Source organism: Protopterus annectens, chromosome 1.part1 (assembly GCF_019279795.1).
Source record: "Protopterus annectens isolate FY-2018-M chromosome 1.part1, PAN1.0, whole genome shotgun sequence".
Lineage (NCBI taxonomy): Eukaryota > Metazoa > Chordata > Ceratodontiformes > Protopteridae > Protopterus > Protopterus annectens.
Window position 1 is genome coordinate 1,506,772,632 of NC_056726.1, and position 72,089 is coordinate 1,506,844,720.

The window sequence follows — 72,089 nt, forward strand, 5'->3', positions numbered from 1 at the left end:
CAAAGGCGCAAGCCTTTGGGGACCATGTTTAATTCTATATTTTTATTTAAATAACTATTTTCTAGTTGAATTCTTTTGTATTTGAATAACTTCATTTCAAAGGTTTTCAACATATCATGCATGTAAGTATTATTCTGCTTCGGTGTGTGGGGTTTAGATTTATTCCCCATATTAAATGAATAGTTGTTGTCTTGCCATGCTCTATTGTTTTTAATTTCAGACAAATAAACGGTCTCACCAGAGTTACGTTGACCTTGCATAACAGAAACACAAGACTGTGGTGTAACCTGTGTTAAGGGTAAACCAAGGCTATCACTCACTGATTCCGGAATAACATTATTGTCTTTTCCCATCAGTTGGTGTATGAGAGCCGAATGCTCTCTTAGTTGTTCACGAATCTGCTGAAGCAACACCCCGGTATCCACCGGAACTGGAACAACCTCGCCTTCCATAACCACTGATGCCCAAAGAAACAATATAAACTGATGCTTTAAGGTCCAAGAAGTTCAAGCCCACGGGAATCCAGTATTACCACAGCAAACTCACTGGCAAAAATCCACGCTGTAGAAAGATGAAGTATTCACAGCAATAATGGATGATTTATTCTTAAAATAACACACACAAAATAGCAGCACAGAAACAAATTAACCCGGGTTTCGTCCGATATGACGAACTTCTTCAGAATACACGTTACAGTTGTTGCCTTAATTTAAATACACAAGTCACACCCCAATTAACAATTAATTAATTAATTAATTAATTAAACAATAATGTTAAATTTAATAAGTCCTATACTGATATTAAATTAAAATAAATTAAAAATGTTAATATACACATATGTGTGTGATAAATTTCAACAAATGTATATACTTAAAATTAATAAAATTATATGGATAATTAAATTATAATCTTGTAATATAAATAAATATTTCACATAAATATATCTCATTGTGTTAATTAATTACTATTCAAATAGATCTTAAATATTGATAAATACATTCACATTAAAAAGATATATATGTATATATGTGAATACATATATGAAATATTGGTATATATAATATAAACTATAACATGTTACATAAATTTGTTTTAAACACTTGTACATCTATATACTGAATATATGATTGTTAATGTTTTGTTACTAAATCATGGTCTACCCTTAATATGATTGTTATTTAAAATAGGTTTTATACTGCAATATTCATTCAGACCAGGCCAGTTGTATGCATTCAATAATATTTGCCACTTCAATTCATTAACATCTAAGTCATATTTGGTGTATTTACCACATGCATCATATTCAATATGTTGAATGACACAAAATTTAAATGTATGGGTTTTATTGGATTGTATGTGTCTAGCAAGGGCATTCGTAGTTCTCATATGTTGAATGTCTAGCAGGTGTTCTTTAATTCTATTCCTAAAACGTCTGCTAGTTTTACCTATATAGAATGCCTTACAATCCTGGCAAAGTGCAATATATATGACATTTGAGGTATAACAATTAAAGTGCCCTCCTATGTTGATATTGTGGAAGTTTACCATAAGTCTACTACTTGTACATTTTATATATGTACAAACTGTACATCTCCCACATTTGAAATTACCAACTGACCTGTTAGTTTTATGCTTTGCTGATTCCATCATGTTCTCAAAAAATTCCTTGAGAGACAAATCTTTTTTCTACACAAATTTAAGTTGACCTTGAAACATATGTGCCATACTGTTATCATTAGTCAAAATCCCCCAATTTCTTTTGATTATATTCCTAATAACTTCATAAGAGTCGTCAAATACAGAAATATACAAGGGCAACTGATGGTATCTACAATGTTGTTATTTATTTTATCATTTCTGTACCCATGACATAATATAGCCTCATAAAATCCTGCAAGTCTCTTATTTTTCACTTCTTCTAGTATTTTTTCACAAAAGGCTTTTGGATAACCCCTATTAATAAACATGGTTGCCATAAATTCCAATTCTTTAATAAATTCCCCCTCATCACTGACCATCCTGGCTGCCCTGACCATCTGGCCCTTAACAACAGCCTTTTTCTGATGGTCAGGGTGCCAGCTGTCGTAGTGGAGGTAGGAATTTGAAAACGTTGGTTTTCTAAAAATATTAGATTGCAAACAACCATTATTCTTATGGTATGTTATTTTGACATCCAAAAATGTGATTTCATCATAACTAATATTATGTGTAAATTTCAAAAATCGGACATTGTTATTTATATATTCTAAAAAAGTGTGTAATTCCCTTTCATCTTGGTCCCAGACGATAAAAATATCGTCCAGGTATCTTGAATACATTTTAATGTGTTTCTGAATTACACTTTTGAAAACAAAATTATGTTCCCAATAGGTCATTATGAGATTTGCATACATGGGGGCACAAGCTGCCCCCATGGCTACTCCGTCAGTCTGTTGATAATAATTTCCTTCAAAATATATAAAATTGTTATGTAACACAATGTCCATAAGATTAATCAGTGTATTAATTTTGGTTTGATCATATATTTTAGATTCAAAAAGTTGTTCCTCTAACCATATTAAACCTATGTCATGTGGAATGCATGTAAAAAGATTACACACGTCCACAGTGACAAAAATATATCCATTGTCCATTTTAAATTCATTCAACCTTTTCAAAAAATCCCATGAATCTTTAGTTATATAGGGAAATTTTGTTAAACCCTTTTTAAAGTGATGGTCTAGATATTGACTAATGAAGCATGTCTTGCTTCTCTTGCCATCAACTATTGGTCTGAATTGTAAATTATTCAGACCTTTATGAATCTTGGGTATACCAAAAATCCCACTAATTACAGGATAATCGTTCCTCAAAAAATCATATTCATCCTCTGAAATCTCACCTTGCATTAACATGTCTTCTAAATAATTATCAATTCTTTGGTGAGCAATATTAATTTCATTCAAACTCACCTCAGAATATGAATCACCAACTAACATTGTAGTCATATAGGAAATATAATCCCCCTTGTCTGTTATAACCACCCCACTGCCTTTATCCGGCCTCATTATTCTAATGCCCGTAAGTCCCAATATATAATCAAGGGTAGTTTGTTGTTCCTTGACCATGTTAATATGTATAGGTTTCTTATATTGTTGGTGAAAATTCCTAATATCCATTTCGGTTATTTTTTCGAATAAGGCTACTTTATCATTTGTTGGAGGGTTAAAGACACTGGGTTTAGTCAATTTATTATTATATTTAATAGACATGTTATCATTTTGTATATCCTTGAAAAAAGTTTTTAAATTCAATTTCCTAATAAATAATTTTAAATCAATAAGTGAATTGACTAGTCTACCCTTACGACATGGTACAAAATTAAAACCTCTTGAGAAAAGATTAGCATGTTCACAACTCATTACATTCTTGGAATAATTGAATATTTTAAAGTCCCCGTAGGTGTTAGTTACTATAGTGGGGTTACTTAAAAATTCACTATTTGTTTGTTCAAAAATAATACTTGAAAAAGGTTGATTCATTTCATCAGAATAATGTTCAGGGTCCAAATCAATATAAAAGTTAATAGGAATAATCATATCATTGTGTATCAGGGATGTATTAGATTTTTATAAATCCAACTGTAGTATCATTATTTGTGTTTTCAAATTCGTTACTACCAGTCACAGTGTTAGTACACATTTTTTCATCCAAAATTTCATATATAGAAAGATCTAATAACATTTGATCTCCCTCATGTATATCTTGAAAGTCTGTACCCATAATACCATCATCTATATTGGCAAATGTTGCATCGTTATTGATGCCATGATTATTATTAACAAAAATATCATCATGATTTACTTGAATGTCCTGAAAAACAGGACTGTATCTAACAGTATTGTCAACAAAGTTAACTACATGTATTTCAGCATTATGTTCGCATTTTTGTACAATTTCTAAGTTCGTACTTAGTGGATTACCACCCAGTAACAACATATTGAACCTGATCATCACCAACATGGGGGATCAATGTTCCATACCAGAGATAAACCCGTCGCTGGTAAGATCAGACCATCAACTAATCACACTGGACATCAACATCCCGACCCCACTCCCAGTCAAGGAAACCACTGTGAAAAACTTTTCAAAAGCAAACTTCACACTTCTCAAAACCGATGTGGAAAGTTTCAAAGCCCCCTTGCTAAAGGGTAATGCTGCCCAAACCGCAAAATCCTTTACAAATGCATTCTATGAGCATCTACAGGAATGCATGGATCGAGCCATCCCAAGTAAAACCAAGACTCACTCCTCCAAAAAAAAGAATCCAGTCCAGTGGAACGTGGCCATATATAAGCTATACAACAGATGGAGGAAACTGTTACATGATAGAGCAAAATCCAAAAAAGGGAAGGCATCGCTGATCAGTATTAGCAAAAAAATACGATCCCTCATAAAATCATCCAAGGCCAGCCTCGAAAGAAAAATTGCCAAAGACTCTAAAGATAATCACAAAGCCTTCTTTAGCTATGTCAAGAATTTAGGTGGCAACTCTCAGATCTGCTCTGAGCTTGTGCAAAATGGCAAAAAATACACTGAACCAACTGACATTGCCAAAATCCTGCCTGACAGGTTCAGTGCAAACTTTACTCCCCTCCCACCCCCAAAGCAGCCCGTGTCCATCCCAAAAGAATGTAGGGCCCCAGACATCACAGACACACAGATGAAAACAGCCCTTTCCAAAGCCAAAAACACAGCATCAATGGGACCAGATGGTATCCCAGGTTGCGTCTTACACGAGCTCCAAAATGAACTAACCCCTCACCTAAATTCACTGTTCAAACTCAGCCTTACCACAGGCTATGTAACCAAAGAATGGCATACAGCAACAGTTATCCCACTCCACAAAGGTGGTGCCACAGTGGATCCTGGGAACTATCAGCCTATAAGCCTGACTAGCCTGGTCTGCAAAGCTATGGAGTGTATCATCATGGAACTTATTAACAGTGACATTGGGAACCTCCAGACACTGGACCCTACCCAATTCGGCTTGGTTAAAGGCAGATCTTGCCTCCTAAACCTAGTTGACTTCTTTGAAACAGTTACCAAGGCCATAGATGAGGGAAAGGTAGTCCAGACAGCCTACCTGGACCTCACAAAGGCTTTCAACACCATTCTCCACTCTGGCATTATAGATAAGCTTACCAGCTTGAACATTAACCCCTATTTCACAAGATGGGTTGCCAACTGGCTCATGGTTAGAACTCACATGATCAGAATTGTGGGTGCCATGTCCGACTCTAAACAGGTTACAAGTGGCTTCCCACAGGGCTCTGTCCTGGGAACCCTCCTGTTCAGTATATACTTCTCTGAAGTACAGGCAAGCGCGGGAGGACTATGGCTGACCAAGTTCACAGATGATTGCAAACTGGGGTCCATAATTAACTCTCCGGCTGACACAGACATCCTCCAGAAGGGTCTCATGGAGACAAATACCTGGTGTCAGAACCATGGCCTCAAGCTAAATGCCAAAAAGTGCATAGTCATCCCATTTTGGGAAAAACAAAGTGCCCACTAACTACCACATAGGTGGTAATCCACTAAGTACGGAAGATGTAATTAGGGATTTGGGGACCCAAGTAGATAGCAACCTTTCCTTTCATAATCACATTGCCAAAGTGGTTAGAAAATCCTTCTATGTAGCCCACCTAATCAAGAAAGGGTTCACATTTAGATAAGGAAAGGTTATTCTGCCCATCTACTCATCGCTCATCAGGCCCATAATAGAGTACAGTGCCCCATTTGTGATGTACCTTACACGACACCTGCAATAGCTGGAAAGACCACAGAAGTACCACACCAAGAGGATCATGGGCCTCAAACAAATGACCTATGCAGCTCGACTAAAGTAACTCCAGCTCTTCTCGGTTGCTTACCGCCTACTCAGAGGTGATCTCTGCCTGACGTACAAGGCCATGTCTAACCTGGAATTTATGGAGATGCTCCACCTCAACAAAATCAAATCTCTTAGAGCCACATGCTCTAGGGATTTAAACCTCAGCACAACAATAAATAGGACATGCTGGAGGGATAGATTCCTGTCCCAGAGACTTCCCTTACTCTGGAATAGAATCCCAATCTATGTTAGGTAAAGCCCCTCACTGACTCTCTTCAAGAGAAATCTTGACAAGTGGATGGGAAATCGTAAATTTACCCCTAGGATCACTTCAGTGACCCTGATGGACAGTGGCTCAGGAAACTAATTTAAAAGAGAGGCGAAACCCAACACATTCTGGCAAGGCTTATAAATGCCCTTGGGCAGATAGCCTAGTACCTACCTATGAACCTATGATAGGGCTTTCAGACAGTCCATGTAGGACATGTTGTTTGTGCCCTATACTAGGAGAATGACTATGGGGATAGGACTTTCAGACAGACCATGTAAGACATGTTGGTTATACCCACCTCACCCATCAAAATCTATAGGAGAATGACTACGGGGATAGGGCTTTCAGACAGTACATGTAGGACATGTTGTTTGTGCCCAACTCACCCCTCAACAGTCTATAGGAGAAAGACTATCGGGTAGGGCTTTCAGACAGTCCATGTAGGACATGTTGTTTGTGCCCTATACTGGTAGAATGACTATGGAATAGGGCTTTCAGACAGTTCATGTAGGACATGTTGTTTGTGCCCTATACTAGGGGAATGACTACGGGGATAGGTCTTTCAGACAGTCCATGTAGGACATATTGTTTGTGCCCTATACTAGGAGAATGGCTATGGGGATAGGGTTTTCAGACAGTCCATGTAGGACATGTTTATGCCTACCTCACCCCTCAACAGTCTATAGGAGAATGACTATGGGGGTAAAGCTTTCAGACAATCCATGTAGGACATGTTGTTTGTGCCCTATACTAGGAGAATGACTACAGCATAGGGCTTTTAGACAGACAGGTAGGACATGTTGTTTCTGCCCAACTCACCCCTCAACAGTCTATAGGAGAACTTCTACGGGGATAGGGCTTTCAGACAGTCTATGTAGGACATGTTGTTTGTGCCCTATAGTAGGAGAATGAATACAGGGACAGGAATTTCAGAGAGTCCATGAAGGACATGGTGTTTGTGCCCTATACTAGGAGAATAACTACGGGGACAGGGCTTTCAGACAGTCCATGTAGGTCATGTTGTCTGTGCCCTATACTAGGAGAAAGACTACGGGGATATGGCTTTCAGACAGCCTCATGTAGGACATGTTGTTTGTGCCCTATACTAGGAGAATGACTATGGGATAGATCTGTCATACAGTCCATGTAGGACATGTTGTTTGTGCCCACCTCACCCCTCAACAGACTATAAGAGAATGACTATGGGGATAGGGCTTTCAGCTAGTCCATGTAGGACATGTTATTTGTACACACCTCACCCTCAACAGTCTATAGAAGAATGACTGCTAGATAGGGCTTACATACAGACCTGTGGGACATGTTTGTGCCCACCTCACCTTTCAACAGTCTATAAGAGAAGGACTACGGGGATAGGGCTTTCAGACAGTCTATGTAGGACATGTTGTTTGTGCCCTATAGTAGGAGAATGAATACAGGGACAGGAATTTCAGAGAGTCCATGAAGGACATGGTGGTTGTGCCCTATACTAGGAGAATAACTACGGGGACAGGGCTTTCAGACAGTCCTTGTAGGACATGTTGTTTGTGCCCTATACTAGGAGAATGACTACGGGATAGGGCTTTCAGACAGTCCTTGTAGGACATGTTGTTTGTGTCCTATACTAGGAGAATGACTACGGGGATAGGGCTTTCAGACAGTCCATGAAGGACATGTTGTTTGTGCCCTATACTAGGAGAATGACTACGGAATAGGGCTTTCAGACAGTCCATGTAGGACATGTTGTTTGTGTCCTATACTAGGAGAATGACTACGGGGATAGGGCTTTCAGACAGTACATGTAGGACATGTTGTTTGGGCTCATCTCATCCCTCAACAGTCTATAGGAGAATGACTATGGGGATAGGGCTTTCAGACAATCCATGTAGGATATGTTGTTTGTGCCCTATACTAGGGAGAATGGATACCGGGCTAGGGCCTTCAGACAGTCCATATAGGACATTTTGTTACTGCCCACCTCACCCCTCAACAGTCTATAGGAGAATGTCTACGGGGATAGGGCTTTCAGACAGTCTATGTAGGACATGTTATTTCTGCCCTATACTAGGAGAATGACTAAGTGGACAGGGCATTCATACAGCCCATGTAGGACTTGCTGTTTGTGCCCTGTACTAGGAGAATGACTATGGGGATAGGGCTTTCAGACAGTCCATGTAGGACAAATTGTTTGTGCCCTATACTAGGAGAATGACTACGAGGATAGGGCTTTTAGATAGTCCAGGTAGGACATGTTGTTTCTGCCCACCTCAACCCTCAACAGTCTATAGGAGAATGACTATGGGGATAGGACTTTCAGACAGTCCTTGTAGGACATGTTGTTTGTGCCCTATACTAGGAGAATGACCATGGGGAAAAAGCTTTCAGACAGTCCCTGTAGGACATGTTGTTTGTGCCCACCTCAACAGTCTATAGGAGAATGACTGCAGGGATCATGTCAGGGATCAGTGATCATCAGGGGTCGTATCTGCACCAGGAAACAACACACATAAATGCACAAAAACATACTCGGAGGTTCTAAATAAAAATCTGCCAAAGCAGCAGAGACCTCCAAAGCAGACATCCAAGCAACCTCCACCCCCCCCCCAAGAACAACCATGTATCACATATTCACAAAGTCAGTGTGCCATGCATTCACAGCCCTTAAGGCTAAATAACACACCCAATACACTAGTAATAGCTGACTCTATTGTCAGGCACACTGACATCCCACTTACTAGATTGAACAAGGAGAAGGTTACTGTAAGCTGCCTATTGGGTGCCAGGGTTCGCCACATAACACAAGCACTCAGGTCACTCCAGAACAGGTACAAATATGTATCTGTCATTGTCCATGTTGGTGTGAACGACCTGAGACTTATCTCCCTGGACTACATGAAAAGAGACATAGAGGAGCTCTTTGATCATGTAGCCCAGGCCGGTATGACCCTGACCCTGAGTAGCATCTTGCCCTCCCCAAGAATGATGCTACAGTATAAAGATAAAATGATCATTTTCAACAATTGGCTAAGCTTTTGGTGTCGTTGAAAGGGGATCCAGTGTTTGTCAGCCTGGGATGACATGCTCGACAAGCCACGTTGCTTCGCCTGAGACGGCTTGCACCTGTCACCTTTAGGCTTTCAAATACTGGCCAAGGCTCTTGCCACCCCCATAGTGCCTTTTTTAGGCAAGGCTCAAAAGACAAACCCACCTCTGTAAACAACACAAGAAACCTTCAACTGAGGGTAATGCTACTCAATGCCAGATGTCTAAACCTCAAAATGCACGCACCCGAGGCACTCCTCAGTATGGAGAGAATCGATATCTGCAGTAATAGAAACCTGGTTCAAGGCTCCAGAGAGCACCCCAGCACTACCAGGCTATAACTCATACCATACCCTTCAGCCCCCAAACCTGGACCAAAATACAAAAAGCGGGGGGTGTATCCATTTTCATCAAGGATACCCACATCTCCAGGTTATTGGCACAGCACGAGGCCTCGGAGACCATCCATGTGCAACTAACAGTGGGCAAAGCTGCTTTTCAGATTGTAGCTTGCTACAGATCACCCACCTTGTCTCAGGACCCCCACTCAGCATTCCTGAGAACACTGGAAAACATGAAGGTCCTACCTAACACCATGATATTGGGTAATTTCAACTACCCAAACATTGAATGGGAAAACTACTCTATTACTAACTACTTTGCCCAACGCTTCCTAGAGTTTATAAACTCACACGCCCTGGAACAACTAGTCACAACTCCCACAAGAGGTAACAACATATTGGACCTGATCATCACCAACATGGGGGATCAATGTTCCACACCAGAGGTAAACCTGTCGCTGGTAAGATCAGACCATAAACTTATCACACTGGACATCCACATCCCGACCCCACTCCCAGTCAAGGAAACCTCTGTGAAAAACTTTTCAAAAGCAAACTTCACACTTCTCAAGACCAAGGTGGAAAGTTTCAAAGCCCCCTTGCTAAAGGATAATGCTGCCCAAACCACAGAATCCTTTACAAATGCATTCTAAGAGCACCTACAGGAATGCATGTATTGAGACATCCCAGGTAAAACCAAGACTCACTCCTCCAAAAAGAGGAATCCAGTCTCGTGGACCCTGGCCATAAATAAGCTATACAACAAAAGGAGGAAACTATTCATAGGTTCATAGGTTCATAGGTAGGTACTAGGCAATTGGCCCTAGGGCCTATATAAGCCTAGCCAAAGGTACCCTGGCTTTCGCCACCCAAGAAAATTATTTTCCTTTGCTACTGTCGAGCAGAGCCACAGAAGTGATCCCTGGGGTGAATTTCCTATCTCCCATCCAATCATCAAGATTTTTCTTGAACAGTGCTAATGAGGAGCTTTGTTTGATATAGATAGGTAGTTTGTTCCAGAGTATGGGAAGTCTCTGGGACAGGAATCTATCCCTCCAGCATGTTCTGTTTATTGTGGTGACGAGGTTTAGGTCCCTAGAGCATGTAGCTCCTAGGGATTGGGATTTCTTTAAGTGGAGCATGTCTAAAAGCTCTGGGTTTGACATAGCTTTGTGTGTTAGGCAGAGATCACCTCTGAGTAGGCGATATGCAATGGAGTAAAGCTGCAGTTTTATGAGATGTACGGCATAGGGCATCTCTTTGAGGCCGGTAATCCTCTTTGTGTGGTATTTCTGTGGCCTTTCCAGTTGTTGTAGATGTCTTGTGAGGTACATACCAAAAGGGGCATTGTACTCTATAATGGGTCTAATGAGTGATGAGTAGAGGAGAACAATGACCTCTTTTTTCCTGGATGAGAAACCTTTTGTGATGAGGTGTGCCACATAGAAGGATTTCCTGACAGCTGTGGCGATGTGATTATCAAATGACAGACTACTGTCCACCTGTGTCCCAAAGTCTCTTATCACACTTTCGGTGTTAAGTAGACTACCACCTATGTGGTAGTTCATGGGTACTGATTTATTACCAAAAGGAATGACAATGCACTTTTTGGCATTGAGCTTGAGACCATGGCTTTGACACCAGGCATCTGTCTCAGCAAGGCCCTTTTGTAGGATGTCCACATCTTTTGGAGTTTTGATTACGGCTCCTAGTTTGCCGTAATCTGTGAACTTCTTTAGCCAAAGACCTTCTGTGTTGGCCTGTACTTCAGAAAAGTAGATACCAAACAGGAGAGGACCCAGGACTGAACCCTGTTGTACTCCACTTGTCACTGGTCTGAATTACATGATAGAGCAAAATCCCATAAAGGGAAGGCACGGCTGATCAGTATTAGGAAGAAACTACGATCCCTCATAAAATCATCCAAGGCCAGCCTCGAAAGAAAAATTGCCAAAGACTCTAAAGATAATCACAAAGCCTTCTTTAGCTATGTCAAGAATTTAGGTGGCAACTCTCAGATCTGGTCTGAGCTAGTGCAAAATGGCAAAAAATACACTGAACCAACTGACATTGCTAACATCCTGGCTGACAGGTTCAGAGCAAACCTTACCCCCCCTCACCCCCAAAACAGCCTGTGTCCATCCCAGAAGAATGTAGGGCCCCAGACATCATAGACACACAGGTGAAAACAACCCTTTCCAAAGCCAAAAACACAGCATCAGTGGGACCAGATGGTATCCCAGGCTGCGTCTTACACGAGCTCCAAAATGAACTAACCCCTCACCTAAATTCACTGTTCAAACTCAGCCTTACCACAGGCTATGTACCCAAAGAATGGCATACAGCAACAGTTATCCTGCTCCACAAAGGTGGTACCACAATGGATCCTGGGAATGATCGGCCTATAAGCCTGACTAGCCTAGTCTGCAAAGCTATGGAGCACATCATCATGGAACTTATTAACAGAGACACTGGGAATCTCCAGACACTGGACCCTACCCAATTAGGCTTTGTTAAAGGCAGATCTTGCCTCCTAAACATAGTTGATTACTTTGAAACAGTTACCAAGGCCAGAGATGAGGGAAAGGTAGTCCAGACAGCCTACCTGTACCTCACAAAGGCCTTCAACACCATTTCCTACTCTGGCATTATAGATAAGCTTACCACCTTGAACATTAACCCCTATGTCACGAGATGGGTTGCCAACTAGCTCATGGGTAGAGCTCACATGGTCAGAGTTGTGGGTGCCATGTCCAACCCTAAACCGGTTACAAGTGGCATCCCACAGGGCTCAGTCCTGGGACCCCTCCTGTTCAGTATATACTTCTCTGAGGTACAGACAAGAATGGGAGGACTATGGCTGACCAAGTTTGCAGATAATTGCAAACTGGTGTCCATAATTAACTCTCCAGCTGACACAGACATCCTCCAGAAGGGTCTCATGGGGACAAATACCTGGTGTCAGAAGCATGGCTTCAAGCTAAATGCCAAAAAGTACATAGTCATCCCCTTTGGGAAAAACAAAGTGCCCACGAAATACCACATAGGTGGTAATCCACTAAGTACAGAAGATGTAATTAGGGATCTGAGGACCCAAGTAGATAGCAACCTCTGCTTTGATAATCACACTGCCAAAATGGTTAGAAAATCCTTCTATGTAGCCCACCTAATCACGAAAGGGTTCACTTCAAGATAAAGAGAGGTTATTGTTCCCATCTACTCATTGCTCATCAGGCCCATAATAGAGTACAATGCCCCATTTGGGATGTACCTTACTTGACACCTTTAACAGCTGGAAAGACCACAGAAGTACCTCCCAAAGAGGATCGTGGGCCTCAAACAGATGCCCTGTGCAGCTCGACTAAAGAAACTCCAACTCTACTCGGTTGCTTACCGCCTACTCAGAGGTGATCTCCGCCTGATGTACAAGGCCATGTCTAACCTGGAATTAATGGAGATACTCCACCTCAACAAAACCAAATCTCTTAGAGACACACGCTCTAGGGATTTAAACCTCAGCACAACAATAAATAGGACATGCTGGAGGGCTAGATTCCTGTCCAAGAGACTCCCCTCGCTCTGTAATAGAATCACAGTCTATGTTAGGCAAAGCCCCTCACTGACTCTCTTCAAGAGAAATCTTGACAAGTGGATGGGAAATCATAAATTTACCCCTGGGATCACTTCAGTGGCCCTGCTGGACAGAGGCTCAGGAAACTAATCTAAAAGGGAGGTGAAAGCCAACACATTCTGGCTATGCTTATAAAGGCCCTTGGGCAGATAGCCTAGTACCTACCTGTGAACCTATGATAGGGCTTTCAGACAGTCCATGTAGGACATGTTTTTTGTGCCCTGTACTAGGAGAATGACTATGGGGATAGGGCTTTCAGAGAGTCCATGTAGGACAAGTTGTTAATACCCAGCTCACCCATCAATATCTGAAGGAGAATGACTACAGGGATAGGGCTTTTAGATAGTACATGTAGGACATGTTGTTTGTGCCCTCCTCACCCCTCAACAGTCTATAGGAGAATGACTATGAGGATAGAGCTTTCAGACAGTCCATGTAGGACATGTTGTTTGTGCCCTATACTGGTAGAAAGACTACAGAATAGGGCTTTCAGACAGTCCATGTAGGACATGTTGTTTGTGCCCTATACTAGGAGAATGACTACGGGGATAGGGCTTTCAGACAGTCCATGTAGGACATGTTGCTGGAACCCTATACTAGGAGAATTACTACGGGGATAGGGCTTTTAGACAATCCATGTAGGACATGTTGTCTGTGCCCTATACTAGGAGAATGACTACGTGGATAGGGCTTCCAGACAGTCCATGTAGGACATGTTGTTTTTGCCCTATACTAGGAAAATGACTAGGGGAATAGGGATTTCACACAATCCATGTAGGACATATTGTTTGTGCCCACCTCACCCACCAACAGTCTATAGGAGAATGACTATGGGGATAGGGCTTTCAGACAGTCCATGCAAGACATATTGTTTTTGCCCACCTCACCTCTCAACAGTCCATAGGAGAATTACTACAGTAATAGGGCTTTCAGACAATACATTTAGGACATTTTGTTTGTGCCCTATACTTGGAGAATGACTACGGGATAGATCTTTCAGCAGTCCATGTAGGACATGTTGTTTGTGCCTACCTCACCTCTCAGCAGTCTATAGGTGAATGACTACGGGGGTAGGGCTTTCAGACAGTCCATGCAGGATATGTTGTTTTTTCCCTATACTAGGAGAATTACTACAGGAAAGGGCTTTCAGACAGTCAATACAGGAGATGTTTTTGCCCTATACTAGGAGAATGACTATGGGGATAGGGCTTTCAGACAGTCCATGTAGGAATTGTTGTTTGTGCCCACCTAACCTCTCAACAATCTATAGCAGAATGAGTACGGAGATAGGGATTTCAGCAGTCCATGTAGGACATGTCGTTTGTGCCTACCTCACCCCTCAGCAGCCTATAGGTGAAGACTATGTGGAAAGGGCTTTCAGACTGTCCATGTAGGACATGTTGTCCATGCCCTATACTAGGAGAATGACTACAGGGCTAGGGCTTTCAGACAATCCATGCAGGCCACATTGTTTGTGCCCACGTCACCCCTCAATGGTCTATAGGAGAATGACTATGGGGATAGGGCTTTTAGGCAGTCCATGTAGGACATGTTAATTCTGCCCTATACTAGGAGAATGACTATGGGGACAGGGCTTTCAGACAGTCCATGCAGGACATGTTGTTTCTGCCCACCTCACCCCTCAACAGTCTATAGAAGAATGAATACTGGATAGGGCTTACAGACAGACCTGTAGAACATGTTGTTTGTGCCCACCTCACCTTTCAACATTCTATAAGAGAATGACTATGGGGATAGGGATTTCAGACAGTCTATGTAGTACATGTTGTTTGTGTCCACCTCACCCCTCAAACATCTATAGGAGACAGACTACGGGGATAGGGCATTCAGACAGTCCATGTAGGACATGTTGTTTGTGCTCTATAGTTGGAGAATGACCATGGGATAGGGCTTTCATACAGTCCATGAAGGACATGTTGTTTGTGCCCTATCCTAGGAGAGTGACTACCGGATAGGGCTTGCAGACAGTCCATGTAGGACATGTTGTTTGTGCCCTATACTAGGAGAATGACTAGGGGATAGGGCTTTCAGAAAGTCCATGTAGGACATGTTGTTTGTGCCCTATACTAGGAGAATGACTACGGGGATAGGGCTTTCAGTCAGCCCATGTAGTACATGTTGTTTCTGCCCTATACTAGGAGAATGACTACGGGATAGGCCTTTCAGACAGTACATGTAGGACATGTTGTGCGGGCCCACCTTATCCCTCAACAGTCTATAGGAGAATGACTATGGGGATAGGGCTTTCAGACAGTCCATGTAGGACATGTTGTTTATGCCCTATACTAGGAGAATGACTATGGGGATAGGGCTTTCAGACAGTCCATGTATGACATGTTGTTTGTGCCCTATACTAGGAGAATGACTACAGGGATAGGGCTTTCAGACAGTCCATGTAGGACATTTCTCTGCCCACCTCACCCCTCAACAGTCTATAGGAGAACGACTACGGGGATAAAGCTTTCAGAAAATCCATGTAGGACATGTTGTTTGTGCCCTATACTAGGAGAATGGCTACAGGATAGGGCTTTCAGACAGACATATAGGACATGTTGTTTGTGGCCACCTCTTCCCTCAACAGTCTATAGGAGAATTACTATGAGGATAGGGCTTTCAGACAGTCCATGTAGTACATGTATTACGTGCCCACCTCACCCCTCTACAGTCTACAGGAGAATGACTATGGGGATAGGGCTTTCAGACAGTCCAGGTAGGGCAAGTTGTTTGTGTCCTATACTAGCAGAATGACTACGGGGATATGGCTTTCAGATAGTCCAGGTAGGACATGTTGTTTCTGCCCACCTCACCCCTCAACAGTCTATAGGTGAATAACTATGTGGATAGGGCTTTCAGGCCGTCCTTGTAGGACATGTGGTTAATGCCCACCTCACCCCTCAACAGTCTATAGGAGAATGACTACGGGAATAGGACTTTCAGACAGTCCATGTAGGACATGTTGTTTGTGCCCACCTCAACAGTCTGTAGGAGAATGACTGCAGGGATCATGTCAGGGATCACCGATCATCAGGTGTCATATCTGCAACAGTAAACAACACACATAAATACACAAAAACATACTCGGAGTCTCTAAATAAAAATCTGCCAAAGCAGCAGAGACCTCAAAAGCAGACATCCAAGCAACCTCCACCCCCCAAGAACAACCATGTATCACATACTTTACAAAGTCAGTGTGCCACGCATTCACAGCCCTTAAGGCTAGATAACACACCCAATACACTAGTAATAGGTGACTCTATTGTCAGGCACATTGACGTCCCACTCACTAGACTGAACAAGAAGAAGGTTACTGTAAGCTGCCTATTGGGTTACAGTGTCCGCCACATAACACAAGCACTCAGGTCACTCCAGAACAGGTACAAATATGACTCTGCCATTGTCCATGTTGGTGTGAACAACCTGAGACTTATCTCCCTGGACTACATGAAAAGAGACATAGAGGAGCTCTGTGATCATGTAGCCCAGGCCGGTATGACCCTAACCCTGAGTAGCATCTTGCCCTCACCAAGAATGATGCTACAGTATAAAGATAAAATGATCATTTTTTAACAATTGGCTAAGCTTTTGGTGTCGTTCAAAGGAGATCCAGTGTTTGTCAGCCTGGGATGACATGCTCGACAAGCCACGTTGCTTCGCCAGAGATGGCTTGCACCTGTCGCCCTTAGGCTTTCGAATACTGGCCAAGGCTCTTGCCACCCCCATAGTGCCTTTTTTAGGCAAGGCTCAAAAGACAAACCCATTCTGTAAACAACACAAGAAACCAACAACTGAGGGTAATGCTACTCAATGCCAGAAGTCTAAACATCAAAATGCACGCACTCGAGGCATTCGTCAGTATGGAGAGAATCGATATCTGTGCAGTAATAGAAACCTGGTTCAAGGCTCCAGAGAGCACCCCAGCACTGCCAGGCTATAACTCATACCATACCTTTCAGCCCAAAAACCGGACCGAAATACAAAAGGTGGGGGTGTATCCATTTTCATCAAGGATACTCACACCTCAAGGTTATTGACACAGCACAAGGCCTTGGAGACCATCAATTTGCAACTAACAGTGGGTAAAGCTGCTTTTCAGATTGTAGCTTGCTACAGATCACCCACCTTGTCTCAGGAACTCCACTCAGCATTCCTGAGAACACTGGAAAATATGAAGGTCCTACCTAACACCATGATATTGGGTGATTTCAACTACCCAAACATTGAATGGGAAAACTACTCAAGTACTAACTCCTTTGCCCAACGTTTCCTAGAGTTTATAAACTCACACGCCCTGGAACAACTGGTCACAACTCCGACAAGAGGTAGCAACATATTGGACCTGATCATCACCAACATGGGGGATCAATGTTCCACACCAGAGGTAAACCCGTCGCTGGTAAGATCAGACCATAAACTAATCACACTGGACATCCACATCCCGACCCCACTCCCAGTCAAGGAAACCACTGTGAAAAACTTTTCAAAAGCAAACTTCACACTTCTCAAGACCGAGGTGGAAAGTTTCAAAGCCCCCTTGCTAAAGGATAATGCTGCCCAAACGACAGAATCCTTTACAAATGCATTCTATGAGCACCTACAGGAATGCATGTATCGAAACATCTCAAGTAAAACCAAGACTCAGTCCTCCAAAAAGAGGAATCCAGTCTAGTAGACCCTGGCCATACATAAGCTATACAAAAAAAGGAGGAAGCTATTACATGATAGAGCAATATCCCAAAAAGGGAAGGCATTGCTGATCAGTATTAGCAAGAAACTATGATCCCTCATAAAATCATCCAAGGCCAGCTTCGAAAGAAAAATTGCCAAAGACTCTAAAGATAATCACAAAGCCTTCTTTAGCTATGTCAAGAATTTAGGTGGCAACTCTCAGATCTGCTCTGAGCTTGTGCAAAATGGCAAAAAATGCACTGAACCAACTGACATTGCCAACATCCTGGCTGACAGGTTCAGTGCAAACTTTACCCCCCCCACCCCCAAAAGAGCCCATGTCCATCCTAGAAGAATGTAGGGCCCCAGCCATCACAGACACACAGGTGAAAACAGTCCTTTCCAAAGCCAAAAGCACAGCATCAATGGGACTGGATGGTATCCCAGGTTGCGTCTTACACAAGCTCCAAAATGAACTAACCCCTCACCTAAATTCACTGTTCAAACTCAGCCTTACCACAGGCTATGTACCCAAAGAATGGCATACAGCAAAAGTTATCCCGCTCCACAAAGGTGGTGCCACAATGGATCCTGGGAACTATCGGCCTATAAGCCTGACTATCCTGGTCTGCAAAGCTATGGAGTGCATCATCATGGAACTTATTAACAGTGACATTGGGAACCTCCAGACACTGGACCCTAACCAATTTGGCTTTGTTAAAGGCAGATCCTGCCTCCTAAACCTATTTGACTTCTTTGAAACAGTTACCAATGCGTAGATAAGGGAAAGGTAGTCCAGACAGCCTACCTGGACCTTGCAAAGGCCTTCAACACCATTCCCCACTCTGGCATTATAGATAAGCTTACAAGCTTGAACATTAACCCCTATGTCATGAGATGGGTTGCCAACTGGCTCATGGTTAGAACTCACATGGTCAGAGTTGCGGGTGCCATGTCTGACTCTGAACCGGTTACAAGTGGCATCCCATAGGGCTCAGTCCTGGGACCCCTCCTGTTCAGTATATACTTCTCTGAGGTACAGGGAAGCATGGGAGGACTATGGCTGACCAAGTTCACAGATAATTGCAAACTGGGGTCCATAATTAACTCTCCGGCTGACACGGACATCCTCCAGAAGGGTCTCACGGAGATGAATGCCTGGTGTCAGAACCATGCCAAAAAGTTCATAGTCATCCCCTTTGGGAAAAACAAAGTGCCCACGAATTACCACATAGGTGGTAATCGACTAAGTACGGAAGATGTAATTAGGGATCTGGGGACCCAAGTAGATAGCAACCTCTCCTTTGATAATCACATTGCCAAAGTGGTTAGAAAATCCTTCTATGTAGCCCACCTAATCACAAAAGAGTTCACATCTAGATAAAGAGAGGTTATCGTGCCCATCTACTCATCGCTCATCAGGCCCATAATAAAGTACAGTGCCCCATTTGGGATGTACCTTACTCGACACCTTCAACAGCTGGAAAGACCACAGAAGTACCTCACCAAGAGGATCATGGGCCTCAAACAGATGCCCTGTGCAGCTCGACTAAAGAAACTCCAACTCTACTCAATTGCTTACCGCCTACTCAGAGGTGATCTCTGCCTGATGTACAAGGCCATGTCTAACCTGGAATTAATGGAGATGCTCCACCTCAACAAAACCAAATCTTTTAGAGCCACATGCTCTAGGGATTTAAAACTCAGCACAACAATAAATAGGACATGCTGAAGTGATAGATTCCTGTCCCAGAGACTTTACTCGCTATGGAATAGAATCCCAATCAATGTTAGGCAAAGCTACTCACTGACTCTCTTCAAGAGACATCTTGACAAGTGGATGGGAAATCATAAATTTTCCACTGGGATCACTTCAGTGGCCCTGCTGGACAGAGGCTCAGGAAACTAATCTAAAAGGGAGGCAAAAGCCAACACATTCTGGCTAAGGTTATAAATGTCCTTGGGCAGATAGCCTAGTACCTACCTATGAACCTATGATTGGGCTTTCAGACAGTCCATGTAGGACATGTTGTTTATACTCACCTCACCCATCAAAATCTGAAGGAGAATGACTACTGGGATAGGGCTTTCGGATAGTACATGTAGGACACGTTGCTTGTGCCCACCTCACTCCTCAACAGTCCATAGGAGAATGACTACGGGATACGGCTTTCAGACAGTACATGTAGGACATGTTGTTTTTGCCCAATACTAGGAGAATGACTACCGGGCAAGGGCTTTCAAACATTCCATGTAGGACATTGTTTGTTCCCAATTCACCCCTCAACAGTCTATAGGGGAATGACTACAGGGATAGGGCTTTAAGACAGTCCATGTAGGACATGTTGTTTGTGCCCACCTCACTCCTCAACAGTCTATAGGAGAATGACTATGGGGCTAGGGCTTTCAAACAGTCCATGTAGGAAATGTTGTTTGTGCCCACCTCACCACTCAACAGTCTGCATGAGAATCACTACGGTGATAAGGCTTTCAGACAGTCCATGTTGGAGGTGCCCTATACTAGGAGAATTACTAGGGGGATAGGGCTTTCAGGCAATCCATGTAGGACATGTTGTTTGTGCCCTATACTAGGAGAGTGACTATGGGGACAGGGCTTTCAAACAATGCATACAAAATGTGTTGTTTGTGCACACCTCACCCCTCAGCAGTCTATTGGAGAATAACTGTGGGGATAGGGCTTTAAGACACTCTATGTAGGACATGTTTCTGCTGTATACTAGGAGAATGACTGCAAGGCTAGGGCTTTCAGACAATCCAAGCAGGACACATTGTTTGTGCCCACCTCACCCGTCAACAGTCTACTGGAGAATAACTACGGGGATAGGTATTTCAGACAGTTGATGTAGGACATATTATTCGTTCCCTTTTCTAGGATAATGACTATGGGGACAGGGCTTAATAACAATCCATGTAGGACACCGTGTTTGCTCCCTATACTAGGAAAATGACTATGGGGCCATGGCTTTCAGATAATCCATGTAGGACATGTAGTTTGTGACCTATACTAGGAGAATGACTACGGGGATAGGTCTTTCACACAATCCGTGTTGGACATATTGTTTTTGCCCTATACTAGGAGAATGACTACAGCATAGGGCTTTCAGACAATCCACGTAGGACATGTTGTTTGTGCCCTATACTAGGAGAATGACTACGGAGATAGGGCTTTCAGACAATCCATGTAGGAAGTGTTATTTGTGCCCTATAGAAGGAGAAATACAACTAGGATAGGGCTTTCAGACAGTCCATGTAGGATATGTTGTTGGTGCCCACCTCACCCCTCAAAAGACTAATTGAGAATGATTATGGGGATAGGGTTTTCAGACAATCCATGCAGGACATGTTGTTTGTGCCCACCTCTCCCCTCACCAGTCTATAGGAGAATGACTAATGGGATATGGCTTTCAGCCAATCCATGTAGGACAAGTTGTTTCTGCCCAACTCACCCCTCAACAGTATAAGAGAATGAATACGGGGATAGGGCTTTCAGACAGTCAGTGTAGGACATGTTGTATGTGCCCTATACAAGGAGAATGACTACGGTGACAGGGCTTTTAAACAATCCATGTAGGAGACGTTGTTTGTGCACTATACTAGCAGAATGACTATGGGGCTAGGGCATTCAGACAATCCATGTAGGTAATGTTTTTTGTGCCCTATACTAGGAGAATGACTATGGGATAGGGCTTTCAGATTGAACATGTAGGACATGTTGTTTGTGCGGACCTCAACAGCCTATAGAAGAATTACTACAGGAATAGTGCTTTCAGATTGTCCATGTAGGACGTATTGTTTGCGCCATACACTAGGAGAATGACTACACTGATAGGGCTTTCTGAGAGTCCATGTAGGACATGTTGATTGTGCCCACCTCACCACTCAACAATCTATAGGAGAATGACCACAGGGATATGGCTTTCCAACAGTTCAAGTAGAACATGTTGTTTGTGCCCACCTCACACCTCAACAGTCTATAGGAGAATGATTACGGGATAGGGTTTTCAGACAGTCCATGTAGGACTTGTTTTTTGTGCCCACCTCACTTCTCAGCAGTCTATAGGAGAATGACTATGGGGCTAGGGCTTTCAGAAAATCCATGTAAGACATGTTGTTTTGTGCTATACTAGTAAAATGATGACGGGGATAGGGCTTTCAGACAGTCCATGTAGGACATGTTGTTTGTGCCCTATACTAGGAGAATGACTACGGGGATATGGCTTTCAGACAGTCCATGTAGGACATGTTGTTTGTGCCCTCCTCACCCCTCAACAGTCTATAGAAGAATGACTTAGGTGATAGGGCTTTCAGACAGTCCATGTAGGACATGTTGTTTTTGCCCTATACAAGGAGAATGACTATGCGGATAGGGCTTTCCGACAATCCATGTAGGACATGTTGTTTGTGCCCACCTTTCCCCTCAACAGTCTATAGGAGAATGACTATGGGGATAGGGCTTTCAGACAATCCATGTAGGACATGTTGTTTTTGCCCACCTCACCCCTCAACAGTCTACAGGAGATTGACTACAGGGATAGTGCTTTCAGACAGTCCATGTAGGACATGTTGTTTATGCCCACCTCACCCCTTAACAGTCTATAGTAGAATGACTTCATGGATAGGGCTTTCAGACAATCGATGTAGGATATGTTGTTAGCGCCCACCTCACCCCTCACCAGTCTATAGAAGAATGACTATGGGGATAGGGCTTTCAGACAATCCATGTAGGATATGTTGTTTCTGCCCACCTCACCCCTCAACATTCTATAAGAGAATGACTATGGGGATAGGGCTTTATCCATGTAGGACATGTTGTTTGCGCCCTTTACTAGGAGAATGACTACAGGGACAGGGCTTTCAGACAATCCATGTAGGTCATGTTGTTTGTGCCCTATACTAGGAGAATGATTTCAGGGATAGGGCTTTCAGAAAATCCATGTAGGACATATCGTTTGTGCCTTATACTAGGAAAATGACTACGGGGATAGGGCTTTCAGGCAATCAATGTAAGACATGTTGTTTTTGCCCACCTCACCCCTCAACAGTCTATAGGTGAATTACTGCAGGGAGAGGGCTTTCAGACAATCCATGTAGAACATGTTGTTTATGCCCTATACTAGGAGAATGGCTATGGGGATGGGGCTTTCAGACAGTCCATGTAGGACATGTTGTTTTTGCCCTATACTACTATGCGGATAGGGCTTTCCGAAAATCCATGTAGGACATGTTGTTTGTGCCCACCTCACCCCTCAACAGTCTATAGGAGAATGACTATGGGTTTAGGGCTTTCAGACAATCCATGTATGACATGTTGTTTGTGCCCTATACTAGGAGTATGACTTTGGGGATAGGGCTTTCAGACAAACATGTTGTTTGTGCCCTATACTAGGAGAATGACTACGGGGATAGGGCTTTTAGACAGTCCATGTTGGAAATGTTGTTTGTGACCTATACTGTATTCTGTTTGTGAGGAGCGTCTGTGGGTGTTCCAGTCGTTGCATGTGCCTGGTATCTACATACCTCTTGAGAACAGTATCCCCATTCTTGAAAACATTCTCTCTTGAACTTTCAGCCACATTGCTAATAAAACTATAATTCTAGGGTATGTCAATATCAACTGGCTGTCCGTGACTTCTGACTTCCTGACCTCACGCATAAATCTCCATGGCTTTACTCTACTAATTACCACAGTCATAGATTTATTGGTTCGTAGGTGTGTACTAGGTTAATGGCCCTGGAGCCTTTGCAAGCCTAGCCTATAGGATTACTCTGGCATTGTGCCACCCGATCTTAGTTTCCAGTGCCTGTGTCGAGTAGAGCCACTGGATTGATCCCCGGGGTGAATTTTCGATTTTCCATCCACTCATCAAGATTGTTCTTGAAGAGGGCCAGTAAGGTGCTCTGTTTGACATGTATGGGAAGTCTATTCCATAGCATGTGCAGTCTCTGGGTTATGAACCTGTCCCTCCAGCATGTTCTGTTGATTGTGATGATTTGGATGAGGTCTCTGGAGCGTGTGGTGTGGAGGGATTGTGATTTCTTTAGATGTAGCATTTCTAACAGAGCTGACTCAGATGTGGTTTTATAAGTCAAGCAGAGATCACCTCTATGTAGGCGATATGAGTCAGAGAATAGTTGGAGTTTTTTGAGTCTGTCCTTATTGGACAAGTGTTTAAGGCCTAGGATCCTCTTTGTGAGGTACTTTTGTGGCCTCTCAAGTTGTTGCAGGTGTCTAGTGAGGTACATGCCAAATAGGGCATTGTACTTGATGATTGGCCTAATGAGGGAAGTGTAGAGGGAGACAATGACCTCTTTCTTCTTGGATGCAAAACCCTTAGTAATGAGATGTGCCACAGAAGGACCTTTTCACCACAGTGGCAGTGTGGTGGTCAAAAGAGAAGTTTCTGTCAACCTGTGTTCCCAGATCTCTTATAACACCCTCTGTGTTCAGTGGACTACCATCGATGTGGTAGTTCATGGGAACTGGGTTTTTCCCAAAGGGTATGATGACACATTTTTTGGAATTGAGCTTAAGGTCATGTTTCTGACACTAGTCGTTGGTCTCACTGAGGCTTTTCTGTAGCATGTCAACATCACTTGGGAGTTAACAATGGCTCCTAACTTGCAGTCATCTGCGAACTTTGTCAGCCAGAGTCCCTTTGTGTTGGACTGGACTTCTGAGAAGTAGATACCAAACAGGAGGGGTTCATGCCTAGCTTAGTGAGTTTTTCTATTATTCCTGAGTGGGGAATGGTATCAACAAACCCACAAATACTGGCTCCATCCATGACTGCATCCTAGTATCCAGTCTTAGCTTGTATCACAGCCCTACACACTCACTGATTCTATCAATGACCACCTCCCAACCCACATCCGGAGGATCGCTATATATCACATCAAGCAGCACAAACTTAAAGAATGCCATAGCCTCACTAATGTTAACCCAGATGAATTTAACAATAGACTGTACTCTATAAATTGGTCCTTCCTCCGTTGCCTACCATTAGCCAATGCCATTCTGAAACTTAATTCCATATTCCTAGATATTCTTAGTTCCCTAGCTCCTGTCAGGAAAAAAAATGGTTAAATCACAGCATGCACCTTGGCTTTCACACTCCACCTAAACCCTTATGCCCAATAGAGATGTTGCATGGAAAATTGGCTGAAATCTTGATCCCCTAAACACCTACAAATGTACAAACACCTTTGTAACCTCACCAAAAGCAAGTGAAAGTGGACAAAAAACTATTATCTAACACTCAAACTAGCCATCAAAGTAACCCAAAAGTTTTCTGAAATTCTGTTGGCAACCTCCTCAACACTGACTCTGCTAGCATATCAAACCCTTACCCTAATAATTGCCCCTCTGAGACCTCCACAAAGTTCAACTCCTACTTCAGTGGCTATCAACAAACTAACCCCAAATAGTCACCACCCTACCACTACTCTTCCTACCCCTCCCCCTGCAAACATACCCACTTCTCTCAAATCTGTCCCTACTTCATACATTAAATCTCTGCTTAAAAAAAAATTAAAACCCTGCTTTACCTGCTGAATTCCTAAAATTAGCAGTTAACTCTGTAGCCTACCCAACCTCCATCCTCATAAGCAGATCTATCCAAGAATCTATAGTCCATTCCACAAAGATGGACAATCCACAGAACTCACAAACTACAGGCCTGGAGCAACTCCCCGCCCCTTCAAAATATGTGAAAAATGCATCCACAAGCAACTTCATGAACATCTTCTAAACAAAACCTTACTTACCCCAACACAACATGGCTTTTGCATTAACCACAGTACAGTTACTGCACTACTCTGCTTTACCCATACCATCATTAAAGCCAGAGACAATAACAACTTCATATCTTCCCTTTCTCTGGACCTTTCTAAAACCTTCGATACAGTCTCTCACCCCTTGCTTCTTTGTAAAATGTCTGCTCTTGACCACTATCATCTGTTCTTCTGACAAACTTTACACCTTCAGTCCATTATACCAAAATCCTTTAACTCCACTGAAAACTGGCTAAATGACAATCAACTAGTACTCAAAACTAAAAAACAAAACTAGTTCTATTTCTCCCTAAATCTCTTTCTAACCTCAAACCATACTTCACCATCAGTTCTCTAATAGAAGTAGCAACACACACCACACTCCTCAGCACCACAGTTGATAATTAACTAAATTCGATCTACATGTCCAAATTGCATTGAAAAATCACTAAAAACTTGGCATGTGTTACAGAGCAAAAAATTCCTTACCAATGAATCTAGACTGCCCCTTACTAATGCTTACCTTCTTCCATCGCTTCTCTATGCTTCCCCTCTTTTAACCAATGTTCAATCCACTCTCAAAACAAAACTAGAAGTCTGCTACAATAACATTTGTAGATTTGCTGGTAACCAACCTTACAACTCACACAACTGCCTGTCTCTAAAACCCTCAACGTGACTCAAGCTTCCTCACCCCCTCCTCCTCTCTCAGCTGCTCCTCACCCACTGATCAATACACCTAATTCCTGTCCTGCCATCTCACCCCCACATCAATTACTATTCCTCCAATCTCTCTCTCTCTACAAGCCTAAAAGATGTATAGTCCATGGCTTCTACAGCTGTACAGTATCACTGGCCTGGAACAAAATCCCTCGGACCATCAGATCTATCCCAAATAGTCTCAGTTATAATGAAAAAAGCTTTACATGAAAGACTCCTAAATTCCTGGCTCTGCTCTTGCCTCAATCCTGCATAACTATCTACTAATCTCTTCCTCTGCCATCGATTGTAAATTACTTTTATGTATCAATGTTCTCAGTATTTTGGTTATATCTCACATACATGTGCATAATCTTTACTAGCTTTTATAAGTCTCAAATGTTACTTTGTGTATTCACTGTATATATTTGTAACACATCTGATGTTCTTTTTTGTGCATGAAGCTTGTATATGTCTCAAATATTACTTTGTATATATTTGTAACACACCTGATGTTCTTTTTTTGCCTAGACTTTTCTCCCAGGCCTCTGCTGAAAATGGGCTCCTGCCCAGTCGGATTTATCCCAGTTAACAAATGTCAAAATAAACAATTCAATAAATAAATAAATATTTATAACTACATCTATCACGCACCTTTTCCATTTGTTGGACAATTAAGTCATTGTCAGTATGCACAAGGTAATTCCTGCATTGACTCAGGACTCCTGTATCCACCAAGTTAACTACAGCGATAGCAGGGAAGTGCGTGTCCATGACTGAGTCCTTACTAAATGTTCTACAATGGGCTGAGGTTGGAGAGGTTTACAGCTGGCTACCTTGGTTGCTGTAGGGGTATAGATGCCTGTCAAAACCTGTCAAGACCAAGGTGATGGATGGGTGCTTCTCAGTGGACAGACTAGCCATTCTCTGCATAACTAAGCACTGAGGAATTTTTGGGGTAGTTTGCAAAAATGGAAAACTTTGCTTAAGATCCTAATATATTTCTATGTAGCCCTTTTCAACTCTGAAAGATCATATTATCTATTCTGTTGATTTTCTCATATGAATCTTATCAAGACCAAAATACATTATCTCATATCACCTTTGATAGCATTTTTCCTTTTCTTTACTAGTCAGTTATAGCTAAATTATTTCTTAGTTTTTCACAGATGTATTGCCTTGTTATATTTTGCATAGCTAATTAAGGAGAAGTTTTACTTATGTTAAACCTCATCATAACTTTTACATACATAGTTTACATAGTTGTAGGAGCTAGTTTTAGATATAATAAATTTTGTATTTCTATTTTGTCTGTTGACAAGGAAATTGTAAAAACTTCAATAAAAGTGTTATAAAACAGAGTTCTGCTTGTAGTAGAATAATTAGAGAATTTAAACCATGTGCGTGGATGTACTCTCATCTAAACATTTGTTTGGGAGTAACTTGTCTACTACAAATAGTCACACGTTAGTAGCTCACTACAGGCTTACTCGCCGCCACTTGCTCCAAAAAGCAAGTGCTCAAACTATCGCTACCTCATCCTCTGTTTCTATGCAGCCCTCCCAACACTTGATCCTATAAAACTGTATAGCCCTACAAGAACCTAAATTCTGGCCCTAAAACTCACAACCAATTCCTATTTTGCGTTCTTGCTCCCTTATTCTAAAACTCCAACTGCCCCTCTCTACCCCTACAGTTCCTGGTCATTCCCTAAACTAGAATTCTTATGATATCTTGGATTTTGTTCAGACTGACTTCAGATCTCTGACTAAGGAGGCCAAACTCTGAGCAACTTGGGTAACATATATGAGCACAAACATTCTCGCCCAAAGGTTCCTGGACTTTGTTGACACAAATGCTCTGGGGCAGATAGTCAACACCCCCCACAAAGGACTCTGACATCCTTGATATATTCCTCACCAACATGGGGGATCACTGCACCACCCCATGTGTGGGGTCCTCCCAGGTAAAGTTGGATCATAAATCAGTCTTGTTTGAAGTAACAATCATACCTGACCCGTCCTCAGGAGCAGAAAGGTTAAGAAATTTCTACAAAACAAGCTATACCCTACTGAGCGATGGCATCAATAGTTTCAGCCCCCCCTGCCAGCACTAACAACAGTGACCCCCTATACTATTGCCTACTGAGCAATGGGATCAGTAGTTTCAGACCCCCACCAACACTGACAGCAGTGACCCCTATACTGAGGTGTACACAAATGTCACGTATAAACACCTATATAAATGTATAGACTCAGCCATAGCAGAACAAATTAAATCAAGATCCTCACAAAAAACTAAGCCACCCTGGTGGACATCCAGCATGAATAGGTTATGCAATAAGAGAAAGAAACTGCTGCCAAAAAGGGGGAATAGTCCTGGCAAAAGAAGAACTCCCTTTAAGGCATAAACAAGCAGATTAAACATCTTGCAAAGTCCTCTAAAGCTAATTAAGAAACTAAATTAGCATCCCTAGTTAAGGTAAATCACAAAGCATTCTTTAGATATGTCCTAAATCTAAAAGGAAAGGCCCAGCTTTGTGATGAACTAGCTGTGGATGGTACCACTTATACTGAACCCGAGGACATCGCTGACCTGCTAGCAGACAGGTTTGGCGAAAACTTCATCCCTCTGTCTCCAGCAATTATACCCCATAACATATCTGTCACCAGTCTTCTGTCTAGTATCCCCATGCAGCAGGTCATAGCCACACTTTCCAAGGCCAAAAACACAGCCTCTGTGGGACAAGACAACATCCCAGGCTGCTTATTAAATGGTCTAAAACAAGAGTTAGCGAAACCACTCTTCAGTCTCAGTCTAAGCACTGTGTTTGTCCCATCTGAGTGGAAAACAGCAACCATAATCCACTTGCACAAAGGGGGTCCCTCAACTGACCCTGGGAACTATAGACCCATAAGCTTAACCCACCTTATTTGCAAGGCCATAGAGAGAATCATCACAGATCTTATCAACAAGACACATAGGTGACCTTCAAGCTCTTGACCTGACCAGTTTGGCTTCATTAATGGCAGATCTTGCCTGCTAAACCTGGTGGACTTCTTTGACAATGTTACAAAGGCCTTGGATGAAAGCAAAACAGTTCACACTGCCTATATTGACCTAGCCAAGGCCTTTGACACAATCCCTTCCTCAGGCATCAGTGTGAAACTCACCCAGCTGGGGATTAACCCTTATGTCACTTGATGCAGGTATGTCGGGAGGCATACTCACTGTACGCATTTCAGTACAGTTTATCTGAAGATGGGGGTTAGAATCTGGCAGGCACTAGGACCCCTCACGACTGTAACTCTCACATTCTCTTCCCGCACTTTAGTTGCAAGGGAGAAAGAGTGAGACCGAGAGTGTGGACTGTGAAGAAACAGCAATAGCCATCAGGTTAGTGACTACACTATATTTAATTTTTTAAATACTACCAGCTTTAATTCTCTTATTCATATGAATACAGCCCCTTAAAGCATAACAATTGGAAAACAGGTTTTAATTCCTAGAGCAGTTAAGTCCTCTTAAAACAATGGCATTTGCAAACAAATTAAACAGGCATGTTTGCTGCAAATCTACTCAGTTTCTTTATTAAAACAAAAAATTCTTAAAAAAACAGGTTTACTTCACCATGAAAACCTCTCTGAAACATCGGCTCAGACTCTCTCACTGTTTACATCGCCAAGTGCTTAGCTTTCTACCATTTTGGTTTCATTTGCCACCACCATCCCAAGTGTCACTTTTGAATGTTAGTGTTCTACCTGACAATCCTAAATGACAGCTTGTCTTTCTATAAAGGAAGGAACTTCCAGGGCTGCGTTTAATATGCAAGTTGCAACAAGTGTGGGTTTAGTTAATCACACACGTCTCAACTGCCTGGTAATATATTGAATCCTATCCGATAATGACTTTAACAAATGAAACAGCTTTCCACAAAGCTGGAAGGAGCAATGGAATGTTTAAAATTTTATAATTATTAGTTTTACTCAAATAGCCTCTGCACCAACGAAACACACATAAGACACACAGAAAAAAATCAGTAGTATGGCATTATGTGTTTAAGCGCAAAACCAGCTACCACTGATGAAAAGAACACAAAAACTATGGCAATAGCTTTTTAATATTTGGCGACTGTGTGCATGAGTTAGTTTGACTCTGATTGATGAAGATCTTTATTAAAGAATGAAGCGCTTACCATATTTTTGGGGTTCTTTTCACAGTGGCTGGTTTTGTGGTTATATGTAGATTGCCATTGCTGTAGAGGATGCTTTGTTTTTTTTTTTGGACTAATTTAATTACCACTGCTTGATCCATCACCTGCTATCACGTGTGAAGGTGCTGTGTGCTGGCAATCAGCATTCTGCAGAGTGATTGGTGGGTTAGCAACTGGGCGGCCGGAACTATAGGGCGAGCACCCCCCTCACCCCATTTTGCATCATGATGACTGTCTGCCTCCTGCCGTGCTGTAGGGAAAGAATAAATTAATTTTCTGTTGTTAAGCAGCTTATTCTCTATTTGAAAAGCTCAGAATGAGGCTTCCCATTTGCGGCTGAGCATTTCCATGTTTGCAGCTGCGCAGTTGCTTCCTTGCCTTTTTCCATGTTGCTGGCTTGCCATTCGTGGTTGTTTGCCTGGCTCTGCCAGTTGGAACTTTGTGGAGACCGGGAAATTTAAAGCCATTGTTCCACTTAATAAGTAGCTAATGCATTCTTAAGCACTCTTAGCATAACTCTCAACCTTAGCACAATGAATTTGGACAAAGCCAGCAATAATGTGTGGATAAAGCCCCCAAAATAGGGCCATATATTAAATGTTTGTCTTATAAACTTAGAAAGTTGCTAGAATATCAGGATTTGTGTTTGCATGCATTTTCTGATTCTGAAGTATATGAAATCTGATACTTCAATATATGCCGTTATTTAGTGACTTCAGTCCTCTGTAATTTGCCAGAAAACACTAAAAATATGAGGCAAAAAAATGTGGATATTCTGCAAAAATCTGTGCAGTTGACAGGTATGTGTGTTGTATATGAAATTTTAACATTTCTTCTTGCTTATCTTTTAATTGCACCAGCAATGGGATCATTGCTCTATCCACTGACACCACACTAACATATTTCTTCTTGTCCCTGACTCTCTTCTTTTTTCTATTTCTGTTTTGTAACCAAGCCTCTGGAGACATGTCATGAAACTAACCATATCAGAGACAAAAAATGCTAATATAAGTTTAACCTATTGTTTGGTTGGTTGGTTTATTTATTTGTCTATCCATTTATTTATTTTCCAAAGCACTGAATGCTTATCAGAAACAAGACCCTATTTGCAGATGTAAATTTTTTATCTGTCTGTCTGTCCATCGAACTTGCTAGCTAGTTAGTTATTTGTCTACATATCCCTCAGCCTATCTTGTTTGCCATATACTTGACTGTAGAAAATAAACAATATGTATGCTGTGGGGTACGTGACATATTTCTAGTTATATATTTCCCTGAAATGTGCAATCACCTAAGCAGTTCCAAAACCAGTTTATAAGCACCTTCTCCAAACTCCAAATTCATCAGCCTGTCAAGCAGAACAGAGTGATCAAGAAAGTCAAAAGCACATATCATATCCAAAAAGATGGCCTCTGTCTGACAGTCCTTATCCATGTTATTATAGCAATAACCAATGATGTTGGTGTGGTATATTGAGGATTTTCCCATGATTGGTGTGGTTTAATCAAGGGTGAAGCCCAAGTGATTAAATAAAGCCAACCATCTTCAATATACCACACCACGGCGTGGGTAATTTCTATTATACAATGACATTATTTAAGAAAAAAATACTTTTCTTAAATAATGTCTGTATAATGACTCAGTGGTGCCCTTCTGTGTATTCTCTAGTATCCTGGGGCTTTCCTGATGTACTCTGCATGTGTATGGAACTTGCATTCCTACGCTTGTGCAGTACATTAGTGCTGTGTAAAGAAAGCAATGGAGAAAGGCAAGATCTCCATTGCGTCTTTTTTTTTTTTTGTTAATTAATAAAAAAGAAACCAGGAGACTTTTAACATTCAGGAGAGATGGGACAGAAAAAAATGATAATCATGTACATTTCTTTAGTTTTGAAGAACATACCTATTTATCCTTTTATTTTTTTCTGTGCCATCTCCCTCATTCGTTTGAGGTCTTCAGTTTTGTAAATTTATTTAAAAAAAAGAAAGAAAAGTAAAATTTTTATGGGATATATTTATGGAAAAAAGTCCGGGTGACTGGACCTTTTTCTACTGGTATATTCTCGGTTTTACAATGAGCACGCTGTTTGGGCTGACCAATCAGCATGCTCCTTTTTGAATATTACTGGCCAATTATTGGACAATATATATTTGATAAGTAATGAAAGATGGCAGAACACATGCGGAATCCATTAAAATACATGCTATGCATCGGTTAAACATATTGTATGTATTTACCAACATTATGTACGACATGGCATACTAATTTCTTGAATATTTTTTTTATTTTATTTTACATTTGTTTACTGGGAAAGTCCGACTCAGTGGTGGCCCGGGGAGAAAAGCTCCAAATACCAATATAGTTCAAAGGAGACAAAATGGTAACATATAAGAAAACATAACATCATACATGTTAAGAATACAATTGAGCATACATAGCAGAGATTAATAATTTCTAAATTTCTGATAGTAAGCCATTTCCATATAAATATGAATAAGTGAGAGTTAAGTTACTTTTTTTTTTTTAATAACAAATTTAGATTGGGAAGTGGGGTGCAACCATTTGATCCTTAGCAGAATCCTAACAACAGTGCAGTGGGTATGTCTTAACCTGGGGAGTAACATGAGCAATGCCAGTTATTTAAGTAGTGGGTTATGAGTAGTTTTTTTTTTTAATTGGGAAGTAGAGGTGGTGGAAGTTAAGTGGCTTGGAAGTGAATTCCAGGTTCTGGCAATGGAGCAGGCAAAGAGAGATTTACTAGCATCATTTTTATGTTTGCTGACATTTATGTGTTTTTTTGTGTGTATTTTAGTGAATGGAGAAAAGTATGGTGTTTTTAGGAAGGTGAAAGATAATACCATGATTAGCCTGCAGAACAACTATAGCTGTATAAAATGAAAAGGTAAGATGAAACACAGCTTTTTGGTGAGCAACAGTTTTTAGAAATGCTGGTTAAAGAACTAAGTTTTCTGCAGAAAATGTTTCTAACTTTCTAACAGTTTGAGAATAGACAGTACACACTTGTTAAAGTATGAAATATTTGGAAAGTAAGTAATGAGCAAAGGCAGCGATATTGGAGGTCTGGACAAAATAAAACAAAGTCTTCATACGTATTGCATTTATCATTGTTTGCATGAAACGCATGCGGAATACTGAACTATCCATGATTTTACTCCTTTTCTAGTTCTGGCTGTTCCTTATAAAAGTGGTGACAAGGTGGGGACTTGCACTTAATAAATAATAATAGCAATTAGTTATAGACCTCTTTTAGTTCAGAAATGTATATTAATTCACGTTCTCTTAATTCTGTCAACGTCTCAAGTTAAATTTTTTCTGTTTTAAGAAATCTGCTTGGGTGGGTGTTTTTTTTCTATGTGAGAGATAGACACTTAAATTATGTAGACTGCACATTTCACATGTTTTTTCGTTGGTTAAATTGTCTTTTGAGTGATACTTAAATACACAGTGAAATTTTGAGCCTTTCCCTTTGTCCGAACGACTTCAAGTCTGCACTGCTGGTGATTCCCTGCTAGATTTTCTCATCCACCCTCCCATTCGTTTATTTATTTTACATTTGTTGACCGGGCTAGTCTAACTGGATATTTGTCCATTTTCAGTAGAGGCCCGGGGAGATAAGCTGCATGACACACACATAACATAAAAATTGCAGACAAATATAAAAAAAATGACAGTAGTATATACACTGACAATTCAGGTTAATGCAGAAAATCATTTGAAGAGGACAGACGTCATTACAATGTAAATTGCAGGTTCAAAATAACATGTAGGTACATAACTTAATGAAATAAGGGGCATACAGGCTGATGCCCTATCCAAGTACAGTACACAATGAAAGAGGCAGCTTCACATTCGGAAGTAGTAATAATGACTTGTTTTTTAACAAATAAGTAAAAGAGGGAAGGAAAACAATGAGACGCAGAGTGTCAAAGTTAAATATTGTTAAAAAGCACGACAGGAGAGTTGATGAAAAGGAAAGGGAAGGCAGAGCGTATTCGGTTAGAGCCGACAGTCAGTCAGGGTTAGTACAGTGAGGATGTCGATTGCTTTTTAAATGTGGTGATTAACCTTCCAATACCTAGTGTAAATTGAGCTTAATAAGCTCCTCCCTTTCTACACGGCTGCTATCTTGATTTTTTTATTTGAATTATTTATATGCCTTTCCTTCTGCTTATATTAAAAAGTGCATTTTGCCTCTTATTGTCTGTTGTACTGATTTACATAATCTGAAGTCATTATCTGGCTAGCTGTTAGATAAAGTAGCGCATTTTTACACTCTAGCAAGCACTTGTTTTTACATCGAGGACTGTGGATTTTCCACCTAGCCCACTGGATGGTAGCCTCCAGTCTATTTAGCATGGGGAAACAATTGAGATTTCTGCATGTAGTTTTATTCGCTGAAGGGCTTATCAGCTTACCTTGATTTTAGTGCCTTTATACATTCTGTACAGTTGAGTTACTCTTGGCTCATTCATACAAAATGAAGTGTTTTTATTGAATAATCACACTTGTATGAGCTGTTTAAAGTACACTGCTGTATCCATATCTTTAAGTTGTTTGTGGTAGCATTTCACTCTAGAAAATCCTTCACTGTGGTTTTACATTAAGAGGACTAGGAGTATTCATCTAATGGCAATAGGTGTTTACCTGGTCTGTCTGAGCTGGGAAAGACACAAAAGGGCTCTAAGTATTTTTTGTACCTTTCTTCTATCCTGTGACTGTACTTCAGCAGTTAAAAAAACTGTACTGTCTGTCTGCTGCTGCTTTGCACTGCATTACATTGTATCTGTTAGTTGCAGGGGTGTTGTAGTTTGTGTGGTTCTTGTTATACTTGGGCTCCAAACCAGCTATTTTGCTTTAATAAGGTATTTTTCTGCACCCTTGTGGCAGACGTGTGCTGATCTAACCTGTCTGAGTTGGGGATTGCTGGTGAAAGACTTATTGTGTACTTTTCAAATTGGTTGTTAGCTTAAAACCTGGTTTTCTTTGCATGTATGGCACTGCTTTTTGCTCAGCAGTGGGTGATACTCCCCTGTATAGATGCAAAAGCCTAGAATCTCATTTTTCCCCTAAACAGTTGCCAGTGAAAGCCTTCCAAGCTTCTCTGCTGCTCTAGGAGCAAGGCAGTTGCCCACTGAGTAGCATTGTTGTTTTGTTTAACCTTAGCCTACACAAAGTATAGGTCTCTCTTGTAATCTCGGCACTGCCAGCACAGTCCTGTCAAATTAACCCGTTCCCTTCCCTAATAAAACATACAGTAAGAACCTGCTGTTAGGGACAGGCAGTTTCCCATCAACTGTTTGGCAAGCCTGAGTAGGAGAATGTTTTGTGTTCTTGTGGATGTTCAATGTTGCCATGTGGAGTTCTGTGGAGCTTACTGGCGTTTGGAACTATTTTATAATTTCTTGGCATTTCTGTTTAACTGGTGTACATGTGTGGTGTGCTGTGGTGTTTTGTGTGTGTGTGTGTGGGGGGGGGGTTGGGTACAACTTCACTGGGATGAAGTCTGCAAAAATTTAAATGGGAGGGTATTTTGTTTTTTGACCCACGAATATATGAAATGTTCTGGCTGCTTCATCATGCATGTAATTACCACCCTGGCATATGGTTGAGAATGATCCATTCAGTGAGCAGAATTGTGAAAGGGGCAATTTCTGGTTAGCAGTTTAAGGAAGTGGGCAGACAGCAATGTGTAGATGTGGGTGTGGCTTGTTGGGGGCAGCATTCTAGGAGCTGTGAGTACAAATCTGAAAATGCTGTCCACCCCTGACTAGATGGGTTGCCAAATGGCTCACAAACAGAACACATACAGTTATAACTGAGAGTACTAAGTCTACTAGCATACCTGTTACCAGTGGTGTTCCACAGGGATCTGTGCTAGGCTCCCCTACTGTTTGGTATCTATTTATGTCCAGGTGAAAATATATGGCCTATGAGTTACCAAGTTTGTTGAGGACTGCAAACTGGGTGCAATCATCAAATCCCCCAAAGATGTCAACAGACTTTGAAATGGGCTTACACAGACAAATGATGAGTGTCAAAGCCACGGACTTAAACTAAACTCAAAAATATGCATTATCATCCCCTTTGGCAAAGGAGAAACCCATGCTAATTACAGCAATATTAATATCCACCTAAGTTCAAATTCAGTGGTGAGAGAATTAGGAATGCAAATTAATAGCAGCCATAATTTTAATCATCAGATGTCCACAGTGGTAAGGAAGGCCTATGTTGCACACCTCATAAGCAATGGTATAACATTCAAAGCCAAGGAGGTTATAACTCATCTGTACTCGACTCTTATCAGACCAATAATAGAGTGCAATACTCCTTTCTGTATGTACCTCACCAGACATCTGCAGCAACTGGAAATACCTCAGAGCTCTCTCATCAAGAAAATTCAGGGCCTACAACACAAGACCTACATGGACAGGCTGAAGGCCCTCTCACTTTACTCATTATTATATAGACTGCTTAGAGGAGACTTGTGCCCGGCCTACACAGCAGTCTCAGACCCTGCCTTCATGAAGCTGCTGCACATCTGCAAATTCAATGGGACAAGATTCACTCACTCTATGGAGCTTAACCTAGCCTGCGATATTAACGGGATACACTGGGGAGACACATATGTCTCCCAGAGGTTGCCACTCCTCTGGAACAAACTTCCAATTCATGTAAAACAGAGCTGCTCAATGACTTTGTTTAAACATAACCTGGACAATTGGATGGAACCATAAATTTACACTGGGGGGGGTTTATCTATGTCCCTCTTAGACAGGGGCAGCAGGTAGTGATCTTTTCAGAGTAACATAGACTATATATCTTGCTCCATAAGGGTAAAAGGGTATAACATGGCTACGCTTGAGGAGGCCTTAGGGCCAATAGCCTAGTAATCTCCTATGATCCTAAACCAAATACTCTAATCCCTCCCAAATTTAGATTCACTGATTGCTTCCTAACTATAAAACTCCTGTCCTGCTTCCTAAACCTAAATTCCCTTCCTGTTCCCCCTATACCTCAAACTCCCTTCTAGCTTCCTAACCCTAAAGTTCCCCTTCTGCTCCCACATCACAGCTGCTTGCCCAAACATTCAGGTTAGAGTATGAGCAGCAGCCTATACAAGCTATGATATTCTCAAGGCCCTGGGTTCAAGACAGCGGGTTTCTTGTGCTTGGAACTTGAGCACTTGTAGTGTTCCTGGGAGTTTTTGGTGGTGTGTGTTACTGTGATGACAACTTTAGACTAAAGTGTCATAAGTATAATAGAAGGATCTAGCATACAGAAAACAGAGACTGATAAACAAGGAGGAATAAATAGGGAGCAAAATAAGGGATGTATTAAAGAAATTGAAATAACTATGATATTGGGACAAACTGGAAGAGAACACCATTAGGAGTGGAGACAATGGGGACACAGCAGCAAGTGAAGAAGGATGGAGGTAACAGTCCTTAGTTACCTTTCCTGCCACAAAAAAGGCATCAGAAAAGTGCAGCACCCCTCATTTAAAACTGACTTCCTCAACAGAAGCTAGTAGGCAACTGGAGGCATGAAAGTCAGTGGGAGATAAACAAACAGAGTGATGCAGAGGAATGATGTAATAAACCAGCTACAGATTTCACTTATATCAAAGCATTGCAATAAAATGGGCAGATACTACTGAAATACGGTGCAAGCCAGTCACCCCTTGAAGGAATCATAATCATCATCATCATCAGCATTAACCCCTTTTTAGCCATTTTCTACACGGGCTCAGGGTATTGTAACAGTTGTTTTTAGGGTTGGGAGGGTGGCCTAATGGTTAAGTTGTTTGCCTTACATACACAAGGTGCAGGGTTTGAGTCTCACAAGGGATAATTGGCTAGGCTTAAAATGGCTTGCAAGGGCAGTTAGCTTAGTACTAATCTGTGAACCAATCTATGAACTATGAATCACTCTCATTCTTGATTCAAAGACACTCTCCTACCTTCTTTGACAATCATGGCTGAATATCATTGGTATTCTCTAGTCATGCCTGAATATCGTTGGTATTCTCTAGTCATGCCTGAACATCATTGGTATTCTCTAGTCATGCCTGAACACCATTGGTATTCTCTAATCATGCCTGAACATCATTGGTATTCTCTAGTCATGCCTGAATATCATTGGCATTCTCTAGTCATGCCTGAATATCATTGGTATTCTCTAGTCATGCCTGAATATCGTTGGTATTCTCTAGTCATGCCTGAATATCATTGGTATACTTTAGTCATGCCTGAACATCATTGGTATTCTCTAGTCATGTCTGAACACCATTGGTATTCTCTAGTCATGCCTGAATATCGTTGGCATTCTCTAGTCATGCCTGAATATCGTTGGCATTCTCTAGTCATGCCTGAATATCGTTGGTATACTTTAGTCATGCCTGAATATCATTGGTATTCTCTAGTCATGCCTGAATATCATTGGTATTCTCTAGTCATGCCTGAATATCATTGGCATTCTCTAGTCATGCCTGAATATCGTTGGTGTACTTTAGTCATGCCTGGACACCATTGGTATTCTCTAGTCATGCCTGAATATTGTTGGCATTCTCTCATGCATACTATCCATTTCTATGCTGGATGCCATTGTTTTCTCTTGCCTACATTCTATCTCACCAAAATCTTCTTTACTATATCATCTTCTGGTTTCCTGAATATGCCCAGACCATGGTAATATTTGACTTCTTCTGCAATGGAGGTATTCTGTCTTCTGGTCTAATGTGGAGGCAAAGGTTAGTGCCTCCAGAGGCATAGTCAGGATCCAGACTATGTATACTGACCTACAAGCATGCATGATCTGCATGTGTGATTCATTGGATTGACTGAAACATATATTGGACAGAGCAATATCTGCTTTGGATCATCTGTCAGGGTTGAGGGGCCACCCTACTGGCAGGTCATCTGTTGCATCCATAAATGTTAACTAACTTGGCCATAGATAGGTAAGATTATGTTGTTGTAATGCTACCATTTCCACAGCAACATCAGTTGTGGATATGCCTACACCCAGGAGAGGGCATCCCCATGGCCATGTTTGTGGTCATACTGGCATATCCTCCAGCAGACGGTGATCATGGTCAGGTAGCACACTAATATTTATTCTGGGTTTTAGTACAGTCAGTACAACTCTTAGCAGAGCCAGCTCTCATGGGAGGAGGAGTATGTACAAGAAGATGAACCCTCTGTCATGCAAACACTGCAGTGCAGCCTAAGGGGGGTGGAGAGCTGTATTCCTGAGTGTGTTGCCCTTTGGATTAGATGTTAAACTAAGGCCCCAGCTGCTTGAGTTGGTGGTAGATCAGGAGGATCTAAAAGATCCCATGGGAGCTATCAAAAAGAATAGGGGTCCTTTATTAAAATTTACAAATTTATTTACACTTATACATACATACGTATATTATGTACAATATACACATTTATTTTGCATTTTTCCAAAAGAATAAAACAGGCACAATAATCACTTTTTTTATTTCTGATAACCACTTCATCTTCTACAACCAAAATCTCTTTTTTAACATAATAGCCAAATCCCACTATTCATTAGACATACTTCCTTCATCCTTTGAGTCCATATTATCCAAAAAATACAAAACATTTTTTTCTGTCAATTCTCTTACCATAATTTGTACTTTTATTCTTGTAATGTATGAATGCAATCATAAATCTGAAGTACAGGCTAACACAGAAGGTCTTTGGCTAACTAAATTTGCAGATGACTGCAAACTAGGAGCCATAACTGAAACTCCTAACAGTGTGGACGTCCTTCAAAAGAGCCTCACTGAGACAGATGCCCGGTGTCAAAGACATGGTCTCAAGCTCAATGCCAAAAAGTGCATTGTCATCCCCTTTGGTAAAAATTCTGTACCCATGAACTACCATATAGGCGGTAGTCTACTTAACACCGAAAGTGTGATAAGAGACCTTGGGACACAGGTGGACAGTAGTCTCTCCTTTGATAATCACATTGCCAAAGTGGTCAGGAAATCATTCTACGTGGCATACCTCATCACAAAAGGTTTCTCATCCAGAAAAAAAGAGGTCATTGTTCCCCTCTACTCATCACTCATTAGACCCATTATAGAGTACAATGCCCCTTTTGGTATGTACCTCACAAAACATCTACAACAACTGGAAAGGCTGCAAAAATACCTCACAAAGAGGATTACTGGCCTCAAACAGATGCCTTACGCAGACCGTCTCAAAAAACTTCAGCTTTACTCCGTCGCATATCGCCTACTCAGAGGCGATTTCTGCCTAACATACAAAGCTATGTCTAACCCAGAGCTGTTGATGCTCCACTTAAAGAAATCCCAATCCCTCCAAGCTACACGCTCTAGGGACCTAAACCTTGTCACCACAATAAACAGAACATGCTGGAGGGATAGATTCCTGTCTCAGAGACTTCCCATACTCTGAAACAGACTACCTATCTATGTCAAACAGAGCTCCTCATTAGCACTCCTCAAGAAAAATCTTGAGGATTGGATGGGTAATAGGAAATTCAACCCGGGGATCACTTCTGTGGTTCTGCTTGACAGGGGCACAGGAAAATAATTTTCTTGGGTGGCGAAAGCCAGGGTACATTTTTGGCTAGGCTTGTATAGGCCCTAGGGCCAATAGCCAAGTACCTACCTATGAACCTATGAACCTATGAATCCATATCTGTGGTACTTCTTTCTGTAAATCCCTCTACATAATTTAAATCTGAAATAATTTTCCATAACATTTTTATTCTTTTACATCCCAAGAAAACATGTTCACTGGTTTTGAATCCCCCACAGTACAAATTCTATTTTTTTACTTTTATAAGGCACACTCACCTTTACTGGCAAATTTTGTATCATCAGTCTCCATAAAAATCTTGGCTGTCTATGATTTTTTTGGATCTTAGTATTCTTGCTTGTATAGCACTCCTTTTTTCTTTATGTAATGCTTTCCATGGATATATTCAAAAATACATTTCCATAAAATTATTATCCCACACTTTTCTCCCCTTTTCTGGTTTTTACACTTGTTCTCCACAAAATAATTTTATCCTAATAATTCTCTAATTCTTTATTACAACAACATTTCCTTCTTTTTAAACTAAAAAAAGCTTAACCATTCCATTTTATACTGTAAACTTAATATCTGTGTTAAGGAAGAGTCATCATTGTCTTTAGCAACAATAATAATAATAATATCATCTGTATAGGTTAGCAGAATTGGCATGTTTACCCTTTCGTTTGATATAACTCATCAATTCCATCTCTCTGTTCATATGTATTGATATCATATTAACCACTAATATAAACAATATGCCACTCAACAGACAACATTGTCTAATCCCTTTCTCAAGCTGTATATCTTCACTAAGCCATGCATCTGTTAATGCTTCTGCACCTATGAGCTGTAATTTGGACATTTTTTATTATTTCACTTATTTTATAAACTTATTTTATAAACTTCAAATATCTCATATAACACCAAACAAATTGAATCAAATGCTTAACATAAATCTCCCACCCTTAGTTTTGTATTTACATCCCTGTACAATGGATCATCTCCTACTTCCCTAATTATCAATAAATCCTGGATCATGTTCCCTTTTATACCATATACATGTCATTTAACAACTTTACTTACTTTTTCCTCTATCTTATTTTGTAAAATTTTCATAAAAATTATAATCTGTATTATTTAATACTATTGGTCTCCAGTTCTGTAAATCTCATTTTTCATATTTTCCATATACATCTAATTGTATACCCTTGCAAAATACTTTATACCTAAAACCTTTATCTAGCCATTCATTTAATACTCTTATAACCACTTTTTTTGATTGATTGTCATGTCCGTATACATCCTATATTCTATTCCATCTGGTCCTGTAGCCAAATCTAAATTTGAAACCTTCAAAACTTGATCCACTTCTTTTATCTTATTTTTTCTTTCTAAACCTTTATTGCCTTTATAAGACAATGAACACACTTTCCAATTTTTACTATTTTTTTGTCCTCTGTCCTTCAGATAAAGTCTTAATATATTTTTCTACCATTTTCATGATTTGTCTTGTCTATTATACATATTACCTACAGAATTTTTTTAATTCTGTTATAGCACTGTTATTCTCTTAATTAATTTACTTAGATACGGTGCCATTTCTTTTTTCCTTGCAAAAAGTATTGTTCCTTATGCAATAACAACTCTATTTTTCTTATTCATCTCATAAAGCTCTTGCTCTTAAAAAAAATCATTGTTCCTCTCCACACAATTACCTCATTATTTATTGTCTCATAATATATTTTATCCGTACTTATTATTTCTTTTTCCCATGTCACATAACAGCTTTTATACTTCTGTTTAAAGCTTAGCCACCATTTTAAACAATCTTTAGAAACATCTTTCATTCCAATGTGATCTCTCCATAATTTTATGTTATCATCTTTACCTCCTCTATTCCATTTCACCTAATTTATTCTTTTTAGACCCCTTACCAATTTTATATATTCAGAATTTCATTTTATCTTAATCCAAATCACCATGTGATCTGAGAAAGCAGTCATCAAAACATCATCTTCTTCTATTAATAAACATTTTGATATAAAAAAAAAATCTATTTCCATCCTCTTTTCTCCTCTTCTACAAGTTCATACTTTTTGATTCCAAATCTTTAACCACCCATATTTTATAATATCTAGTACAATCTTAACATCATATGCTTTCTTTTTGGGTTGTCTCAGATTACAATTAAAAACCTTGCTGCAATAATCTCCATATTAATTTCTACATACTGAATAATGTTTCTAAACATTTCTTCTTTCTGCTTTTTAGATACATATTCATAAATAACAATTCTAATAAAGTGATTTTTTTCACCTTACATGAACAAGTGTGGTTCTACCCGTTGTAACAAAGGTAGTATCTAATACCTTGTGTCTTTATATAAGATAAGAATGCTTGATCCTGTCTCCATCCCAAACTTCCAAACCACCTTATTTTCCCACCATACTTGTATTTGATTCAACTTGTGTTAAGAATCTGATATTTTCTAAAATAATCATATCACATTCCTGCTTACTACATCATTCTAAAATTCATATTTTTCTCTCTATTTTTTAAACTATTAACATTAAGGTCTATAATTTTATAACAATTTTACTTTAATGTAATATATATAATGGGTCTACTTTAATTAACCAAAAGCTGATTCCAGCGAATGCAAATCCATCGACACATATACATCGAACCGTGAAATGAGCGAACTCACAAAACCGCAAAACTCAAAATACAGATTTGTCCTGCTCTGCCAACCCCACTGCCCAAAACACACAACCCACCCAAACAAAATAAATAAACCACAAACATACACCAACCAAAACCCTACTTCTAACCCTACACTAAACCCCACATACACCACTATCTATGTACTCTCCTTAACCACTCCCTAACCCTAAGGTCCGTAACTACTGCACACTTACCCTACGGAGCTATACCCAAACAAAATTAATAAACCACACACATACACTAACCAAACCCCTACCTCAAACTCTAGACTAAACGTTAAATACATTACCCATATTACATTACCTATCTATGCACTTACCTTAACCCGCACCCTAATGTCCGTAACTATCGCACACGTATCTTACAAATCTATAGCTCAGACTGGCCAACCAAAACACTTCCACATTTCGAATTTCGCAGTAGTTTTGCGGTTTTGAGAGTTTGCTTATTTCGCGGTACGATGCATTTGTGTCGATGGATTTGCATTCGCTGGAATCAGCTTTCGGTTAAATAAAGTAGACCCATATATATAATCATACTTTTCCCTTCTTTTTTAAATCTGTCTATATTCTTACTTTTCCTATCCTGTACTCTTTTACCAATAGAATTTATTTTTTGTTTGACTATATTCTATTTAATCTCATCACTATCACTCAACCTAGACTCTTCTTCTGCAAGTCTGTCCATATTTGCATCTTCTTTTGTATTAACATTTTGTATCACTTCCTCTCTATGAATAACAATTATTATTTCTTTTTGTATTTCAATTGTCTCTAATTCTTTCTCTTTAACTTTATTATTTTACCTTGCTCTTTTATTTTCTCTGTTTCCACTTCTATCTTGTTTCCTTTTTCTTCACACTTTAAACCCAAATGACCCACTTTTTACACTTATAGCATTTCAGTTCACAATTCCTCGCGTAATGTCCTCTTTCCCCACATACAAAGCATCGTCTTTTGACAAAGTTCTTAATTAGATGATCATTGTTTCCACACAAAAAAAAAACATGTTTTTGGCCATCCGCAATATTTTCCCATTCCTCTGTCACCTTCGACATTTATGATGCTTGGAATATGTGCATTGTTCTCATTGTCTTATTTTAAAATCACATTGCAATCTCAGGCACCAGTCCACAAACTTCTGTTATCATGTATTTTAAACAAACTCAATACACATTCAAATAATTTTAATAAATGTCCTTTTAAAGACTCTTTTTCTACTTCAGCCTAAACTGAATGTTAATTTTCTACATAGTTTCCCCTAGAAAAGGGCTAACACACATGCAAATTCCATAGAGAACAGAATTTCTTTTTATCATATTCTACTAAGAATTTTTCTAGTATCTGACCAGTCCTGAAAATAATGTCACATAAAGTCTCTAAATTAATTTGAATAAATGTTTTTCGTTTTTATGTTTAATTCCTAGTGTAGTAATAACTTTGTCCCATACCTTATATCTGTCCATTCCTGATTCTTCCATTTTCTCAATTCTTACTTTAAAAAGTCTCTTTTTTCTTAAACTCACATCTTTTTCTTCTTTCTTGCTTTCCATCCCTACTCTGACGATCTCCACATAAGATTTTCTCTTGACTTGACCTCCTTCAGTCTGATGAACATCATCCTTCTGAATCTTTTTCATCAGCACTCCCCACAACATGTCTTTGCCACTCTCTGGTAAACTCATGTTGACTAAATCTGTTAATAAATCATCCTGCAACCAACTGTAGCCTCATCATCGAAGAGGGTTTGCTGAAACAAATCTTGAGTCCATTATCAGTGGTTCTGACATCTTAAGCTGCCCTTGAAAAGGCTTGACTGCATTTTCCGATTTCGTCACCATGCCATCATTTTTAACCATCTCCTTAAATTCTGCTACCTTGTTTGATGAATTCACTGCTTCTTCTGTTTGACTAACAGGACCATAAACACTTTCATTATCTGCACACTCCTTTCCACCTTCCATATTCATGACTCTCTCTTCCTGCTTCTACGAGCTGCCTCCATGCTTGGAACGGAAGGAAGTACCACAATGAAATATGTTCCTGCACGCAAAAAGTAGGGAAAGTTTCCCAATGCCATGGGCAAATTTCCTGAAATACTATAAATACCACCTCAGGTATCTCCTGAAAAGAGGCTACTAGCCTAGTGTGACTAACCCAGTCAACAAAAGGATAAACAAAAAAAATAAAAATAAAAAATTAAATGCATGCCTTCGACCCTTCTGGTACGGAAACTCACAGTGCTACATCATGTGCTGAGGCTGTGTCCGTACAGACACAAAGACACCTTCACACACACACACACACACACACACACACACACACACACACACACACACACACACACACACACACACACACACCTACAGTCCCCGGCACATCCCAAACATCTACTGACCCTGGCCTTTCTACACGTTAACCACTACCCAAACCAGTTGTCACTTTAGCTACAGACACACCCTTCCTTACTCTACACCTCAGCACTCACACTCTCTGACTTCCCTGTGAAAGACTTGCACTCCTGTACTCTCTTGCCCACCTGTGCAGATGATGATAACTGTACCCTGTCTGTGTACATTGTTACTTAGGTTGTCTAAGTCTGATGTACAGCGTGGCCAGCCTATGCATGGGTAAGCACAATCAGGTATTTTTGCATGCATCACTTTTACTGTTGTGAATCTCTGTATAGTTATACTATAAATCCATGTGCATTCCACGGCCTGTAAGCTAGTGCCGTGGCATATTATGCCTGCTTTTATCTGGCTGGTCATCCCCTGCTGCTGCTTCCACTGCCAGTGGTACTGAGAAATGCTGGCCCTCCATGAGGCTACCCTGTTGTAATGCATTCCTAAATATAATATTATGTACACTACGTACATGACAGGGTCATACTTCAGGGCGACATTGGATGTGTTCAGACAGTGAAAACATGACTTCAGCAGCCCAAACATATTCCCTATAATGTTTCTGGTGTATGATATTGCACAGTTGTACCCATGGTCATTTTGATTATGCAATTTTCTTACTGGTCAGGGTTCTAGAGCATAGCCATCATCACCCACATGATACTCCTATGGGAAGCCACCCCCTCACAAATCTGTTGGTAAAGATCACATGTAGCCATATGTGGGAGTCATGAAATCTGTCTGGGTAGCCTGCATACACATGGTAGATTATACTCTGTGCAATACAGACCACCTGGCAGTTAGTGGAGTGATGACCACTGCAGTTCACATACGTCCTTTTCAGTTCATCAGATGGGGCCTTTGTTTCAATCTGGGTACAGTCTATGGTTGCCAGTACCTCAACAAAAACAGGTTGAAGCATAGAAGTCCCTCATGGCACTGACTCCTCTGGTGTATGTGGGAGACACCTAGGCTCCCCCATGTACTGAAGTATGGCATCAAGAAACTGATGGAGTATTCTTGAGGCAGATGCCTGAGATGTCCCCACTATGACTCAAGTAAGTCACTGAAAGGTCCTTTTACCTAATATATGTAATGTCACACATTCCGCTCTATCCACTAAAATAGGTACACCATGACTGTCACAGAGATGCAGAGCAGACTGACACATGTCCACAGTTTCATGCATAGTGTCCCTATCCATATGGTAATGGTCCACTATGTCATTGTCGTGGAGGGGCATGAAGTGTTAAATGAGGTCTGATGACCCATCTCCACTAGGGATGACATCACGCATCATCAGCGATAGTGGTTGTTATAAGAGCCTATTGCAGATATATTTCTGCAATAGCAGTAGTAACCCCTAACATCGTACACTACTTTACTCTGCCTGAACATAATCATATCTGCATGTACAAATCTAAAGCAGGCCCAACACAACTGAGCAACTTTTAAACTTTTCTGAATTACTTCACATTTTGTTTTACCACATTATCGTGCACAGTACTTCATTATGAAGTCATTTAACACAGCTGACCATATTACTTCAGCTGGCTGAGTCGTGTTGCTGGATTTTTTGAATCCCACACACCCGGCTCGTGGCTGCCTGTCAAACAAGTTCACTTACTGCAATATTTATTTAAAGTTCAGTTTTGTTATCTTAAATAAATCACTTTTACTCCATGGTCACTGCTCACAAATTGATTTGTCAGTTAAAAATAATACTAATATAATACTGCATAAATAATACTGCATACATTGTTCTAGTGTTTATTCTCAACTCTCAGTGTAACTTTATTTATGCCGCAGTTTTCCTGTAAAATCACATTGACGCTAAAAAATAATGGTATACAAGTTGCATCCCATATAATCAATAAATGACCTTTTTGACTGGTAAATCTGTTATTGCATTTAAGTAACTCATTTGAATGCAAAAGATCTTCTCATAACCACTCCTTTGTTATAATCATAAATAGTCTCTTTATGGCAAAAAAGCACTCTACTGTTTTATGTAAATCATTTGCATGAACAAATCATTTTATGGATTTGTCTTGCACTGCTTTTAAGTAAATTGTCTTGTATATTTCTATAACTAACCTTTTGTTATGGGAGAACGCTCAGTATTTCCCTACGGGGACACTTTGTATGCATAAATCATGCTATATAAATTATATGTAAATAATGGCTATATATTTTCAGTAATTTGTATCTTAGAAACAAATCACTTGTTTTGCCTCCAAATAACACTTTCTGCTACAACTATACTGCATAAAACATTTCTCCATATAACAGTTATCAGGAAATTTACTTTTATAGTCTTAATTAATAAATCATACACTACTCATGTGATAACCATTCTCAAATCTTGCCTGTAGAAATTTCTGTTGATTTATTTTGCTTTCTATTTTTCTTGTCAGGTTTCATTCTGGCATTCATGTATATGCATATGTTTATATACTTTTACAAAAACTATATATCATATGAGAATGTGTGTGTGTGTGTGTGTGTGTGTGTGTGTGTGTGTGTGTGTGTGTGTGTGTGTGTGCGCGCGTGCATGCATTACATATATATATATATATATATATATATATATATATATATATATATATATATATATATATATATATATATATATATATATATATATATATATTTTTTTTTAAATGTTTCTACCAGGTTCATGTTGCAAAACTATGGAATTCCATCCCTATGCACAATTCCAGCAAGACTAACTTTCAGTTTTTTACTGCAGCAAAGGGGCCTGTTCATTGGATTAGTCTGAGTATGCTGGTCGACAAAGAAAATAAATAAACAAATAAATGAACACTACAAGCATAGTCACCCTAATTGGTGCTATTCCTGTATAAGGTGAACATTTTATAAGAGCAGAGTCTCTTTAGTCCAGTTGTTCATCTTCTTTAGACTACTTCTTGTTTACTTCTATGGTCTTTATCCGCTGTGAATAACTGCAAATAAAATTGTAACAGTTTTCATTTTATCCTTTACAGCTGTCTATTCCTACAGCTTCATTGTATCTCTAAATTTGAACTTAAACATTTTAGAGCCTCTGTTTTTTATCTTCCTTTTATCTATTTTTAGTTGTCTGTTTACATTATTCCCTTTCAGCTTTTCTTTCTTCCATTGATTTCTGTTTCAATTTGTTAAAATGTTTTGTTCCATATTTCTCCAAGTTAGAGAATGAATAACCATAAGAATAAACAGACCCATTATGTATTTGCTATAAACTAATGTGCTGTTATATTAAATAACTGTGCCAGCTGATCTTAATTTTCTTGTTATAAACTAATCTACCTACTTAATGTAAATGCAGATTTTAATTGTGTAGTTTTTCTCCCTGGGACTCCACTGAAAAGGGGCCATAAGCCCAGTTAGATTATCCCAGTTAACAAACTGGAAATACATTATTAATTAAAATAAATATCACCTACATCATCATCAATGTCCTTTTTCCCTTTTTTTATATGAGGTCTGGGTATCATGTCAGCTGTCACCACCTCTCTCGATTCAGTGCAGGAGAGTGCAGTTAGGATTCATCTGATTGAAGGTTACTGGCACAGGGCTCAATTTTCAGCTTTTTTATTGGTTAAATTGTTTAATTCAGTGTGCTAACTGTTGCTACATAAGCCCTGCATTTGCACGGGTTTGCACTTGTTTTAACACAGCTCCACAGAGTTAGGCGACCAGTCAGTACTCTGCTGTATTCATCTATCTACGAGTAGTGCACCATCACTGCATCATGCAGTGGGGCTAACATTGGTGGTTATAGATGCAAAAACTTCACTAGATAAATCTTCCAGTATTAGCTGCCTGTGATCCAGCTGAGAAATCCTTAAATTGCACTTAGCTGCTGAGAGAGCACCTCAGCTGCCCTTTTGCCTCTTAAGCAGTCCCAGAAACACCAAATCAATAATAGTCTCATACCAATTAGAGGACATCCGCTAGTATAGACCCTTTATAGAACACCCCATTAGTATAGACCCTGCTTAGAGCACCCAGTTATACCACATCCCTCAATTTTCTCTCCCCACTGTGAAAACAGGATTTAACCTAGCATTATGGATGTCCAGTTTCCCACCACTTCTGTTACCAGCCTGATTGACATAGGTATCCTGAAGCAGTGTAGCAACTGCCTCATGTACACTGACAAACCTCTACTCCTAAATCACCCAAGTACAATTTATAAGAGATGGATCTGCACAAAGAATCTGGAATCCTTGCTCTCTTGTACACAATACAGTAACTGAACAGGTTGTCAGGTCATATACTACACCTCATATGTGGAGGTACTCACCAGAAACCTACCTAAACACCAGCGACCTTCCAAACACAAACATGCTACACCTAATACAGCACCTACAGCACTCAATACACATAAAAAGACAAGCATCAGTGTCTCATCAAATAAGCCCCTAAGGCAAAGCACATTGAAACCAAATTTTTTAGTCATAGGCGACTCCATTGTGAGACACACAGATGTGCCACTTACCAGGCTGGTCGAGGAGAAGATTATGGTCAGTGTCTGTCGGGTGCCAGGATCAATCAGATCACACATGCACTCAACTTTCTCAACAAGTACTGTTATGACACTGTCATAGTTCATGTTGGTGTGAATGACTTAAGATGTACCTTACTGGACTATATGAAGAGAGACATGATTGATCTCTATGAATATGTGTCCCAGGCAGGTATCTCCCTAGCCTTGAGCAGCATTCTACCTTCACCTAGGATGATCCCACAATATAAACAAAAAATGATTGGCTTCAACAATTGGCTTAGTTTCTGGTGTCATTTTAAGAGGATCAAGTTCCTGTCAGCCTGGGATGACATGGTTGATAGCCCACGCTGCTTTGCCAGAGATGGTCTTCACCTGTCACCTCTAGGCTTTCAGTTACTGGCTAAGGCACTTGCCTCCCCCATAGTGCCTTTTTAGACAAGGTCTCAAGAACAAAACTTCTGATATGAAAATATCTCTCACAAATAAATTAAAGGTTACGCTGCTAAACGCTAGGAGTTTAAATCAGAAACACAAATAAATTAAAGGTTACGCTGCTAAACGATAGGAGTTTAAATCAGAAACACAAATAAAGTAAAGGTTATGCTGCTAAACACTAGGAGTTTAAATCAGAAACACAAATAAATTAAAGGTTACACTGCTAAACGTTAGGAGTTTAAATCAGAAACACAAATAAATTAAAGGTTACACTGCTAAACGCTAGGAGTTTAAATCAGAAACACAAATAAATTACAGGTTACGCTGCTAAACGCTAGGAGTTTAAATCAGAAACACAAATAAATTAAAGGTTACGCTGCTAAATGCTAGGAGTTTAAATCAGAAACACAAATAAATTAAAGGTTACGCTGCTAAATCCTAGGAGTTTAAATCAGAAACACAAATAAATTAAAGGTTACGCTGCTAAACGCTAGGAGTTTAAATCAGAAACACAAATAAATTAAAGGTTATGCTGCTAAACGCTAGGAGTTTGCATCAGAAACTGCACTCCATGGAAGAAGCATTCATCTCTCTCTCTCTGGAGAATGTTGACTTCTGTGCAGTCACAGAATCTCTGTTCAGGGCCGCAGACCATACCACGGACTTGCAAGGCTACAATGCCTTCTCCACTTTCAGACCACAAAAAGGAACATGTGAGAACCAAAGGAGGAGGAGGAGCATCTGTCTTTATCAAAGATAAATAGACCCCTAGACTGGTTAGACAACAAAATTGCATGGAGTTACTCTAAGTTCAGCTAACTGTGGATAAGGCTCCCTTCAGGCCATTGTTACCCATAGTCCCCTTCAATGAACCATGATACCCACTCTGTTTATTTGGACCTACTTGAGTCAATCAAATTGCAACTAAACTATCTAGTCATGGGCAATTTTAACTAGCCCTCCATTGAGTGGGAAACTTATAAGAGTGCCAACATGCTTGCACAAAGGTCCCTGGACTTTGTCAACAGTAATGCTCTGGAACAAATAGTATGCAACCCCATAAGATGCTCAAATATTCTCGACCCCATCCTCAACAACATGGGTGACCATTGCAGCAGGACAAGTATAAGACCCTCACTGGTTCAATCTGATCACAAATCAGTCACATTTGAAGTAGCTAAAACACCTGAACCCTTTTTACGTGAAGTTAGGCTAAAAAATTTTACTAAAGCTAATTATACCCTCTTAAGGGATCCCATAAATAATTTCCAAGCTCCTGTTCCCACAGATGGCATTGACAACTATACTAAGGTATACACAAATGCCCTGTACAGCCACTTATACAAATGTATTGACACAGCTGTACCTGATAGGATCAAAACAAGATCCTCAAAAAAAATCCTCCCTAATGGACATCTAGCATCAATAAGTTATACAACAAGAGGAAGACGTCACTATCTAACATTACAAAAGAGAGGTCCCAGCAGTGGAAGAACACCCTCCTCTGCTTGAGCAAACAAATAAGACAACTTAATCCTCTAAGGACAGCTTCAAAAAAAATTTTGCAACCATAGAAATGTTCAGGGTCTCCGTATTAATTTCCATTTAAGTGTTTGGCATTGCTCTATGCAGACTCAGACTCCTTGAGTGACATTTTTCCCTGTAAAAACACAATTGAAATTTCTCCAATTCCTAGTTGCACACAGGACAACTACTTTGCAGTGACAAGTACTGTCCACATACTTGCAAACCGGATATTCCTGGTGGTGACTGATATTCTCACTCCAACTGTCTAATCAATAAAAACGGGTCTTTTGCCATGGATATGAACTTTCCTACTGTCTGTTAATGACTCGGTGGATATGGGCATCCTGAGGCAATGAAAAAATTACCACATGGTCACTGACAACAGAAGGCACTCCAGCTGAGAATCAAACCAGAGAACCTCTTGCTGTGAAGCAACAATGCTACTGCTGAACCATCATCCTTGGTTCTCCTAATGTTAATAAGGATGTCAGTGATGCACACACACTGCACCCATCACACACAATTCAAAGCAGACATATAGACCCACATATGCTGAGGCACTTACATGTAACTTTCCTAAACCACAAAGACCTCCTAGATGAAGTCCACATAACAAATACCCTCAGCAGCCCCAAATGCACTCTTTCAAAACAACACCCACATCAACACATAGATCTACATTTCATGGAGACTCTACCTCTAAGCCCATAAGGCAAACCTCCACACAATCCAACATTCTAGTCATTGGAGACTCCATCATGAGATAACTTATGTCCCTCACACCAGGCTGAGTAAGGAGAAAGTTACGGTCAGATGTTTATTAGGGGCTAGAATCCACAACATTACACATGCACTCAAGTCATTGGACTATAATTGCCAATATGACTCAGTCATAGTCCATGTGGGAGTAAATGACCTGAGACATAGTTCCCTAGACTGTATGAAGACAGACATCATGGAGCTCTCAGAATATGTATCTCAGGCTGGTATAAGCCTAGCACTGAACAGCATTTTACCTTCTCCAAGGATGATGCTACAATATGAATAAAAGATGATTGACTTTAACAATTGGCTTAGTTTCTGGTGTCTTTCTAAGGTGGTGCAATATTTGTCAGCATGGAAGGAGATGGCCAACAGACAACACTACTTTGCCAGGGATGGTCTGCACCTTTCCCCTCTAGGCTTTTGAATATTAGCTAAAACACTGTCTTTCCCCATACTGCCTTTTTCAGGCAATGCCAAACTGAAAGTACTTCTGACATAGCAAATCAAAACCAAGAAAATTTAAAGGCATTACTGCTCAATGCTAGGAGTCTAAACAAAAAACTCTACTCCCTAGAAGCTCGCTTTACCCTAGAGAATGTTGATGTCTGTGGGGTCACTGAGACATGGTTTAAAGCTATGCAGAGCACACTAACAGTGCAATGTTATAATGCCTTCCACACATTTAGGCCAACTACTTCACAGACGGGAACTAAAGGTGGTGGTGTCTCTATTTATATCAAAAATAAATATACTTCAAGGCTGGTCAAATAGGACAATGCACTTGAGCTACTCCATGTTCAGATCACCATAGGCAAAATCCAGTGCCACTTCCTTGTAAGCTATAGGTCCCCCTCTATGACCCAGGAAAACCATACCATGTATTTAAACTTATTAGAAACTCTAACCATCCAACCCAGTACCCTATTCATGAGTGATATTAATTACACCACTGTTAACTGGGAATTCTATATGACACCAAACATACATGCACAGAGATCTCTGGATTTTGTAAACACAAACTCCCTGGACCAGATAGTCAATACACCAACCAGGGGTGCAACCACACTGGATCTGGTCCTCACTAATATGGGAGACTGCTGCACACCCCCTAATGTAATGCCTTTCCTGGTAAGGTCAGACTACAAAATGGTCCCCTTTGAAGTAAAAATAAAACCTGGACCCTCCCAGCTAAACCTGAAATATTCAGGAAATATTCTAAGGCTAAGCTCCTGCTATAAAGTGAGAACCTGCTGGTTTAGCTTAGTGGTATGTTGCTCTGACAGTAGTGCACAGAGTTGTGGGTTCAAGCCTTGGCAGTGAAATGCATGGTGGTAACACAGCATTTTCATAGTTTCATAGTTTAGTACTAGGCTATCTGCCCTGGGGCATTTGTAAGCCTATCCATAGTGATGTGGCTTTCGCCACCCCATGAAATGGTACAAAAATGCACAGAATAGATTTAGAATACTGTGCCTCTGTCTAGTAGTGACACAATGAAGGTCCCCTTATATAATAGAATTAGTTTACTGTGCCCCTGTCTAGCAGTGACACAGATGTGACCCCTGGGGTAAACTTACGATCTCCCATCCACTCATCAAGATTTCTCTTGAAGAGAGTCAGTGAGGGGCTCTGCCTAACATGAACTGGGATCCTGTTCCAAAGCATGGGAAGCCTCTGGGTTATGAATCTATCCCTCCAGCATGTCCTATTCATGCTTGTGCCGAGGTTTAAGTCTTTAGCTCTTGTGGTCCTGATGGATTTGGATTTTTTGAGGTGGAGCATGTCCATCAGATCCTGATTGGACATGGCCTTGTACGTCAGGCAGAGATCACCTCTGAGCAGGTGGTATGTTACTGAATAGAGCTGGAGTTTCTTTAGTCTGGCAGAATAAGACATATGTTGGAGACCCTTGATCCTCTTGGTGAGGTACTTTTGTGGTCTCTCCAGCTGTTGCAAATGCCGGGTGAGGTACATACCAAATGGGGCATTGTACTCAATCATGGGTCTGATGAAGGAGGAGTATAGGGGTACAATGACATCCTTGGATCTGGATGTGAATCCCTTCATGATGAGGTGTGCAAGGTAGAATATTTTTCTAACCACTTTGGCAACGTGGGTGTCAAATGAGAGGTCACTGTCGACTTGGGTCCCTAGGTCTCTGATTACTTTTTCTGTACTCAGTGGGTTGCTGTCTATGTGATAATTTGTGGGTACTTTGTTTTTCCCAAAGGAGATGACTATACATTTTTTGGCATTTAGTTTAAGGCCGTGACTCCGGCACCAGTTGTCCATTTCTGTGAGGTCTTTTTGTAGGATGTATATGTCCGCTGGTGTATCGACTATGGCGCCTAGTTTGCAGTCATCTGCAAACTTTGTCAGCCACAACCCTCCCATGTTTGCTTTAACATCTGAGAAATAAATGCCGAACAAGAGAGGTCCCAGGACAGATCCCTGTGGGACACCACTTGTGACTGGCTTTGAGTCTGATATTGCTCCGGCGATTTTAACTTTATGGGTTCTGTCCTTTAGCCAGTTTGCAACCCATCTAGTGACATAAGGGTTTATGTTTAAGCTGTTGAGCTTATCTATGATGCCTGAGTGGGGTATTGTGTCGAAGGCCTTAGCCAAGTCCAGGTAGGCTGTATGGACTGCTTTGCCCTCATCAATGGCTCTAGTGAATGTTTCGAAAAAGTCAACCAGGTTCAAAAGGCAGGATCTGCCCTTTACAAAGCCGAACTGGGTGGGGTCAAGTGTCTGTAGGTCCCCTATGTCTCTGTTTATGAGTTCCATAATGATTCTTTTCCATAGCTTTGCAGACCAGGCTGGTTAAGCTTATGGGGTGTTCTGGCCCAGTGGGCTTAAAGGATACCATCCTCTTAAGAAGAGTGAAGTCTGCTTTTGAGAAGTTTTTCACTGTGGTCTTTTGTGCTGGGGTGGAGGTGGGATATGTATATCCAGGATGATTAGTTTGTGGTCAGATCTCACTAGTGAGGGGTATACCTCTGGTGTGGAGCATTTTGTCCCCATGTTTGTGATGATCAGGTCTAGTATATTATCTCTCCTAGTGGGAGAGATGACTAGTTGTTCCAATGCATTTGAATTTATGAATTCCAGGAACCTTTTGGCTAGGGTGTTAGGGCTAGAATAATGTACCCAATCTATGTTTGGGTAGTTGAAGTCTCCCAGTATGATGGTATTTTGTGATACATTCATATCCTCCAATGTCTTCAGGAAGGCTGAGTGGGGTTCCTGAGATTGGGAGGGTGGTCTGTAACATGCTACCAGTTGTATAGCAGTTTTGCCTATGGTTAGTTGCACCTGTATGGTCTCTGATGCTTCATGTGTTGCTACTAACCTGGAGGTGTGGGTGTCCTTGATGAATATGGACACTCCCCCTCCCTTTGTGGTTCGGCCAAAAAGAATGATACGAGGTATAGCCTTGTAGCACTGGGGTGCTCTCATGAGCCTTGAACCAGGTTTCAGTTACTGCACAGACGTCAATGTTCTCCATACTGAGGAGTGCATCGAGTGCCTGCATCTTGAGATTTAGACTTCTGGTGTTGAGCAGCATTACCCTTAGTTTTTTTCCATTTTTGTTTTCTAAGGAGGTGGTTTTGTCTTTTGAGCCTTGCCTAAAAAAGGCACTATGGGGGTGGCAAGAGCCTTAGCCAATATCCGGAAGCCCAGTGGTGACAGGTGCAAGCCGTCCCTTGCGAAGCAGTGTGGCTTGTCCAACATGTCATCCCAAGCAGACAGACATTGGATCCCCCTAGAATGACACCAGTACTTGAGCCAATTATTAAAGCTGATCATCTTGCTTTGTATTGTGACATCATTCTTGGTGAGGGCAAGATGCTGCTCAGGGTCAGGGCCATACCAGCCTGGGCTACATAATCAGAGAGCTCCTCTATGTCTCTTTTCATGTAGTCCAGTGAGGTACATCTCAGGTCATTCATGCCAGCATGGATAATGACAGAGTCATATTTGTACTTGCTTTGGAGTGACCTCAGTGCGTGTTTTATGTGGCGGATCCTAGCTCCCGATAGGCAGCTCACAGTCACCCTCTCCTTGTTCAGCCTGGTAAGTGGGACATCAGTGTGTCTGACTATAGAGTCACCTATTACTAGTGTATCAGGCATGGTGTTTGGCCTTAAGGGCTGTGATTGGTTGACACACTGATTTATTGAAGTATGTGTTGCATGTGTTTTGATTTGAGGTGGTGGATTTTTGGATGTCTGCTTTGGGAGCCTCTGTTGTTTTGGTAAGTTTTTTATTAGAGCCTCTGAGTATGTCTTTGTGTTTTTATGTGTTTGGTTTGCAGTTTTGGTAGGTCTATGTGGGACTGGGTTTGTTGTGTGTGTGGTTACCATCTCCTCCTGTCTGGTCATGCCAGCCCTGAGTTGAGAGAGTTCAGCCTCCAGTTTGGCTATATAGTTGCATCTCTCACATGTATTTGTGTTTGTTGGGAGGAGGAGAGGGTTGTCTGTGTACATGAGACAATTGTAGCATTGTCTCAAGATGCCCAGATTAACCAGCTGAACTGGAGAGGACACAAGTAATCTACCACTCGACATGCTAGAATAGTATAAGGGAGTGCTGTGCCTTTAAGGGAAGTGGATATTCACAGGGGTGGTAGGTGGATGTAGTGCTTACTTAGTACGAGAGTGCTTACTTAGTAGAGAAGTTTTGAAAACAAGTGCTAGGCTTATAATATAGAGAGTAGTCTGATTATACTAAGAGTAGAGCTTCCTTAAGGGAAAATTTGAAGAGCAGACCTGGCAGAGCCAGAAGAAGTTTAACCTTGTTTAACCTATGCGCACAACTGCGCAAAGCCGTGCAAACGCGGATTTTAAACAGGGAACTACAAAAGAGCTAGAAATGGTCCAAAACAACCAATTACTACAGCTCTTGTGCTGAGGTCACTTCCTACAGGGACAGGTAGGTTGCTCAAGGCTCCCCACTCCCACTGGTGAGCAAAGAAACTTCCTTCTATCCAAGTAAGGTAATGGACAACACAGGAACTACACCACAGCCCAGAATACAGCAATGCCTGTAAAATGGTCTAAACTAGTCGAGGAGAGGCGGGAAAACAAGGATTATTTTTTTTTTTTTTTTTATAGAAACACACAGAAAATGCAGAAACAATGATAAATCAGTTACACAGGCTAGCACACTTTAGTGGGCAGCCTCAACAGTTAAATTAAACAAACAAACAAACTTTCAATCAAATTTGACTAAAAAGTAACTTTAAGTGCAGATTTTAAAATAATGCAGCAAACAGCTAAAAAACAGTTTAAGCTTGTTTAGGGTAAGCTAGAGAAGCTATTCCAAGTAAAAAACAGCAAAGATACTTAAATCCAGAAAGTAGTCGCTTTTCTGAGTTCTCTGTAGCTAGGACCACTCTGCAGGACCACGAGGAGCTTGTCTGAGTAGTATAGCCAGAAAAAAATGCCCAGAGGCGGATTTTAAACAGGGAACTACAAAAGAGCTAGAAATGGTCCAAAACAACCAATTATTACAGCTCTTGTGCTGAGGTCACTTCCTACAGGGACAGGTAGGCTGCTCAAGGCTCCCCACTCCCATTGGTGAGCAAAGAAACTTCCTTCTATCCAAGTAAGGTAATGGACAACACAAGAACTACACCACAGCCCAGAATACAGCAATGCCTGTAAACTGGTCTAAACTAGTCGAGGAGAGGCGGGAAAACAAGGATTATTGTTTTGTTTTTTTTTTATAGAAACACACAGAAAATGCAGACACAATGATAAATCAGTTACACAGGCTAGCACACTTTAGTGGGCAGCCTCAACAGTTAAATTAAATAAACAAACAAACAAACTTTCAATCAAATTCGAATAAAAAGTAACTTTAAGTGCAGATTTTAAAATAATGCAGCAAACAGCTAAAAAAAACAGTTTAAGCTTGTTTATGGTAAACTAGAGAAGCTATTCTAAGTAAAAAAAACAGCAAAGATACTTAAATCCATAAAGTAGTCGCTTTTCTGAGTTCTTTGTAGCTAGGACCACTCTGCAGGACCACGAGGAGCTTGTCTGAGTAGTATAGCCAGAAAAAAATGCCCAAAGGCGGATTTTAAACAGAGAACTACAAAAGAGCTAGAAATGGACCAAAACAACCAATTACTACAGCTCTTGTGCTGAGGTCACTTCTTACAGGGACAGGTAGGCTGCTCAAGACTCCCCACTCCCACTGGAGAGCAAAGAAACTTCCTTCTATCCAAGTAAGGTAATGGACAACACAGGAACTACACCACAGCCCAGAATACAGCAATGCCTGTAAACTGGTCTAAACTAGTCAAGGAGAGGTGGGAAAACAAGGATTATTTTTTTGTTTTTTTGTTTTTTTTGATAGAAACACACAGAAAATGCAGACCTATACAGGAGTTCCTAAGTGCTTCCACATCCAAAAAGCTGTTGTTTTGCCATGAACCTAAGAAATACCTCACTAAAAGAATCACAGGCCTAAAGCAGATGCCCTATGCTAACCGTCTAAACAAAACTCCAGCTATACTCTGTCACACATCGTCTACACAGAGGCGATCTCTGCTTAACATACAAGGCCATGTCAAACCCAGAGCTGTTGGACATGCTACACTTAAAGAAATCCCAATCCCTCAGAGCCACATGCTCCAGGGATCTAAACCTTGTCATCACAAAGAACAAAACATGCTGGAGGGATAGGTTCCTGACCCAGAGACTCCCCAGACTCTGGAATAAACTGCCCACATATGCCAAGCAGAGAGCCTCTTTGGCCCTTTTCAAAAGGAACCTTGATGATTAGATGGGAGGTAAGAAATTCACCCCAGGGATCACGTCAGTCGCCCTGCTAGACAGGGGTCCAGGGAAGTAAATATTGTGGTAAGAAATAGCCAGGGAATTGTTATGGCTAGGCTTCTATAGGCCCTAGTGCTGATAACCTAGTACCAGCCTATGAACCTATGAACCTGGCAAAATGTCAAGTCCCCATAAACCCTGAGAACACTGCTGCCTATGTAGAACTGTTCACAGAAACCCCTGTACAAGCATGTTAATAGCTGCATAGAGGCAGGTGTACCCATCAGGAAGAAGTAGAGAAGTAACTCAAAGAACAAGCCACCCTTGTGAAATCACAAACTTTATAGGCTGTATAACAGGAGGAAGAAAATCATGGCAAAAATTAGGAGGTGCAGCACCCAGCAGGATAAAAGCACTCTCATCAAACTAAACAAACAACTCAAGAGGACAAATAAAGTATATTAAAGCCAAATCTGAGGTAACTTTGGCCTCCCAGGCCAAGAACAACCACAAAGCATTTTTTAGTTATCTCTGTAACCTCAAAGACTATACACAATTGTGTGCAGAACTCATTCTAAATGGAGCCACCTATACTGAGCCAGAAGACAGCAAACCTCCTGGCTGATAAATTCAGCTCCAGATTTACTCCTCTCTCCCCCTCAACCTTCCCTCAGGAAATATCAAATATAACTCCCCTACTATGACTAGCGAACAGGTCCTTAATGCTCTCTCTAAGACAAGAACAATTTATTAATTCATTTATTTGATGTTTGATTATCGGGAGTGTCCAAATGGACAGCTGGTGTTCATTTTCAGATGAGGCCCAGGGAGAAAAGCTCCACAAGTACAGTAGTTACAGCATTTAGAAGTAATAGTTACAATGCTGCAGAGTTTACAAATGTTGGCATCAATAATAGTTACAATGTTACAGAGATTTAGAAGTAATAGTTACATTGTTACATAATTTAAAATGTTGGCATCAGGTGACAACATACTGCAAAAGTTAAAACAAAGTTGAAGGGAATTATATTAGAACTCAGAGGATACATTACAAGTAGATTAAATTGAGCTTAGTATTAAAGGAACAAAAGGAAAAAGAAGAACATATGTACAATATTTAAAGAGAGCATTTAATGAGCACATTAGTATCACTCATAAGAAGTTCAAGGGAGTGAGCGATGCTGTGCATGTCACTTAGACAGAAGGGGGTACAAACAATGCTGAGCATGTCACTTAGACATAAGGGGGAGTGAGCAATGCTGAGCACATCACTTAGACATAGGGGGGAGTGAGCAATGCTGAGCACGTCACTTAGACATAAGGGGATGTGAGCAATGCTTAGCATGTCACTTAGACATAAGGGAGAGTGAGCAATGCTGAGCATGTCACTTAGACATAAGGGGAAGTGAGCAATGCTTAGCATGTCACTTAGACATAAGGGGGAGTGAACAATGCTGAGCATGTCACTTACACATAAGGGGAAGTGAGCAATGCTGAGCATGTCACTTACACATAAGGGCTTAAGGAAGTGGTACTGTTGCTTTGAAGTGAGGGGTTAAGGTGGGCCATTGCAGTCACAAAGCCGGTTGGTGAGAAGGTGTGATTTAAGGAGTTTTTTGAAAGTGAACGTTTTCTTTTGTACTCACAGGTCAGGAGGAAGACTATTCCAGGTGTTAGCAAGTTTGTTAGGGAAGAGGGATTCCCCAGAGCTATTTTTACATGGGATTTTTTCTATCAGGGCTTTATTGGTGGAGCGTAATTGTCTATTTGAATTGTAGAAGTTTAGTAGGCCATATAGGGCAGGGTTTTTTTCTGGATAGTATAATATTTGGTGTCCTAGGTTGAGATGGTGGAATCATAATACATTGGGAAGCTCAAGCCAATGTAAAGTAAGTAAGGATTGCCAGTGGTGGGACCAAGATTTGGCATTGGTAGCAAATCTGGTGGTTTTGTGGTAACATGTAGAAAGTTTGTTGTGATCAGTCTTATTTAGATTTTTTGGTACTGGACATGCATAAAGTAATGTAGCTAAGGGATAGGTTCTGGCTATAGCAGTTTTAGATTCAGAAATAAGGTACTTTTTGCAGCGGTATATGGTCCCTAGCTTTTTGTGAACTTTGGAGATAGTTAGGGATATATATTTGTTGAATCTTAGTTGTTGTTCAGTTGTAATCCCTAGTAATTTGGCCTCTGAGACTGGAGAGATGGAGGTCCTGTTTGCTGATAATGTAGTGAAGGTGGTTAGGTTATTAGTCTTTCTTGGATGGAATATAGAGTTGAGTTTTGTTTGAGTTCAGTATCAGCTGTGATTTATTTAACCACTTTTCTATCTCTGTGAATGATTACTGGGTGTTTTGTTAGAGCTGCTGTAGATTTAGATGCAGAGCAGGTTAGAGTTGTGTCATTGGTGTATTATACTATTTCGGCTTTTCTGGTAGCTAAGTGAAGTTGATTTTTTAAAAATATTAAAGAGAAGGGGACTGAGAATGGAACCCTGGGGTATGCCTAGTGTGACTGGGTGATGGGGTGATAGGGAGTCATGCCATTTGACTGACTGAAGGCAGTTGTTTAGGTAACTTCTGAACCAAAGCAGGGTGGGGTTGTCCATGTTGAGCTCAGAGATGCAGGGGATTTAACACTTTGGCTAAGTCTAGAAAGATGGTAGAGACTACCCTGCCTTGGTTTCCACTTGTATTTAGGGTGTTGGTGAAATTAATTAGGGCCGTGGTGGTGCTGTGTGATGGTCAAAAACCATGTTGAGCTTTGGATAGTAAGTTATTGGTGAGAAGGTGGGTAAGGAGTTGATAATGGACACATCTTTCTAGAATCTTTGATAGGGGGTGACAGGACTGCGATGTGTCAATAGTTAGAGAGGTTGGTAGAGGGCCCACCTTTGTGTTGAGGAATGATGAATCAATGGGCCCAGGCAATATCCCAGGATGTCTTGTAAATAGCATGAAACATGACCTATTAGGGCCTCTGGAATTACTACTTAACTGTAGCCTCCAAACAGGCTTTGTGCCTCACGAATGGAGAAAGGTAACAGTCATCCCTCTGTACAAACATTGGCCATTTACAGATCCTGGAAACTATAGACCCATAAGTCTTACTGGTGTTATATATAAAGCCCTGTAAATAATTATCATGGAGATGATCAGTAGAGATATAGTAAACCTCCAGACACTGGACCTAACCCAGTTTGGTTTAATCAAGGGCATGCCTACTCAACCTGGTGGACCTCTTTGAGAAGGTCACCAAAGCAATGGATGAGGGCAAAATCATTTACACTACCTACCTTGACCTGGCCAAGGCATTTGACACAATACCCCTCTCAGGCATTGTTGACTAACTTAAGAGATTAGGCACAAACCCATATGTCACCCAGTGGATAGTCATCTGGCTCACAAACAAGACCAGGAAATTAGCATTGAGGAGTGCACATAGAGGCCAGTCACAATTGGACTCCCTCAGGGATCAGTCCTTGGACCACTCCTTTTTGTCATTTACTTCTCAGAAGTTAAGGCCAATGTCAGTGGTCTCTGACTGATTAAATTTACAGATGATTGTAAATTAGGAGCCATCATTGAATCTCAAACTGACACAAATGTTCTCCAGGAGGGGCTAACACAGACAAACAACTGATGTCAGAGCCATGGACTAAGATTAAATGCCAAGAAATGCATAATAGTATCCTTTGGGGAAGTCATCCAAACCTGGTAATTATCATATTGACAACACACCCCTTAGAGCTGATGCAGTACCCAGGCACTTAGGGACACACATAGATAGTAATCTAGCCTTGTTCATCACATGTCTACAGTGATAAGGAAATCATTCTATGTTGCGCAACTTATAAACAATGGTATGGCATCTATGTCCAAGGAAGTCATTGTTTCACTGTATTCGGCATTCATCAGACATATCATGTTGGGCGGCGCAGTGGTGCAGTGGTTAACGCTTTCACCTCACAGCAAGAGGTTCTCCGGTTTGATTCTCGGCTGGGGTGCCTTCTGTGTGGAGTTTGCATGCTCTCCCTGCATTCGCGTGGGTTTCCTCCGGGTACTCCGGTTTCCTCCCACATTCTAAAGACATGCTTCTGGAGCATTTCTCCCTGGGCCTCCACTGAAAACAGGATCTGTGGAACCTAGTCGGACTTTCCCGGTCAACAAATGTAAAATAAAAATAAAATAAATAAGTATCATTGAGTACAGTGCCTTTTTTGGCATGTACCTAAGCAGGCATATCCAGCAATTGGAACATCTAAATAAGTTCCTCCCTAAAAGGCTACAGGGCATAAGTAAAATGTCCTATGCAGACTGCTTCAAAGCCCTATCCCTCTATTCTGTCTTCTACAGGCTTTTGATGGTAGATCCGGCATACAGGGCATTGTCAGACCCCACTCTGATGGACCTCCTGCATATCCACAAAGCAAGCAGCACCAGCATTACCTGTTCTAAAGACTTAAACCTTGCCTGTGATATAAATAGGACCTGCTGAAGAGATAGGTATGCATCCCAGAGACTACCCCATCTATGGAATAGGCTCCCCATCGATGTGAAGCAGAGTTCCTCCCTAACCCAATTCAAGTGCATCTTGGGCAATTGGATGGGAAACCGGAAGTTCATCCCTGGTTTGACACCTATGTCTCTAATGCAAACAGGTAACCTGTAAATGGTTCATATCCCCAGGCCCATGCTTACACTTACCAAGGGTATCAGAACTTGTCAGAGATTTGGGATGCATGGCTAGGCTTAAAAAGGCCCTTGTGGTTGTTAGCCTAGTAAACACCTATGAACCTATAATACATCTAAGTATAACCATAATGCATTCTTCAGCTATATCGGTAACCTAAAAGGTAGGACCCAGACATTTGCTGAACTAGCTGTGGATGGCATCACATGCACTGATCTTGCGCAAATAGCTAACCTATTAGCAGGCAGGTTTAGTGAAAATGTTATCCCCACTCCCCTCCAAACATTACACAAAGCATTCCCACCACATCTCCCCCACCTTGTATCTCCAAAGATTACATCTTTAATGCTCTTCCAAGGCCAAAAACACAGCCTCTATGTTACCAGATGACATCCCAGGTTCCATTTTAGATGGTCTAAAACATGAGTTAACAACTCCATTAGGTATTGTCTCCAACCACAGCCTGAGTACTGGTTTTGTCCCTGCTGAATGGAAAACAGCAACTGTCATCCCCCTTCATAAATGTGGTACAGTAACAGACCCTGGGATCTACAGATCCATAAGCTTAACCAGCCTTAACTGTAAGGCCTTGGAACAAATCATCATGGACCCTATAAATAAGGATATAGGTGATCTCCAAACCCTTGATCTGACACAGTGTGGTTTTGTCAAAGGCAGGTCATGCCTGTTAAACCTGGTGGACTTCTTTGAAAGCATCACCAGAGCCATAGAAAAAGGCAAATCTGTGCATACAGTCTATCTTGACTTAGCCAAGGTCTTTAATACAATACCACATTCGGGCATCTTTGATAAACTCTCCCAGTTGAATATCAACCCTTATGTCTTCAGATGGCTTGCTAACTGGCACACCAACAGATAACACTCAGTCAAAGTTGGGGACTTTACCTAAAACAGCAGACCTATCACCAATAGGGTTCAACAGGGGTCAGTGCTGATCCCCCTATTGTTTGTAATATGCTTCTCAGAAGTTCAGGCCAAAACAGAGGGGCTGTGGCTGATGACCGCAAATTAGATGCAATCATTGAATCCCCAAACAATGTCAATATACTTCAAGATGCAGGGAAGTAAATACTGTGGGAAGAAATAGCCAGGGAATTGTTATGGCTAGGCTTGTATAGGCCCTAGGGCCAATAGCCTAGTACCAACCTATGAACCTATGAACTAGTTGTCATGGACTTACGGACACATAGATAGTGATATGGGTTGGTAATATTTGGGGCTGCATTCTATGTTATGCAACCTATAAACAAATGTATGACGTGTCATTCTAAGACAGTCATTGTTCTACTGTATTTGGCATTCCATACAGACACAATTGAGTGCAATGCCACCTTTGATATGCAAGCAACCAGGCATATCTGATGAATGTGACAGCCACAGAGGTTCCACAGTAAACTAAGACACAGTGTACATAGCATGTCCTATGCAGACCGCATCAAACCCATAACTGTGTATTCTATCTCCGACATGCTTGGAAGGGGAGGTGTATGCCTGCCATGCAGGGAGGTGTCAGACCCCACTGTGTACCTCTTGCATATCCAAGAAAGGACTAGCATTAAAATTACCTCACCTATACACCTACACCTTGATTGTGGTGCTGGATAGACAGGTATGTAGCCCAGACACTACTCCCAATATGTAAAATGCTCCCAATGCATGTGGAGCACAGTTCCACTCTAACACAAATAATGTGCAAGTTACATGACAGGATGGAGAACATGACAATTATAACTGCTTTAGGACAACTGTCTCTTATGGACATTGGGAAACTGTGGATGGTTCACCTCAAATGCCTTGGCTTGTTCATGTGTCAGCTCCCAAAACTCTGGTTACACTTAACAAGGATATCAGACCTTATTAGAGTTTAGGGATGCATAGTTAGGATGAAAGATGCCCTTGTTTGTGTTACCCTTTTATACACATATGATCCCATGGAGCCATGCAACGATACCTTTTTCCTTGCTGATGATATCTTTCTTCTGTGCTGTCATTCCATCCTGTGCTCTGATGTTGATGGGTTTATTGTACATGTGAACCAATGGGTGTGTTCTACACAATCCTCAAAGTGAAATGTAAACAGTGTCATGAGACACCTTTCATTGTGTGACTACACATCCATTACAACAGCACCCAACTTAACATACGCAACATAATGTGGTTTACACAGTACAAATGGCAGAGTTCAAACTGTGTGACTGACCAGTTCAAGTAGCATGTCAAAGGCAACAATGGATGTAACAAATACATAGTAATTTAGATAGTCACCCTGTGCATCAGAGATGTAGCTTCCTTTCCCTGCATCAATGACAACGATGACAGGGATGTGACACATGTATCATCACTTGCACAGGGTGTTGTATGAGGGTGCAGGAGGACTAGCCTGACCCAACTGGTTGACAAGCATGTGTGTGAGGCAGAAAGGGGAGTAAGGAAGATGGATCAAGTAAATGTAGCATGTGTGTCTGTAGGTGAACTGAGTGTGACAGTGGTGCATGAGTGTCTGCGTGAACACAGCCAAGCTCAGTGCTAGCACTATGTGCATGTATGCTGGACAGGTTTGAGCCATGCAGGTGGAGCTGACAGTACATCTCTGACCCCGAACATGAGAACTGTCTCTGCCATGAGTTGCAATGGCACTTCAATGCTCAAGTTCAAATGCTGGGCTACTACCTGAGGGTGTCCTCCCATGTCCCCTCTGGAGTGCTGCATGAACTGCCACTATGGGAATGTGATTGTGCATGGCCAAGTATATTCTCAGTAGATGTAATTGCTGACCTACATCCATGACTCTGACTCTCAACTCCAACCAGACATTCCATCACAGACAATGTGTGTTCCAAGGCAGGTAGTGTGCAGTCTCTCTCAGACCAATGTCTTTCTGCTGCTTCAGTCAACCAATCTCGGGTATCAGCAATGCTGTGGAGGCAGTCAAGGATGTCAGACTATGCTGCATCCAAAACCCTGAGCATTCATCTGGAGTTCCTTTTGGAACATGCTTGTGCCTCCATGATGGACCAAAACATATAATGAGTTACACGTGATGAGACACCTGAACAGCTGGTGGCAGGACAGCAGGGCTCCTGTGAGCACCCTTATCAATCTGCTTGTGTGGAACATCACCAACTGTTTGGCTATGGCCAGTGTTGACACCCACTGCAGCTGCAGTAGCCACACTTCCCAGTTCAATGTCCCTTCCCTCTGACTGCCCAATATCTATGGCCTCAGGGGACTGGGTATGCATAGCCATACTGACTGTATAAGGTGATAATAAGGGCAGTTAAGGGATGTAAACCACTGTGACAGATTCAGCCCCTGCAATCCCCAGCTGTGCCTCACTTTGGCCAAAATCATCACCAGATTCTGAAGAGACACTGACTTCAGGTTGTGAAGGGGACAATGACCAACCTCCTAGGTCACCTGTGATATAAAGGGGAAAGCATCACATTAATACCTTCAGTACTATGCTTCAAGATATGTTAAGCTGTATACACTACTGTCACTATTAGAGACTTGTACAACCCACGGTCTGAGTTAGTAGGACCTGAGGTCATTAATTTCTAACCCACATTTGTAATTATTTCTGAATAACAGATCTTTAAATTGGTCTCTCATGAGCAATAGATAAGGTAGTCCACACAGCCTACCTGGACCTCGCAAAAGCCTTCGACACAATACCCCGCTCGGGCATCATAAATAAGCACACCAGCTTAAATATCAACCCCTATGTCACAAGATGGGTTGCAAACTGGCTCAGGGATAGAACCCATATGGTCAGAATTGCAGGTGCCATGTCAGACTCTAAACCAGTTACAAGTGGCATCCCACAAGGCTCAGTCCTGGGACCTCTCTTGCTCGGTATATATTTCTCTGAGGTAATGGCTAACACGGGAGGACTATGGCTGACCAAGTTCGCAGATGACTGCAAACTGGGTGCTATAATCGACTCGCCGACTGACACAAGCATCCTCCAAAAGGGTCTCACAGAGATGGATAACTGGTGCCAGAGCCATGGCCTAAAGCTAAATGCCAAAAAGTGCATAGTCATCCCCTTTGGGAAAAACAAAGTGCTCACAAATTACCACATAGGTGGTAATCCATTAAGTATGGAAGAAGTAATTAGGGATTTGGAGACCCAAGTAGATAGCAATCTCTCCTTTGACAATAACTTTGCCAAAGTGGTTAGAAAGGCCTTCTATATAGCCAACCTTATCACGAAAGGGTTCACATTTAGATCAAGAGAGGTCATTGTGCCCCTCTACTCATCACTCATCAGGCCCATAATTGAATACAATGCCCCATTCGGGATGTACCTTACCCGACACCTGCAGCAACTGGAAAGACCCCAAAAGTACCTCACCAAGAGGATCAAGGGACTCAAACAGATGCCCTACGCAGTTAGGCTAAAGTAACTCCAGCTCTACTCAGTTGCTTACTGCCTACTCAGAGGCGATCTCTGCCTGACGTATAAAGCCATGTCCAACCCAGAATTAATGGACATGCTCCACCTCAGGAAATCCAAATCCCTTAGAGCTACATGCTCCAGGGACTTAAACCTCAGCACAGAAATAAATAGGACATGCTGGAGGAACAGATTCATATCCCAGAGGCTCCCCTCACTCTGGAACAAAATTCCAATCCATGTTAGGCAGAGCCCCTCAATGACCCTCTTCAAGAGAAATCTTGACGAGTGGATGGGAGATCATAGGTTTACCTCTGGGATTTCTTCTGTTCCCCTACTAGACAGAGGCACAGTAAACTAACCTTAAAAGGGCTATCTTCTGTGACCTACTGTACAGAGGCACAGTCAACTAATGTAAAAGAGTGGCGAAAGCCAAACACACTCTGGCTAGGCTTATAAATGCCCTAGGGCAGATAGCCTTGTATCACCCTATGAACCTATGAACCTATTATGTACATTGCTGACATTCTGCAGAACTCTGACAAGTTTACAAGTATGGCCATCTGATAAGTCCTGTCAATACTGTGAAATCAATCACTGTGGTCACACCTACAAGACCTAGGTATGACCACAGTGTGTACAGTCAGAACATATCTCCACATTTTTCAATCATGCAGACAGTGCATGTATTCAGCCACCAGGCTTGGGATGACACTTTAGCTAATACCTTGAAGTCAATCTGCATCTGTGACAAAAACGTTTTGTGCTTACCAGCAGCAGGAGCATGGCCTCGTCCTATTACTGACAGTCCTGAAAAACAATTGAGGGAGGGGTAATATAAACAGCACAACATGTTACAGTATAACACTGGTTGTACATCCAAATATCCCCTGGTTACAGTAGCTGCTATGATAACAGGTATGTGGGTCACAATCTCTGCATGAGCTTAAAACTGCAGGTAACCTACTTCCCCCCACCCCATAAAACACCTGACACCCACGAAAAACTATGTACACCCTGACACACTACATGGTACAGTATTCTGATGCTGATTCAACTAAACATACCTGGACGCTCCTCTTGGGTGGAAATGGTGACACCCACATCCACAACATATGGTGTGATGGGAGCCTGGGAGCTATCCTGTGTTGCAAGGTTCACCAGGAATTCCTCAGTGGCTGTCAGAGATTGTTCCACTGCAGGCCCACCACCAGTGACCTGACGATCCCTGGCCATGTTCACTGCCCTTCTGCGTGCTGAGTGGTTCATGTCTGTGGCATGGTGTCGGACCTGCTCATATGTGTGATTCTGATACCCCCCACAGTGTTTATGTTATTGACCAGTTCATCCCACAAGGCTTGTCAGTCTTGCTTATTTGCCCTCCCCCTGGACAACAGAACTTAGTAGTGTTGTCTTAATGCTTCAGTTATGAGGTTGTTTTCTGCCTCAGTGAAGGGTGGCAACATCTGGCATGCATGCTATCACCTGAAATACAAAATAACAAGAACACATGTCAGGATCACATACATGAGTGTACAGTATGTACAGATGCAGCAATTAAGGAAGGCTATCAGTATTCATCGCTTGATTACACATCTCATATGCAATAGTGTGGCAATCATGCAGAGGGTGTGGAGGCAACTAAGATAGTAGCCATAGTGACCTACACCTGCTTGTGCCATGACAGATAGTCACATATGATCACATGCCTAAGACAAGAGTCCACTTGTAGTGTGGCCTATAGAAGGAACCCCCCCCCATAACATATGTCTAGTGTTCAATGCCAAAACATAGCTGTGTAGCGTATCCAGGAGACCTGTGTCTCTAATCACAGACAGCATTAAACCCTTGTTATAGTCTACATCCCATGTAGGTGTTACACAGCTGCAGATCAATGGCATGTCACTTGTACAGTTCTAAGAAAGGCTTACTGATATAATTCCCATTCCCCCTAAGTATATTAAAACATATGCATCATGTTGGAAACAAAATTGTTACACACCTGATGGAGTATAATACTCATCTTTTGAAAGATACAGATATATATGTGCTGTGACAGTGAGTTCACCATAGAAAGTAACACTCATACACAATGGTTCCCCTAGCTAGGAGTTTGCCTTTTTAAGATGATTCTCATTGGCAGGTGATTGTCTCAGAACCAATCTGTGGTCCAGTAATGATAACTGAAGCACATGCAGCTGATTTGCGGTGCAATCAGGTAATCCCATGCAACTACTGAAGGAGATATAAGGCCTCAATGTAGAGTTCATCCCCATTCTGATATGATGGGGTGGAAATGCTGGGTAGAAATACTATGTCAGCACAAAGAGGACATTTGTAGTAGATACTTATTACATACGCATGTGTGTGCTACAGGCTGCTGCTGATGCTGCAGGCAATAAACATAGTCAGAGATGCTGCAGAATGTGGAGGGCAAAAACTCTTATGAGTAAAGGTGTGACCAGTGGCAACCCTGGTATACAGCCAGAGCCTGATTGAGGGAAGCCATCCCACAGGATATTGAGGTATGTGTTTAAAGTAAGTATGTTAGCCAAAGGTATCATTAACAGACTAAATGGTGATGTGTTTTTTTCTGTCCTTGAACAAGGTAGGCAGTAAATTTAACATCATATCAACCATTTGGACAACTGCCAAGCCACATGTTACATTATGGTAGTCGTCTGGAACA